This window comes from Meles meles, chromosome 2, assembly GCF_922984935.1.
Source record: "Meles meles chromosome 2, mMelMel3.1 paternal haplotype, whole genome shotgun sequence".
NCBI lineage: Eukaryota > Metazoa > Chordata > Mammalia > Carnivora > Mustelidae > Meles > Meles meles.
Window position 1 is genome coordinate 69,272,895 of NC_060067.1, and position 69,074 is coordinate 69,341,968.

Here is a 69,074-nt window from a genome sequence, read left to right on the forward strand (position 1 = left end):
TAAGGACCTTGATGATTGGCTTTCCAACAAAGGCACCAACTGTAGGTGTCCTCAGCTCTCTGCCTGGCAGCATGCACACTAGGGGCCGCTGAGTGTGGATGGTGGGATGCAGACCTGTCCCTGTCTCTAAGAGCAGGATAATAGCATCTACCCCGTAGGATGTCGGGAGTTCAGGGAGACCCTGAGTGCCACGTGAGCAGCCGTGGTTGCCAGGAGACCCATGTACTGCATCACCACAGCGCTGCACAGTGCTGCACAGTGCTTCATCCTTCACCACCACTCAGGGCAGGGATGGTCTTTGGGCAGAATAACCGGCCCTTGGGAAGCAGGAAGCCAATGACAGAGGTGTCCTAGCCATTTCATGGTGACTGAGATGTAGGTGGGTGTGCCCAGGGAGGGGTCCCAGGGCTCAGTCAGGTGTGTGCTGCTCCCTCAAGTCTGTGCCAGGCCATGTGTGGGGCATGTGGCATGTCCCCCCGTGGCTCCAAAGGTGATTCTGAGAGTGCTTTCCAGTGTGACAGCTTTTTGTGTCCTTGGCATACTCTCTGGGTAAAAGGTGGAATTTTAGTTTCTTTTTCTTTTTTTTTTAAAGATTTTATTTATTTATTTGACAGATAGAAAGCACAAGTAGGCAGAGCGGCAGGCTGAGGCAGAGGGAGAGGGAGAATCAGGCTCTCCGCTGAGCTGGGAGTCCAATGTGGGATTTGATCCCAGGACCTTGGGATCATGACCTGAGCTGAAGGCAGCTGCTTAAACCACTGAGCCATACAGGCGCCCCAGAATTTTAGTTTCCAGAGTAACTTTCTTCCTATCCTTGGGCAGAATTGGGCATTTCCTTGGGCCTGTGGTTGATGCAGGCAGGTGGGATGAGGCTGTACAATTTCTCTCTCAATGCACAACAGGTTTCCCCCAACTTAGTGGCTCATAAGAACGATATTCTCTGTTTCTGTGGCTTAGTGGGGTCCTCTCTTTTGGGCTCTTGCACGACTGCAGTGGAGAAGTCGGCTGGGGCTGGGATCCCATCCAAAGGCTTGACTGGGGAAGGATCCATGTCCAGCCTCACTCACGGATATTGGCCATGGATTGCCCTCTGTTCCTCAGCAGGTGGCTTCTCTGTACAGCAGCTAGTGTAGAGCTCACAAGCAGGGAGGGAGCCAGCCGGATGGAAGGCTGGTGTAGCTCGGTTTTGGAAGGGATGGCCTGTCACTTCTGTTGCTGAGCAGCTGGTTGCCAGGAGAGGGGATCAGCCAGGAGTGTGAAACCAGGTGGGGGTTGCTGGAGCCGCTTTAGAAGTCAGCCTATGGCAGGGGCGCTTGTGGACAGTTGGGCATCCATGGCCGTGGGCCGCAACTGGAACCTCAGTGTTGTACAGAAGTGAACTTAAAATGGGCCACAGACTTAAATGTAAAGTGTAACACTGGTAGAAAATCACTGCGCTCCGGAGCTGGGCAGAGTTCTTAGTCTTGACCCCAAAAGCATGATCTGTGAAAGGAAGCATTACTGAAACGGACCTCGTCATAGTTAAAAGCTTTTGTTCTGTGAAGGAGCTTGTTAGGAGGATGGAAAGACAAAATGCACCGGAGGAGAAAAACCTTTGTAAACGACACACCTCACAGAACCTGTATCCAGAATATATCAAAACAAAATTCAAAATAACTCTGATTGGAAAGTGAGTGAAAGGGGGGTGTCTGGGTGGCTCCATCGATGAAACATCCCTTCGGTCATGATCTCAGGGTCCTGGGGTCGAGCCCTGTGTTGGGCTCCATGCTTAGCGGGGTGTCTGCCTCTCCCTCTCCCCACTTGTTCTCTCTCGAATAAATAAATAAAACCTTTTAAAAAATGAAAGAAAGGGAGCCAGAGAGTGTGAAGGGTGCATGGCAGAGGAGCCCGAGGAGGGGACTGTCCTGGACGCTCCTGCCTGCCCAAGCGGCTGGCGTACACCAGTGCTGACACTGAGTGCTGCTGAGAACCAGGTGGGGGGCCTGGGGACCTCCCGCAGCGCTGGTGGGAGGTCCGCCACTCTGGAGACGAGCTTGACCACTTCTTAAAAACCAAACATGCAGCCCTCATAAGCCCTGTACTTGTGTTCCGGGCTTTAATCCCAGAGGGAAAACACACATTCACACAAAAAACCATACCTGAATGTTCACTGGGCTTGTGATCCGAGCTTCCCCGAACTGGAGACAACCCAGATGCCCTTGGGCAGGCGAATAGGAAACTATGGTGTGCTGCGCAGGCGGGATCCCCACAGGGACCGACGGTGTCGCCGGTGCCATGGTGGGTGTGAGAGTGTACTCTCCTTTTGCAAGACCTTATCCTACAGGGAAAGGACCATTCACAGAGACTTCTCTGAAGTACAAAAGATCTGTAACCACACGTTGAAAGCACACCACATTTCTGAACACACTGGCCCAGAATGACCCATGCCAAGACATGTTCTAGCAAAATTACTGGACTTGAAAGAAAAAGAAAAATCCTTTGGACATCTTATTTAAAAAAAAAAAACCTTATACTGTAAAGCAGTAGATTATCAGACTTCTTGACAGAAGTATTTTATCCTAGGAGATGGCGAGTGGTAGCATGTTTACAAGATGTGAAGAGAAAATGTGCACCGAGGATTTTATGCCCAGAAAACTCAACTTGCAAGTATAAAGGGTACAGGGCATTGTTACCCACATGGGAGAACTCCAAACAACCTGCTCCTGGGAGCCCTTCCTGAGGAATCTGCTGGAAAATGAGCTCTGATGGCCAACAAGATCAGGACACAATTTTTGCAGTGATTGTGGTGCTGCTGCTGCTGGCTTGGGCTGCTGCTGACATGGACAGGGGCGTCCCTCTGCCTGCTGCTGCCCCTGTTTGTGCGTGCGTGCCCTCCCTCTCTGACATAAAATTGTGAAAAAAAAAAAAAAAAAAGGCCAGGGGAGGATGGGCAGACACAAGGCTTGTGTCTGTAGTGATCACGTTGTGGGTGCTAGCCTCGCTACCCTGACACCGTGTCCTCCATGTGGGACAAAGGACACACACTTGCAACCGGTGAAGAGCTTCCAGAAGAGCTGTGTGGTCCGGGGTCAGCCAAAGTCGGCGGGTGAGCAGCTGCCAGACTGCGGAGTCTGACTAAGCAGTAGAGAGGGGTGAGCTGTGAGGACGCCCAGCCCCAGCGAGTCTGAAGGAATCCTCCAGTCCAAGAGGCTGCGTACTGCATGGGTCCTTGTACAGAGCGGATGGGAAGGGAGAATGACAGAAATGGAGGGCAGGTCAGCCGCCAGGAGGGAGTCTGTGGGTATTGTGCACATCTGTCTGTAGCTGAGCATTTGGTCTAAATCTTATCTGTAATCTATACTTTATACTTAATATCCGTATCTAATCTGTATCATCTTTATCTGCCCTCACGCTCTTGCTGCTGAAAAGCTTTAGAAACAGTGACCATCCTTTGCCCTCATATTGTGGTCTTGAAATCCCGTTAGTCACCATGAGGGCCTCTTGACAGAATGGCCAGTCCCAGGTGTGGGGATGTCAGTGATGAGCCTGGGCGAGGAATGTCTGGGAGGGTCACACCCAGAGGACTTGGCAGTGACCTGGAGAGGCCCCCTTTCAGGCCAAAGCTGGGACAGTTTGATCTTCAGTGGGGACAAGAAATGCAACAGATGAAAACCCATGAAAATGTTTTACATTCGCAACTTGATAATGCTATTTTGGAAAAAGCAAGAAATGGGCCACTTTTGAGAGACACTGGAGAGTGGAGGAGACAGTGTGTCTGGCCCGACTTGAATGAGAGGTGCCACGGGGCTGGCAGGCTTGCTGACCATACCCACTCCCTCTCTGGCCCTCCACCTTGTCCACTGGAGCGACGTGTTCTGGGCCCCTTAGAGATTGACAGACGTACTCAGACGTGCCCATCAAGGCCAAGAGGCACGGAGGCATGCTTCTGCCTCCTGTGAATCTGCTTGAGAGAACAGCCTTCCCCCTCCTGCTGCGCAGGTGGGGCCACGAGGTCTGCTTAAAGGTCGGGTGCTGGGTTGATCTTCACTGCTCCTCTGTGTGTCCCTGGTGCTCTACGAAATTGGGGACTTTCAGAGAAGAACCACAGTGGCTGTGGATCGTCTTCTGCACGGGGTCCTATCTGTTACCCTGCGTGAACCTGAGACGGCCTGGACTGGCCTGCCTCCTTCTGGTCTTCAAGAGCCTTCTCAGTGTGGGGACGCTTTCCCATTCCTCCCGCACCTCCTCACAGGGTCCCCACATGAGGCAGTGCCACACCAAGATTCTAGTGGATAAGTGCGGACACAGCTACTGGAATACGGGCAGATGCGCATGCGCAGCCCAACCGCACCACGTGTCAGCGGCCGCTCAGACCTCACAGTGAGCGGCTGCGCCCGGCGTCCGCACCGCCCCGACCTCGTCCGCCAGCTCCGTGGTGTGACCCGTGTGATCAGAGCGGATTCAGACCCAGGCCCAGGATCAGTCCGCCACCAGCAGCAAGTCAAGAGGAGGGGACTGCTGGCTTTGCCCGAGGACACAGCAGCCACATCCAGGCCTTGGACACCTCTGTGGCTCCAAGTCACTGAGGGGACATCAAGTATAGACACAGGCAGTGTCCGGGCAGTCGCCTCAGGGCTCCAACAGTTTTTATTTAAAAAAAAAAATTTTATTGCAGGATATTTTCTCTTCCTTTTTTTTTTTTCTATTTTTTTTTTTCCTCTTCATTTTTAAGATTTTTTTTTTCTTTTATTTGAGAGACGGTGAGCGAGTGTGAGAGCACGAGACAAGGGAGGGTCAGAGGGAGGAGCAGGCTCCCCGCTGAGCAGGGAGCCCAGTGTGGGAATCCATCTGGGGACCGAGGATCAGGACCTGAACCGAAGACAGACCAACCGAGACACCCAGGCGCCCCATCCAGCAATTTTTAAAGGCAAGGAAGTGAGGATTTTCAAGTCAGGCTGATGGCGTCCTAGCAAACCAGGGGCATGTCAGGACGCATGAGCATTTCCTGGGGAGCCTTGTGTTAAACAGCTTTGAGCTATCATGCACATACTGTATAGTTTGCTCGTTTAAAGTGCACAGTTCAGGGGTGCCTGGGTGGCTCAGTGGGTTAAAGCCTCTGCCTTCAGCTCAGGTCATGATCTCAGGGTCCTGGATCGAGCCCCACATCGGGCTCTCTGCTCGGCAGGGAGCCTGCTTCCTCCCTCTCTCTCTCTGCCTGCTTGCGATCTCTGCCTGTCAAATAAATAAATAAAATCTTTAAAAAAAATGCACACTTCAGTGGCTTCTAGTACACTCAACAGAACAGGGCCTGCATCTGCGCAGGCTGGCTCCTGCCTTGGCCACTGTTGCCTGTGTCCCCTGTCCCTGCTGCTCAGGACACTGCAGGCTGGTGGCCTCCCCCACCTGCTTGCTGTCCGCTGAATGCCTGGTCTGGTCCCATGTCAGGCCTGGGCACTGGCCGAGCCCTCTGGCTGGCCCACACTGCTTCTTTGCCAGGCACCAGGCCACCAGGAAAAGCCACTGGGTGCAGGTAAGGAGATGCCTGCCCTCCGCAAGGGTGCAAGTGTGGAGTGGTGCACAACCCCCGGGGGGTCGGCCAGCCCTCGGAAGCCTCGTATGTGTTATGGATGTAAATGTAAACAAGACTTTAGAAGATGATTTTGGAAAAAGTATGTATAACTTTTGGGATGGGAAAAGGAGACCATCCAAAGCAAGGAGAATGAACTTAAATAAAAAGAGTTTTTGAGGACGATTGCCTTGGGCCTGGCTGGAGGGGCCACCACCACCCCTTTCCTTCCTCTGCCTTGGCACAGCCGAGTCCACCAAACTGGCCCAGCGGAAGGCGAGCAGAGGCAGTAGGTGACTGGAGGACTCTGGAACCCTGAGCCCGAGGCAGAGAAAGGTGAGCTGGTGGAAGCTGAGCTGTGGGATCTAGGACTCACTGCAGACCTTCTTCCCAGGGTCTGATACACATCCGTCCCTGAGGCCAATGCCCTGTGCCTCCTGTTCCTAATTCAGTAATCAGAAAGCAAATAGAAGCCAGAGGGGAAAAAGCTGCATCATTTCTTTACTACATAAATATCAAAAAATGAGTGAGCGTCCAGCTATGGGACATCCCGGGAAAGGCAGAACCACGGGGGCAGTGACAAGACCTGTGGTTGCCGGGGCTGGGGGCGGTAGGCGGAGGAGGGCGAACAGGGGTGGAGCATGTGGGGGCTGGGAAGCAACTCGGTGATACCGCGGTGGTGGGTGCCTGTCCTGCTGCCCTCGTCCAGACCCACAGAACGTTCCCCACCAGGGGGACACTGATGTCATCTGTGGACTCTGGGAGATGAAGCTCCAGAGCTGCTCTCGTCCAGGGCAGTGCTCTGAAATTGTCACCATCTTGGTCATCCATTATGTTTGGCATCTGTAGTCGGGTTCTGGAGAAAGAAGCAACAGGAAGCGGAGTGATATATCGATACATTACAGTACTACGGTACCTGTTCTTTTTCATACAATAGGACAGACACACATATCAGACAAGTCCTTCTGTGTCTGGCTTATTTCACCAAGCACAGTGCCTGCAAGTTTCATCTGTCTTGAAACTGGTGTCAAAACGTCCTTCCTTATGAAGGCCGTGCTATATTCCACTGGAGTGGTGGGCGCCATTTTGTTTTTCCATCGACGGGGCATTCGGGTCACTTTGTCCCTCTGACTGTTGTGACTAAAGCTACTGTGAATGGTTTACAAATTCCTCTTTAAGACCCAATCTTCAGTTCTTTAGTGTGTATACCTCCAGAGGTGCAGTTGCTGGGTCATATGGTAATTCTGTTTTTAAGGTTTTGAAGAACCTCTGTTCTGTGCCTTGTGGCCTCTTTGTTTTTAAAGCAGTGTTTCTTGAAGAGCAAATATTTTCAATGTTGATAAAGTTCAATTTGTCAATTTTTAAAAACTTTATGATTTGTGCCTTTTGTGTATTTTTTAAAAAGATTTTATTTATTTGACAGACCACAAGTAGGCAGAGAGGCAGGCAGAGAGAGAGATGGGGAAGCAGACTCCCTGCTGAGCAGTGATCCTGACGCGGGGCTCGATTCCAGGACCCTGGGATCATGACCTGAGCTGAAGGCAGGGGCTTTATCCCACTGAGCCACTCAGGCGCCCCAGGGTCCTTGCATCTTTCTGAAGAAATGACCCTCTTCTCCTTAGAGAATGTCCTTCTTGCTGCCGGGTAACTCTCGCTGACATACCCATGGCAGCCTTTGTCCCCCCATGGTAAACAATTTGTTGCTCACAGGGGGAGAAAGTAAGATGTTCTTAGGGAGAAGCACAGACAAGCTATTTACAGAGATGAAGAAAATTCACAATGGCAAGCACGTTTGTGAGGCAGGCAGACGGGGCAAGCTCACCAAAGCTGATGGCAGAACAGAATCAAGGCAAGGGGAGCCCTATGGATTTGTTTGAGAAAAAACAAAACAAAACAAAACAAAAAAACCAAACAACCAAACAAACAAAAAAACACTTCTGAAAAAGCCTGCAGGAAAGTAAGAGGAAACAAACCAGTTATTTCAGGCATCTTTAATGTGAAGAGCAAAACCACCCAGGTTGGGTGTCAAGGACATGGACATTCAAACGACAGCTCTGCTCCCAACCCTAGTGAAGTCGTCTGGCTCTGTCCTCGGAGGAACATTTCATGGGGGTGGCACTGGGAGTTCTTGCAGCTGCCTGAGGGGCCTTGGCTCCTATGTGCCTCTGTGACTGAGCCCTACCCCCTGTGGCTCCCCCAAATCCAAGCCCCACAGTGATCTGAGCAGAGCGGCGAGGGGGACGTGCCTCCAACTCTCTTTTGACTGGAGTTAATGTGGGGTCTCTTTTTCTAGCCTTTTACTTGGTGCACATGCATCTGTGTGTGTTCTGGGACGGTTTCCATGTGTGGGCGTGTGACCAGTGAGCCCTCTGGGGCTGTGTGAAGTGAGGGTTGCAGCTGGGCCCCCTCCCTCCTGGGGTATCATAGCACCGACACAGGGCAGTGGGCTCTTAGTCCTTGCTGGGGCCCTGCAGTTGTGGGTGTGGGGAAGGGCACAGACCCAGCCTTGTGGGTGTGCTGCTTGCCAATAGCAGGTGTTTGGACGCTTGTGCTTTGGGTTCCAATTGCCCTTCACACAAAGCTGCTCCGCCCCTGCCGCCCCTTCCACTCTGAGCCCCTGAGCCCTGAGCTTCACCTGCCTCAGGGCCTTTGTCTGGTTCCCGTCCTGAGGGCTCCCTGCTGGGCATCCAGACCACATCATGACTCCTGCTGTTTCCTGGAAGCCTCTGCTTCCATTACCTGTTGCAGGGTGATGGTCCTCCTCTCAGCCCAGCCTGTGCACCCCTGCTCTGGAGAAGGGCCTTTCCCCAGAGAATCATCCCATAGTCCCCATCCCGGCCCCTCAGATACTGTGCCTACTTTCTTCCAGAACACAGGACACATTATGCGAACCAAGGTCATAGAAATGGCCCAGAGCCCAGAACTCTGAGGGTGGCAGGCCCAGGAGTGAGTCCTAGGGTCTGCACAGGGCGCGGGGCATGCACGGTGCCCTGGAGATATGGCTGAGCCCTTGCTCGGTCCAGACATATGCTCTCCTGGCCACCCCAGTGGTTGCCAGGCTGGTGCTGGTCTCTGCCCCCTCCTCTAGGCCCCAGTTTTCTCATCTGTAAAATGGGAAACGAGCACATCCAGGACTGACTGGATGCAAGTACACTCTGCCCAGGGGATGTGGCTGCGTGCACGGCAGAGGAATTACTGTGGACACTGCCAGCTGCTCCCATGATTCCTGGGGACAGCAGTGGAGCGAGGATGGGCCAGGGCATCCCAGACTGGCGCTCAGCTCCTGAGTCATGAGCTCTCCTGTCAGAAAACCGTTTAGTTTAGTGCACCGCCCTTTCCCCACCCTGGTGGTATTTATAAAAAGCTTCCTTCAAAGTCCAGCCTGAGAGATGCTCTAGGATCAGAAGTTCACTCAACTCTGACAAAGCAGCATTCCACATCTCCTTAGAACTGTCCAGTGACATCAGGACATTAAAGGCTCTGATGTGTCCTGCAAGGAAGCTGGAATAACATGGAGTTGCCAAGTGAACATGTATGGACAGCACACTGAACGAATGGCTGAAAAGAGTGTATTGTGGCTCCTTCTGGGATAAGACAGGGCAAGTCACTTGAAAACCTACTCGGCCTCACGTCCCTATTTGCACCTGCCTCTATCCCAGACTTGCCAGTTAGAAGCAAGGTGCAGCAAAGCTAAGTGACCTGACTCTTGCTTCCTGCTGAGTCATGGCCTTGGCAGTTTTGGCCGGTGGTGGAATAAGATGATGGCCACTGGCAGGCTGGGTCATCCCTCTCTTTGCCTAGTGAGGCCTCAGTGGGTCTGTTGCTTGTGTCCCCCAGTGAGGGCTGGTGAGCAGTGGGGGGACCATTTTCCCTGTGGGGGGCTGGCAACTGAATGCCAGGAAGCATTGAGGGCTGAGGGAAGAGGGCAAGGGGGATTGTAGGAATTGTCCTTGAGGCAGCAGGGTGTGCAGGCCGTGTGGAGGGAGCTGCACACAGAGGCTGTGTGCAGAACACACCATCGTTCCGGGGCCTATGACCCGAGCCTGCAGGGCCCTGGCTTCCTCTTTTCCAATGGGGCTTTTAATTCCTATGTCAAAGGTCAATTGAGTTGGCTCCCTTAAGCATGGAGAGAACTACATGTAAAATAAAAACATGAGGACGTTTATCTCCCTGGAGAATGTCAATAGCCTCCCCTCAGTAGGGTCTGTCAGTGACATCTCAGCTTCTCCCCGACCAGGGGCAGAGGCAGGCAGCAAGGAGCTGGGTTAATGGCCCGCTGCAGAGTGCTGAGTGCGGGTTCATTCCTAGAGCCTTGCTCGCCGGGAGCTGGAGGTCCAGATTCTGTCCACTCTGCAAAACTGTAAGCGCTCGTTTCTGGGCTGGGTGATGGCTTGTGGCCACGTGTCGTGGCAGAAGTGTGTCCCAGGAAGCCCCCCGGGGTGAGGGGAGCTGTAGTACCTCTGGTCTCCCTGCTTCAGGCCCACATTATTCAAGGGCCCTTCCTCCAAAAAACAAAACAAAACAAAAATCGCATCTTATGGTAGCATTGGTCTAAAGACAGATTAATACTGTGTATTAAAACACTTCCTTTGACCTCAAGTTTCACTTTTTCTTCTGACTTCCCTTTACTCTAAGCTCCGCTTACTTGTCTGTAACATGGGGACAATTTGAATCCCTTCCCTTGGCTGAGGCACAGCATGGGCCTGACAGATGACAGTGGTGACTGGGCTCCCGGCCAATGTGGGCCGAGCCCCTGACACAAAGCCATGGCAGGCTGGAACACATTCCATCGTGCTGGACAAGAAACTTGGGCCTGGTCTGACCCTCCCACATGTGAGCACTGAGCCCTGGTGGTGACCTCTGGTCTGCTACCGTCCCTGCAGCTTCACCTCTGCGGGAGGATTTGGAATGATCTCACACCATCTCACAAACAGCTTGATCAAAGATGTTACTGTAATGTGGCAGATGGTATCTCTTCCACTGGAAGCCTTCGGGAACTGTCCCAACCAAGACTGAGAGAGGCAAGTGGATAAAATTATCAGTCACAAGCCTTTTGATAAGCACAAAGGTGCCCTTGGTGACTTGAGGCTGTCACTGGTTCAGGTAGGCTAGGAAAGAAAACCCAGCTCCCCTTTCCTGGGACAGGTGCTCCCAGGTATCTGGTCCTGCTCCAGCCTGGGTCACAGAGCCACTCATCTTGGCTTGTATAGCTGGACTCTTGGAGGGCCTAGAGGGATGGCAGTAAAGACCTCTGTGGCTTTAGGGCCTGCCTGTGGAAATGACCTGAGCACCTGACCTCATGCCCATGTGTGGCTGGCTGGGTTCCTGCACCAGCCCTGCAGGGACTCCTGCTCATCCAGACCGCCACAGGCTGCATCCTTCCCTCCAGTGCTGGCCACAACTGGCTTGGCTCCAGAGTCCTTCTTAGACTGTGGGGTGGGGTGGGGGGGGGCGCCTGGTGTCTGGGAGCCGCATCCCCGAAACCTCCCCTGACCCTACCCTACCCATCCTCTGGGTGTCTTCCCAAGTGCCACTCTCTTTTCTACCTAAAATAGGCCCCCTTCCTACTTCATGCTCTATCCCCAGGCCGCGGTGAGCACCCATCTGACCCCTCTCACTAGCCCCTGGCAAAGCTCAGGACCTCCCATTGCGGAGCCCCGGGCCACATGGTCCCTAATGACCTCTCCGGGCCCAGAGTGTTGTGCAGCCAGCCAGGAACGCGCGTGCGCGGCGAGCCTGAGCCGGCAGGGCGGCGTCTTCGGCAGGGCCACCCCCCGACCCCGGAGGTCCGGTCTCAGTGGCCACCGTGCTCAGGAGGGCCGGGGGTCCTCTGCTCTCCCTGCCCGGGAGGAGCCCTGGACCACCACGGTCCTCGGGCACCGGCGCGCGCAGCCGGCTCCCACCACCCTGCCGGACACACCAGGCCAATCCGGAGGGAGACCCGAGAGGACAAGCGCCTTGCCTAAGGTCACACAGCGGGTCGCAGGCTTGCCGCAGCCGCCCCTGCCAAGGTCACCGCCTGCACGCCCGATCAGCTCGGCGTACGGCCGGGAGTGGGGACCCTAAATGACCCTTCACGCCGGCCGTGGCCAGGCACCCCCACTACCGCCACCGCCGCAGGTTACAGCCGCTGCCAGCTTTTGCGGCGAGGTACCAGGACGTCACTTCCCCCGCAAGCCAGCGTGCGCGTTGGGCGGAGCTCCGACTCGAAGGGGCGGGATCAGACGGCGCACGCGCCCTCTGGTAGCCCGCCGTGGATGCGCGCTCCCGACAGGGCCGTCGGTGGGCGGAGTTGCGGGCGGGACGCCGAGAGGCCGCGCCTACGCACCGGCGCAGGGCCCGCCCCCGTGCGCGCGGCGCCGCTGAGGGGAAGGCTCGGCGAGGGCCGGCTGAAGGGCGCGGCGGCGACGGCGGCCAATGAGCGGGGCCGGAGGGGGCGGGGCGCCGGCCGCGGTTGTGTTCCGACGCTGCTGAGGCGCCCCACTCCTCGCTGGAGGGACGCGGCCTGCGGGGCCCGCGCTTCCTGCGGTCCGCCGGTCCAGTCGTGGCCGCGGCCGCTCGGCTGCCCTCAGGTACGCGGCCCGGCGTCGGCCCGTGAGGCCCCGACCGGGTGCGCGGGGCCGCTCGTGAACTGGGGCCGGACGGTCCCCGCGTCTGTCGGCGCGCGCACGAGCGCTTTCTCTGCTGGACTCGGGGGGGGGGGGCGCGGCGGGCTGGCGCCCCGGAGTTCAGGACCCGGCTTGGGGTGTCCCGGCCGCTCTGGCTGCAGGGGCCGCGTCAGCGGGGGCTCCAGTTCTCCGGCCCGCGGCTGTAGTCCTGTGGCGGGAGCGGGCGGGCGGCCGGGCCGGACAGCCGGCGGGTCTGGGGGAGGCCGGCCTTCCGCGGCTTCGGCGGGCGCGGCGCTTCTGCCGGGGTTAGGGCCAGGCTCGCGGGCTCCAGGGTGCCCTTTGTGGCTCATGTGGAGCCGGCTGCCGGGCGGTCTCCGAGCGCCGCGAGCTGCGGACGGGGGTTCATCGGGCCGCGGGCTCCCGTGCATGGCGCTGAACACGGTGTAGATTCTGCCGCTGCCCCAGCGCTCGGGCGCCGCGCAGGTCCGGCGTGTCCCCAGGGGAGCAGGTCCGGGAATGCGTGGCCGGTTGCTGGAGGAGCAGGAGAGTGGACATATAGACGCCCTGGCTTCTCTCTCAGCTGCGTCGGTGTGTGCGGGGTCTAGACCGCGGTTCGCGGAGGCAGCCCCACCTGCAGTCCCTCGTCCCGCCCTTCGTGGCTGGGCCCTGGCCCCTGAGTCTGCCCCGCGGTTGTGCGGCTCGGGCCCTCTGTTGGGCTCTGGGGTGACCCCAGGAGGGTGCCACGATGGCGGTGGGAGCGAGCGGTGTCTACGGGCTCTCCTAACATTCTGCCCGGGGTTCTCTCAACTGAGGTTGGGTGCACGGGCCGTAGAAAAGAGAGCCGTTGGGATGGCTCCTGCAAGTATGGGATGGAGGAAACACCAAAGTTATCTTCATTTTTTGTAAGTGGACTTCTGGGGCCCTTACCTAGTCACATGCATGGCTCGTGCGCACTTATGTGCACGGGGAACGGGCGTCTATTTACTGATAAAACATCCAAGAGAAGACAGACGTTTTTCACAGGTGCCTTGCAAACATTTGAAACAAAATTTTAAAAAAAATTAAAAAAAAATTTTTTTTAAATATATTTAAAAAATTTTAAAAAAGATTTTATTTATTTGACAGACGGAGATCACAAGTAGGCAGAGAGAGGGCGGGGGGAAGCAGGCTCCCCGCAGAGCAGAGAGCCCCATGTGGGGCTCCATCTCAGGACCCTGGGATCATGACCTGAGCTGAAGGCAGAGGCTTTAACCCACTGAACCACCCAGGCACCCTCGAAACAAACTTTTTAAAAAGTTATTTTATTTTTGTGAAAGATTTTATTTATTTTATTTGAGAGAGAGCCTAGGAGAGAGCAAGCACAAGGTGGGGGGAGCAGCAGCAGTAGAGGGAGAAGCAGACTCCCCACTCAGTAGGGAGCCCCACACAGAGCTGGATTCCAGGACCCCAGGATCACAACCCCCCCCCCCCCAAAGGCAGTTACCCAACCGACAGAGGCACCCAAGGGCCCTCAAACATTTTTTTTAAAAAGCAAGTTGAAATTTTTATAGAAATCCCTTTGGCTTTTTCTACAGTAATGTTTCTCAAAGGAAAGCTGACTCACAATCTTCTGAGCCTCTGTTACGAGTGGCCACCGTTTTTTTTTTTTTTTTTTTTTTTTTTTTTTTTTTTAAAAGGCCACCGTTTTAAACGTGTCCCAGGGACCTGGGCATATTCATGTATGTTATGGCATTTGATTCCTTGTGGCCTCATGAAGTGTGTGAGCCTTTATTGTTTTCAGTGCAGGAAGGTAGGCCCAGGGAGGTGCGGTCCCCTGCTTGGGGGAGCCCAGCAGGGCTGAAGTCAGGCTTCCTTCCCGCCCACCAGAGCCTGCCATATGTCCTTCCTCTCAGAATGAAGTTCGTTTTTCTTCAATGTGCTATACTTTCCCCATAGCAGTCGGGGGAGCAAAGATGATCTAGTTTACGATGTGAGTTTCTTCTTTGTTGACTTGCAGATGTGGTTTTGGTGCACCTTTAGATGTATTTATTTATTTGAGGGGAAGAGAGAGAGAGGGAGTGCAAGCAATGAGGAATGGGCCGGAGAGGGAGAGAGAGAAGCCCAAGCAGACTGCATGCTTGGCGAGGATCCTGAGGCAGGGCTTGACCTCATGACCCTGAGATCCTGACCTGAGCCAAAGCCAGGACCCCAACACCCAACTGACTGAGCCCCACAGGTACCCCTTCTGTGCACCTTTAAACCCCACGTGTGGCTCTCAAACCGTCTAGTTGCAGGTGTTAATATTAGCTATTGGTTCATCAAGACGGGTGACGCTGGTCTTTTTGTTTTGAAGTCTCTTCAAAAAGGTGTCATGTGTTTCAGTAGCACCAGCTTTGTGGGGCCAGCACAGGGCTTTGCCTTAGGGTTTTCCAGGAGCTGCTGAGTATGGCCCCTAAGCATGCCCTGTTAGGAAAGGTACGGACCCCTCCAGTGGAGCTGGACCCCAGGCTCCACCAAAGGAAAACAGTTCAGTGATTCTGGTGGTCTGCTGTGGCTATCCCGTGTGGCTTGTACCCAGGAGTGTGCATGTAAAGACGTGGCCCCTTCCCCTTGGTCCCCAGCCTCTTGCGATGCAGGAATGGTGCTGAGGCCCGCCTCCTGCATGCCAGAGGGGCGTTTGGCCCTGTTTGGCTTTGTTAGTTGTGTGGCAGCATTAGCCAAGCCTCCAGAAGTGGTGGCTTCAGACAACAGGAACTACTTACTGTTGCTCACAGGCTCAGGGGTCCAGAATTCTCAACAGCTGGTCTGGCTGTCTTTGCTAGGGGGTAGGGGGCTTGTGTAGGTTGGTCCAGTGCTGGCTGGGGCCTGAGCGTCTCCTTGCAGGCATCCCCCTCTTTGCCTCCAGTACCTGGGCTGGGAAGGCTTGAGCAGCGGGGCCCCTGGGGCTCTTGGTCTCCACGAGCACAGCAGCCTTGGGACACATCCTGCAAGAGCCAGGAGGTGGAAGGGCTTCTTCCACTCAAGTCTCAGAAGTCCCTGTTGAAGGGGAAGTTGAAGTCGGCCTTCTTGTGGAAGCTGTGCCAAAGAATCTGCAGTCATGTGCTCAGACGCACATGGTACTGAGGGCTGGTTCATAACGAATGTCCAGCCAGACCATGTGTTGCCTGGGTGCTCCTTGAAGGACAGCCCGAGACCTGGACTTGGTTGTCCTGCGTGAGCTGCGTGGTGGGAAGTCTACATGATGCTCCTGGAGTCTGGAACGTGCTCTGTCTCACAGTGTTGGTGGGCCTACTTCCTATGGTTTTCCGTGGAAACCACTCTGGGCACCTGGTGGTTCTGGGCTGGGAAAGGGCCCGGCTCTGGTCTTTCGTTCCTGGGGACGCTTCCTGTGACTGAGGACACTCTCTGAGCGTGTGCCATGTGGCAGGCTCTGGGCACAGCACACTGACTGGGAACTTAGAGCTGTTCTCCCAGTTCATGCTCTGGAAAGCAGCATGAAGGAGCTGGCCTGTCTCGTCCAGGACCCAGGTTTGAGCTCAGGGGTCTGACTCCCGGCCAGGGCAGGGATCCAGGTTGCGGGCCAGCCAGGCCTCTGCCTGGGACTCTGGAGGCTGAGAGGCCGCTTGTGGTGCTGGCTGGATCCACACACCAGGCTCCTGGGGCTCGGGCGGCCGGCTGTCAATGCAAGCTCCTGGGTTTGCTTATTTTATACATACTGTTAAAGATTTTACTAGATTTATTTATTGGAGGGAGAGAGTGTAAACACCAGTGGGCAAGGGGCAGAGGGAGAGTCAAGCTGACTCCCCGCTGAGCACAGAGCGGGACTTAGGGTTTGATTTCAAGGCCCTGAGACCATAACCTGAGCCAAATCCAAGAATTGGATGCTCATCTGACTAAGCCCCCAGGTGGCCTGCAGTTTCCTTTATTCTGCAAGTTTCTGTGTGGGACAGCCTGCTGCTGCTGGCCTCCTGAGGGGTCATGGCCCTGGTCGTCCCTCTGCTGTGAGACTAGGTTGCACAGGGCCCATCTCAGCGTGAGCAGAAGGCAGAGATGACAGCATGGAGGAAGCCACTGGCCTGAAAGCAGAGGCCAGGACAGGCAGAGAGGACTGAGGGAGAGAGATGGTCCAGTGCAGGGAGCAGAGAAGCTGGGGCTGGGTAGCCGCAGAGGTCAGGGAGCCAGGGGAGGCCGGCACAGGCAACTTGCACAGATGCGGCAGGTCCACGTGGGTCCTCGGTGGGCACACTCCCAGGGCTTTTGAGATAAAGCATGTCCCTGGAAGGCTTGCAGCATGAGGTCGGGGGCCACTCCTGGAAGCTGGTCAGCAGCAGCAGAGCGGCAGAGACTGAAGGCGAGGGAGGGCCAGCCCCGGCATCCTGCGTCCAACCACCAGCTGGTCCAGAAACAGACCAGGGGACGTGGGTGGGCAGCACTCCACAGTGACACCAGCAAATCCCATTAGGAAGACCCCGCCCCATGTGCTGCTGCGAGTTTTCTGACCCCTGACTCCGGGAGAAAGAAGACCCTGTGAGCCCCGCAGGCATCCAGGGAGGGGGGATGGGATGTGGACACCCCCCCCAGGGAACTCCCCCACCCCAAAAACCAGATCACCCCACCCAGATCAGTGCAGTTCCGGGCCAGGGGGTGGCCCCCCTCACCTGAGTGGAGGCTGGGGGTATGGAAGAGCTGAGTTTTTCGAGTTTTATTCTTCTGGGGAGGAGTTTGTATTGGGCAGGGACATGGCATGTGAGAAAAGGTGGGTTGTTAACTTTGGGGAGCGACTCCCCTGTGCAGGTCAGCCAGGAGTTCTATTTATGGGACATGATAGTGTCCGGGGTGGCTCCATGGAGTGTTCAGACAGCTGTTCTGGGAGGTTTGGAGGGGGAAGGTGGGGAGTCTCTGGCCCTCACTGTGTTGGTTAGGGGAGGAGGGCGTCCCGGGCTTGGGCGGGTGAGGTCACAGAGGACTGGTTCGTGTGCAAGAGCTATAGGAGAGGTCTGGTCGTTTGTGCTCCCAGAGGTGCCCATGAGCCCAGACACACGTCCTCTGTCAGTCCTCCTGGTGGCTCCTGCGGACTCCCCATCCCCCACCTTTCACCTCTCTGTCCCTGGGGCCGACCAGTCTTCTCACCTGGTCCCCCGCTTCTGGCCTGCCTGTGTCTGGTCTCAGTGTCCAGAGTCCTGGCTTTGCCCCTGTTTCCTAGCGGCACCTGCTAGCCTCAGTCTTGGCTTTCTTCTCTGAGCCCCAACACCACCTGCCCTGCTACTTGTACCTGCCCCCACCTGGCTTTGTTTTGCTTGTCTCTTGCCTTTGCTGCAGGCTGTGCATTCCCTCAGGGCCAGGGCACTGTCCTGAGTGGCTCCATCCCTGACTCTCTGTGCTGTGACTGTGTGCTAGGCTTCGTGACCATGATGTTCCATCCTGATGGTTCCATCTCTTATACAGGGAGCTGGCTTGGCATTGTGGATTGAATTGTGTCCCCCAAAAGAAAGATTCAGTAGGACCTGTGCATGTGCATTTAGAACTAGGTCTTTGCAGATATAATTAAGATATAAATTAAGGTGAGGCCACCTACTGCTTTAGAGTGGGGGTGTCCTTAAAAGAAAGGATGTGGGTACAGGACAGACAGGAAGAGGGCCGTGGAAACTTGTGGGGCAGCTGCAAGCCCAGGGCACCAGGCATTACTGGCCACAACCAGGAGCTGGGGGAGAGGCAGAGAACCCATCTCCTGTGGGGTGCCCAGAGGAGCCAACCCTGCCCGCGTCTCGTCTTCCCACCTCTGGCCTCCAGTTCCCGGCAGCCCCAGGAAGCTACTACACTCAGATTTCACTGCATACCCAGTGGTCCCCCGACCCGTGGCTTTGCCTTTGTGGTTTCAGTAGCTCACTGTCAGCACGGTCCAGAGGGTGGTTATTCTCCTCCTGACTGGCCAGAAGGTCAACGGTAGCCTGACACTAGGTCACGACACCCATGTCATGCTCTTCCTCCATCTCACATGGGCAACTACGTTAGTTCTTATTTTTTACATTTTTTAGAGAGTGGGGGGGGGGGCAGAGAAAGAGACACTGGCGTGGACCCCTGGCTGAGAATGGAGCCTCATACAGCTCGATCTCAGACCCTGAGATCATGGTCTGAGCTGAAACCAGGAGTCAGCTGCTCAACTGACCGAGCCCCCCAGGTGCCCCTCATGATAAAATGTGGGCACTTTATCACCTCACGTTGTCACAAGAAGAAGGGTGAGTGCAGGACATTTTGAGAGAGAGAGAGAGAGACCACACTCACACTTGTATCGCAGTGTACATTACCCTTGTGCTAGTATATTGTTATTCTTGTTAATCTCTTGCTGTGGCAACGTGTGAATTAACTTAATCACAGGTACGCATGCGTAGGAGAAAACATAGTACAGTTAGCCCTTGAACAATACAGGGGCTGGGGGGTCGAAAATCCATGTAGAACTTAGAAACCCCCCAAAACTGGCCTGCCGATGAACTCCTGGTGTCTGCAAGTTTTACCGATGACATGAACCTTTCGGGAACACCCGTCTGTGTGTTCCCATGTCTTGTGCGCTGTGATTTTGCAATCAAGTAAGCTGGGGAAAAGGAAATGCTATTAAAATTGTAAGGAAGAGACATTTCCAGTGCTGTCCTGTGTTTATGGATGAAAAGCCCCCCGTAAGTGGGCCTGTACGGTTCAGACCGTATTGTTCAGGGGTTGATGGAATCTGTAGGGTTTGGTATCGTCTGTGGTTTCAGGCATCTCAGGGGGGCCTTGGTATCCCCTGTGGGTGCAGGGCACGCCTGAATGGCCACCCGATACTATGCATTTCTTCTCACAGGAAATGAAACTTGCATGCCCGGCACTCCTTCCCCATCTCGGTGGCTTCTGGAAAGTGCCGCCTGCTGCCCTGTGCCATCCTTTCCACACGCAGGTGCGCCCTGTGCCCCACTGTGGCCTCTACTCGCCAAGGTCACGCTGGCCAGCCCTTGCATTTGGACCCTGCACACTTTGTTTTATCCTGTTCTTTTGAACCTCTGTTAGTTGTGATGGAGCCGTGTTTGCTGTCGCCATGGCCTATGCCTGCCGCGGCCCCTGCTCCTATCTGACCGGTGCCTGAGCAGGACCGTCTGGGGAGTGTGTGCCGGTGTCCCGTCTGTGGGGCTCCTTCACATTGCGGTGCCTGCCCTGGAGCCCGCTTTCTGACCGGGGCAGGAGTTGGGGGAGGTCATCATGTCCCCTCTGTCCCCTCCAGGCTGGCCCGTGCCCCACTCCCGTGTTTCGTGCCCCTGACACTGTGGGAGAACACTGACCAGTTCCTTTGTGCCCTCTACCTCGTGTGGGTCTGTTGGGCATTTCCTCAGTCCGGGTAGAGCCCCTGGGTGTAGGCGGCAGCTGTGTCCCGCCCGCATGCCGCACACAGTCACCTGTCCACGGGACCGCCTGTTCCACTGTTCCAGGAATGTCTGCCATCTCTGTGGACGCAAGACCAGTTCCCTCTGTGTCATTAGCCAGTATCTTGTCGAGGGAGGCTTGGACACCGTGTGAGGACACCAGGGTGGCATTCACGGATGACTCTTGTCTGAAGCAGCATGAGGTGTTGGTTTCATGCTGACCTAAGTAAGGGCAATCCGCCCTTCCGTCTGCACTCCTTGGTCTGCACCCTGCCTGTGGGACCAGCTTCCCTCCCCTACTTACGGATCTTTCCCAGCTGTTCATGTCAGATTCGTGGGCTCTCACTTCATTCTGTCGAGCAGACACTCACGTCTGGGAGCCCTGGCCCCATTCTCTGCACATATCCTGGCTTCCTGGTGCCCCAAGACCCCCGGGGCCTCTGTCCGTGCCCCAGCCCTGGAAACCAGCGTTCTCCCCAGGGGATGCGTGGCCTGGTTTGCCAGTGAAAAGCTGGTCATGTTATAGTTTCTTCAAGTTTTGCTGTGGCTGCTGTAGTTTTTTCCAGGGTCACGCATGCCGTGTGCCGCTCGGAGGATCAGACGGGAGGCTGGGAGAGCACCTGAGTGCTGGGCATGGTGGGCACAGGAGTTGGAGAGCAGGGCCTTGGCCCTTGGGGGTGGGTGTAATTGCAGCAGAGCTGGTCGGCCTGGAGGGCCCCTGGTGGTGCCCCCATCCTGGGAGGGAAGTTCTGAGTTGGGGCTCTGGGAGAATTTTTGAGTAGAGGCAGAGAGAGCCAGGCCAGCTTGCGGGCTTGGTGGGTCCTGCCCAGGGGACCATGGGTGAGTGGTGCAGGTGTGGGGATGGGGCAGGCTCTGAATTGGCTCCCTGGAGGTTACCTTTTGTCACTGTTCTCATTTCTTAATTTCTGAGAACTCTTTTCATTTTTCTTTAAATACTTGTGGTTTTTTTTTTTTAATTATTTTATTTATATGACAGACAGAGATCACAAGTAGGCAGAGAGGCAGGCAGAGAGAGAGGGGGAAGCAGGCTCCCCACTGAGCAGAGAGCCTGATGCTGGGCTAGATCCCAGGACCCTGGGATCATGACCTGAGCCGAAGGCAGAGGCTTTAACCCACTGAGGCACCCAGGTGCCCCTGAATTCTTGTTTTTAAGGGCATTCTGATCTTATTCTGTGGACTGGGTGCCTTCTCCCTCTGAGGGCAGGACCGATGCTGTTTCCTCTGGGTGGCTGGGGCGCTCCTTTCAGGCTGGCGCTCTCCATGGCTTCTGAGGCAGGTGGCCCTATTCACGCTCAGCAGCAGGCTGCTGAGAAGGGTGAAAGCTGGGGATGGTGAGTGGGTGGCAGGCTGCACGGGGGGCTCAGGAGTCTCCCCCTGCTGGTGTCTATAGGCAGCCAGGTCCCAGGTGCAGCATGAGTGCCCACTCCTGGGCTTGGAGGGCCCCCCAGCAGCCCCTACAGCCTCCCTACTGCGGGGTCTGGGGCAGGCCCTGCACCCCTTGTGGCCTCCCACATGGGGCCAGCTGGATGGACTGGGAGAGGGCTGTGTAGCCGCCCGGGCGACAGTGGTGCATGGGGGTTCAGTAGTTCTCAAGCAGCTGGTTCTTGGAAGGCTGTGGCTTCCTGCTCCTGCCCGGCTTCCCCACGTCTCCCCTCCACCACCGTCTGCTCTGTGTGCTGTTGTGGTTGAGGGAGGCAGATTGGCCTTCAGGGTTGCTTCCCTTGGGGCTTCAGGACCTCAGCTGTGCATGTAACCTACTGTTGTCCTTCGACCAGAACAGTGCACTTTTAGTGGTTTCTGGGCACTTGTACGGTGGTTGTGAAGCAGGAGGGTTTTTATCAGCCGGAGATAACAGAAATATTCTGCACACAAGGTACTCAGCATAGAGTAGGAGCACCGACCCAGTGGTTCTGCACATAATCACTTCTCTCTCTTCCCCACAAACACAGAGTCCTGAAGAGTCCCTGGAAATGGATCACTCCTCTGTAAAGCGGAAGTCCACCTGGAGGGTCAGCTCTGACCCAGCAGTGGCCCAGGCCTCCTGAAGCTTGCTGTTGTGCCCCCCCAGAGCCCCTTGGTACCGACACGGGCCCCTGACCATGGTCACACTCATCACTGAGAAGCTGCAGAACCAGAGCCTAGATGACCTTTCCCACAAGAGCTACTATGCCAACCTGGTAAGCTGGCTGTGACGGTCATGGGCAGGACCCTCTGCCCCACCAGCGGTCTGGGGGAGACTGGCTGGGCTGGACTGTGTGGCCAAGGTCTGTGGGGACGTGGTGGGAGGAGGGCTGGAGGGGGCTGTGTCCCAGGGCCGTGCTGTGCACACGCAGCTTCACATCTCAGCGCCCTCATGGTGGGTTTTTAGGCTCATTAAAAACAAACCCCAGGGGCACCTGGGTGGCTCAGTGGATTAAGCCGCTGCCTTCGGCTCAGGTCATGATCTCAGGGTCCTGGGATCGAGCCCCGCATTGGGCTCTCTGCTTGGCAGGGAGCCTGCTTCCTCCTCTCTCTCTGCCAGCCTCTCTAACTACTTGGGATCTCTTTCTCTGTCAAATAAATAAATAAAATCTTTAAAAAACAAAACAAACAAAAAAAAACCCCAGCTTTTAGTGAATGTCCACTCAAGTCCCGGAAGTGTGCCAGTCCTGAGTGTGCAGCACGCAGCTCTCCGTACCCATCACACATCTCTGAGCACGCAGTGCCTGCCTGCACCCTGACACCCCTCGTGCTGGTGCCATCCCTCCTGATGGCCTCACTCTTGATCCGCCCCCACAGCTTCCTCACCTGGCTTGAGGTTCGCATAGGTGGAGTCATTTTTCCAGGGTCGTATGAGCGCGACCTTCAGGACTGTCTGGGTTGGACTGTAGGTGCGGGTGGAGGTGGCTGGGTGTGCAGCCCACACGGTGCTCAGAGGCCTTGAACAATCTTACTGATGCCAGGTGCCCAGAGTGCTATTGGTGTGACTGGGCTGCAAGTCAGGGCTCCCTGTGGCAGCGGGAAGCTGGGTCTCCAGGCCTCTGCTCGTGGCCCACCGTCATCATCACCATCACTGTCACCATGGGTGGTTGTGAGGTTCCGAGTCTCAGCGCTGCAGACGGCAGTGCTGGGGCCGGGGCATGGGCCCGTGTCTGCAGCCTGGGGGTTTAGGGGCACCCAGGGGCCTTTGTGGGCTGTGGCTGTCTGGCCTGGAGCTTGGGGCCCTAATGGGATTCTGGCGGCACGCCCGTGTGCGTGTTCTCACCCTCCCCTGTGCTCAGGGCAGTGACTGTTTCCTGGACAGTGACTGAAACCCAGGCTGTAGCACATCACACATGGTGTCCAATGGCCACGTGCCCTTCAGATGGTGCAGCTGGGAGCTAGCGGCCAGGTGCTGTGTGGCTTTGCTGGGGAGACGCGTGACAGATCAGGCCTGCAGGGCCCCTGTGGAGGAGTGGACACGGCTGGTCCTACCACATTTGGGGAACATGTCACCCCTCTGGGGGAGAGAAGGGCCTCTGGGAGCGCCCTGCGCAGGAGGAGGGCCCACATGGTCAGCCTGTGGCGCTCCCGGCTCCATTCTTTGCCCTTGGGAGCGATCTGTGTGTTTCCTCAAGACGTTTGTTTTTTTTTTTTTTTTTTTTTTAAAGATTTTATTTATTTATTTGACAGACAGAGATCACAGGTAGGCAGAGAGAGAGGAGGAAGCTGAGCAGAGAGCCCAATGTGGGGTTCCATCCCAGGACCCTGGGATCATGACCTGAGCCGAAGGCAGAGGCTTAACCCACTGAGCCACCCAGGTGCCCCAAGATGTGTGGTTTTGATGAGATAGATAGCCTGTTAACTACATAGTAGGTCTTTCTTCCTGAAACAGGAGCACAGGCCTTCCCTGTCCCCAAGACGAAATCTATAGCAGCCGTTTTGCTGTTGGAAATGGAGGTTTGGTGTGTGTGGAGTGAACTGTGGCCCAGGGAGGCTGCCGTGGGGTCAGGGCCACTGTGGGGTCAGGGCTACGAGCTGTGGGTCCACAGGCCCGCATGCAGGTGTTCGTTTAGAGAGAGGGCGACGGCAAAACAAATCCTACCTGTGAGTCTTCCCGTCGTGACGCAAATAGATTTACTTGGTGTCAGTTCCCAATGGAAGAGAATTGCCTCGTTACCAGTAGGCCTTTGGCGGACCTCCTAGGGAGGCTGGTCCCTGCGTTTGCAGGGTTTCTGCCCATGTCTGCTGACGCTTTGTTTATAGAAACCTGCTGTTTCTTACTGTTCACTTTTTTTAAAAACCAGATGTAATTTATAGGCAGTGAAAGGCATGAGTGGTCCTGTCTTTTTGAGCCAGAAGTCTGTTGTCTCTGTCATGTTTGACGTTGGGCTTTAGTAAGGCTGGTGTGGTCAACTCTGCAGAACTTGTGGGTCAGGGTCCCTGGAGGTCAGCGATTTACCTGGGGATCACCCCCTCATGCTGCCTGCGTGCGTCTCAGTACATGGTACTTCTAATGTTCACGGAAACAAGTTGACAGTTTAAAAAGTCAATTTGTTGTCTAGGAATAGAAATGCAAGTTTTTGAAGGTGACTAACGTTCGTATTTTCATGGCAAAATCTGAACACAGGTCAGAGTAGAGCGTTAGAGACCTTGAGGTCGGCACTGTCAGGCCCTGGCCTCTTGTCCTGTCTGTGCTGTCCGCCACAACCCACCTGCGGTTGTCTCACAGTGACTGTTCTTCTCGGACTGTTTCCGTGTGTGTCTCTACAGACGTCTTTTTGGGTGTATCCTGTCCCTGGTGTGTTGCACAGATGGGTGGTCAGAGCCAGGCTGCCCCATGTGACAGCCCCTAACCCATGTGGCTTTTTATTTTTATTTTATTTTATTTTTTAAAGGATTTTATTTTTTATTTATTTTTAAAAATATTTTATTTATTTGACAGAGAGAAATCACAACTAGGCAGAGAGGCAGGCAGAGAGAGAGAGGGGGAAGCAGACTTCCCGCTGAGCAGAGAGCCTGACTCGGGGCTCCATCCCAGGACCCCGGGACCGTGACCCGAGCCGAAGGCAGAGGCTCAACCCACAGAGCCACCCAGGTGCCCCTTAAAGATTTTATTTATTGATTTGACAGACAGATATCACAAGCAGGCAGAGAGGCAGGCAGAGAGAGAGAGAGGGAAGCAGGCTCTCCGCTGAGCCGAGAGCCCAATGCAGGGCTCGATCCCAGGACCCCGGGATCACGACCCGAGCTGAAGGCAGAGGCTTTAACCCACTGAGCCACCCAGGTGCCCCCCATGTGGCTTTTTAAATTGAAATTAAAGCTAATTAAAATTAAACACAATATGCTATTTCTTGTTTGCACTAGACACATGTCAGGTGTCCTATGTCTCGACGTGGCTAGTGGCTCCCACAGCAGGTGGTGCATTGGCGGCCCCTCCTCCCAAGAGGACCTCCAGGACAGTGCTGCCGGGTGCGGCCAGAGTCCCATTGGATAGACTGCATTCTGTCTGTCCATTTGTTGGTTGGTGGACATCTGGGTTGCTTCTGCTTGGCAGCAGTTACCAGCACCACTGCCGTAAATGTTTGTGCACACACGTCTTTGTTTCTCTTGGGTATACGTCCAGGAGTGGGACTTGTGGGTTGTGTTGTGACTCTGTTTACCCTGAGAAACCGAGCTCTTTCCTGCAGCGGTCACACCATCGTGCACCGAGAGTCCTCAGTCTCCTCATCCTCCTTAACACCTGTGGCCATCCCATTGTCTGACTCCAGCCACCCTGACAGCTCCTGTCTCCTTGTGGTTTGATCTGCACTTCCCTCCCAAGTAATGATGCTCACCCTTTTCTCGTGCCCTCTGGCCATCGGTGGATCGTCTTTGAAGAAATAGGTCTCCAAGTCTTTCGCCCATTGTAAAACTGGGTTGCCTGTTTTTTAATTTTTGAGTTGTTAGGATTCTTTATATATTCTGATCCATAATCAGATATGTGATTTGAAAAAAAATTGTTCTGTTCTGTGGGTGTCTTTCTTGATAGTGTTCTCTGAAGCACAAAAGCTTTATTTTATTGAAGTCCAACTGATCTCTTTTTCCTTTTGTTGCCTGTGCTTTTCATGTTGTATCTAAGAATCCTTGGCTAAATCCAAGGTCATGAAGATTTACTCTTCTGTTTTCCTCTATCAGTTGTATATTTTTAGCTCTTACATTCAGGTGTTTGATCCCTTTGAGCTAATTGTAGTGTGTGGTGTGAGGTAGGGGTCCAGCTTCGTTCTCTTGTGTGTGGATCCCAGTTGTCCCAGGACCATCTCTTCACAGGACTCTTCCTTCCCCCTGACTGGTCCTCGGCGCCCTTGCCAAAAGTTTACATTTTTAAAAACAAAGTCTCTGAAACCTAGTGTGTACTTTACACTTACAACAGATCTCAGTTTGGACACCAGGTTCTCATTACAGAAATGTGTGACCTGTGTTTAGGTTTCGTGAAATTTATCATTGAAGAAGTAGATTTCACACACTCCAGTTGTTCTAAGGGCACTGAAAAGTCTTCCAAAAATTGAATCATTTGTTTTAAAACTAAAATTCAAGATACTTGTAAATAAAATTGGAAATCAGTAAACACTCGGTGCCTTTGTCTCTCCAGCCATGTGCCGCTCTGGTCACTCACCATCCCTCCCCGAGTACTGCCACCTGCTGCGTGGTCAGGAGCAGGTGGTGGGAGCGGAAGGCCTAGTAGGGGCACCTTGTCCAGTCTCGAGGGCTTGATCCATTTGAGGGTCTCTGCCCTGTCAGACGGAGAGCTGATGTGTCTCGAGGGTCAGTGCCCCTGTGTACCATGGTTCAGTCAACACAGATGTGGGGAGTGCTCTGTGTGCCTGGCCATGCTGTGCTTAGTGCCTCCTTGTGGGTGTTCTGGTCGACCCCATGGCCACTCTTCTCACCCATTCAGTGGGGGTAGTTCCTTTGTTTTATGTTCCTTTTTCTCTGGCCTCAGGTGCATTCCCACTTCCCGCCAAGGCCCCTAGTCTCTTACAAAGCCTTCTGAAAATGGGGGTGGGGTCAGCTCTTCTTGTTTTGCCTCTGTAACTCTTGGGGGACATAGGCTAGTCTAACTGTGACCAAAAAGGCCTAGAAACACATGAGTTTGTGTCCAGTTCCCACTGTCCCATCCCCTGCCCAGATAGGACTGTGTCTCAGGTTTCTGGTGTTTTCCGTAGCTGGTGCTCTGGGTCATGTCAGCAAATGCTGGCTGTCCCCGTGATGTGGATGGGGGACCTGGGGCAGCTCCATCCAGGGGCACAGTCTGTGGTGATGGGAATGCTCCCTGCTGGCCCAGTATGTGGCTAAAGCATGGGGTTACTGAGCCCCACGATATGGCTGGGGTGATGGGGAACTGGGAGTGTTTTGTGTAATTGAAGTTCAGATTTCAGTCGCAGCCCGTGGCTGCTGGCTGTTGTGTGGGGCAGCACAGACAGAGTGCGAACTCTGTTCCCCGAGGGTCCACCGCTCTCTCCTTTGGACCCGCTGTGGACACACCTGTTCCCTCCAGCCAGGCTCTTCCACCTCCGTGGCTTGTCGTTCAAGGATGGTCTGCACCAAGTCTGACCTTTGGGGAGAAGCTTGTTTTGCTCCTCACGGCGCCCAGAGTTGTGTCCGGGTAGTTTTGGGGTCCGTGGGGACGAGGGGCACTCACATGAGGGTGCACTGTTTGCCCGCTGTAGGGTGGTCGCAGCTCTGGTGAAAACCCCACGGTGCTTGTGGAGCTGGACCCTGTGGCTCTTGGGTGAGCTGTAGCTTCTGGGCTTCATTCGTGTATGGCCTGTGGCCACGGTGGGGTCTGGGAATGCAGGGGGCCCTGTGAGGCTGCAGGGGCAGCGAGGGGGATGGGGGTGCATGCTGTGGGGGGTCGGGGCCGAGGAGGAGGGTCACGAGCTGGGATGCTGGGAGGGGGTGGGCGTTCGGGGGTCTAGTATTGCCAGCTGTGGTGTGGACTGTCCACAAGCCATGTGCCCAGCTGCACAGGTACGGGCTTGGATGGTGGGGAGTTTGGCTTTCAAAAACCTTTCGTGGAAAATTCGTTTTTTTTAGTGAGGCAGACTTTGCACATGGTGGAGCGTGACACGGGCTCTGCTGTCCTGTTGGGTGAGGTTTGCTGGCTGTGCACATGGGTAATGCCACCTCCACCACCCAGATGGGTTCCTACCTTCTGGGGGCCCATGTGGCCTAGCCCGTCCTGGGTCGTTTGGGCTCTGCGGCCTGTCCTTTTGGAGTCTGGCTTCTTTCCCTGGTGGGAACTCGGGAGACTCGCCATGTTGATGGTCATTGGTGCTTCTGTCCTTCCTCTGCAGTGTGGTCTCTGTCCTGCTGTCAGTGGACGTTTGGGCCCTTCCCAGGCTCTGGCCGCTGAGACAGATGTTGCTGAGTGGCCCACATGTGGTCCCCAGGGGCTGGTTCTATCCGCAGTGCCCTGGTCACGCCCGGCACCATGTCCCCAGGCTCTGCCTGCTTTCCCCAGATGACGAGGGAGATCGTGCCTCTTGTTCTGCTCAGTGGCCAGTTGTGAGTGACTTAGGTCTTTGACCATTTTCCTGTTGGGTCGTGTGCCTTTTTTTTACTGGTCTGTGGGAAGTCATTGATACATTCTGCTATGAGCCTTTTCTTAGATTCCTGTTTGCAAATATTTTCTCCTGTCTTGTGGTTTGCTTTGTCACAGGCGACTTTCAGTGAACAGGAATTCTGATTTCAGTGTAGATGGAAGCATCCATTTAAGTTAGTGTGTTTGTATCTCACTTAGGAAATCTTTGCTACCCTGAGGCTTGAAGATATCCTCCTGTTTTCTTCTAGAAGCATCTGTTTTCCTTTAGCTTGAAAACTGCACTCTCCTTGGAGCTGAGTAGTGTGTGAGATGAGGCCAGGCTAAGGGTGGGTTTTCTTTCTTGCGCCCTTTCTGGAAATGGCAGTCCTCTGTCCACCGTTATTTGGTAGGTTTTGCGCTCTCATGTAGCCCAGGAGCTGCCCCATGTGTGCGTCCCACTCTCACCTTGGTCCAGGTGGGGAGACCAAGGCTTATACAGAGGAGCTGTCCTGCCTCTGTCAGGGATGCTCAGGGGAGTGGACTGCAGGCCTCGGGCTGCATGGGCTGACCAGGGCTCTGGTGGACGGCGTCATGGTGGGTGTGGTGGGGCCGGGCCTGCCTTGGTGCCAGCCTGTAGTCTCGTGCCCCCTGGTGTCCTGGGGGCATGTTCGGAAGTGGCCTTGTCTGGTCAGGGCTCTTCAGCATGAGGTAGGGTGTACAGACCCATTCTGGACGTGGAGACCCATGCCGCTGCAGCTGTCCTCCCACAGAAAGGCCCGGGGCCAGCTCTGCCCCGCTCCCTAGCACAGGTGCAACCCACAAAGCCCATGCCCTCTGGCTGCCCCACGTGGCTGCTGCACCTTCACACTGGGCTGGAGCCTGGGCCCCTGTGTGAGAGCCACTGGAGCCTTTCCTTGACAGACAGTGCTTCTGTTCAGGTTTCCTGCTTGTGTGTGGGGATGACAGCCCTCGGAAAGTGCTTGTGCCTGGTGCTCACCTGGGGGACAGTGGCTGGCCAACCCAGCTTGCGGGGGAGGGGCATGGTGGATGGGGGCTCTGGGAGGGCCATGGGGAGTGCTGTGGGGACACAGGGGGATCTAGGAGGGCCATGGGGGTAGCTGTGGGGGGTGCTGGGAGGGCCTTGGAGGTGCTGGACGACTGGGAGGGCCTTGGGGGCCACTGTGGGGGTGCTGGGGTGCTGGGAGAGCCTTGGGGGCACTGTGGGGGTGCTGGGAGGGCCTTGGTGCTGTGGGGGTGCTGGGGAACTGTGAGGGCCTTGGGGGGCACTATGGGGGTTTTGGGGGACTGGGAGAGACTTGGGGGCTCTGTGGGGGTGCTGGGAAGGCCTTGGGGGTGCTGTGGTGCTGGGAGGGCCTTGGTGCTGTGGGGGTCTGGGGTGCTGGGAGGGCCTTGGGGGATACTTTGGAGGTGCTGGAGTGCTGGGAGGGCCTTGGGGTGTTGGGGACTGGGAGGGTCTTGGGGGATACTTTGGGGTTGCTGGGTGCTGGGAGAGCCTTGGGGGTACTGTGGGGTCCTGGGAGGACCTTGGGTGCTGTGGGGGTGCTGGGAGGGCCTTGGGAGCACTCTGTGGGAGCCGCAGGTCCCTGGGGAGGATTTGTAGTCATAGAGAGGTATGATTCCTGATGGTGTAAGTGACTGGCTTCTGTGTTGACCATTTCCTGGAAGTTAGAGAGCTGCTTCCTCCTTGTGCCGCCTGACCTGGGTCTCAGGTCTGCTGAACTGCTGGTCCCCTGGTCCTCCTCTGGTCAGCCAGGTCTCTCCAGGTCTTTGTAGCCCTGCTGGGTGATGCAGGCCTGGCCCCAGAACTGCCATGTGTCTTTGCCCAGGCTGGCTTTTTTTTTTTTTTTTTTAAAGATTTTATTTATTTATTTGACAGAGAGAGATCACAAGTAGACAGAGAGGCAGGCAGAGAGAGAGAAAGGGAAGCAGGCTCACTGCTGAGCAGAGAGCCCGATGCGGGACTCGATCCCAGGACCTTGAGATCATGACCTGAGCCGAAGGCAGCGGCTCAATCCACTGAGCCACCCAGGCGCCCCCCAGGCTGGCTTTTGATGAACACTTTTTCTGGGTCCTGAATGTCTTCTATCCCTTTATGAGAATCAGCAGAGAACTGGTGCTAAATTAGAAGGATCTCCTTCTAATTTAGCACCAGTTCAAAGGTCGCAGGGCCTGACCCTTAGGAAGCTGGCCTCAGGAGAGGTTTCCTGCTCGTGGAGGTGGAAAGGCAGAACCCATTGAGCAGCTCCCGGACCCCACAGGATGGTTTTATGTCCCCACAGCACTGGGGGCTTGCCCTGGGGACCCGGCCGGATGACGATGGTGCCTCTGGGCCAGGTGGGGAGAGCCCAGAAGAGCAGACAGACCCAGGCAAGCATTATTGACCTGCCAGGCAGCCCCTCCGGTGCCACAGGGAAGATTGTAGCTGAAACACAGAGCTTTGCGGGCTCCAGGGAGACCACGCTGCCTTCAGGGCCTGGCCTGGGGGCTGGTATGCGTGGGAGAGGGCCTGTGTGGGGAGGCGGTGAGGATGGGCCTGGCTGTGGGAGGTTGCACTATCTGCTGGAGCACACGGGGGCATGCGTGTGGCTTTTGATCTTCTTCCCTCAGTAGAGTGTTGTTCGGCTTTTAAGAATCTTGATTAAGAAAAAAAGGTATTCTGGGGTCCATGCTTTTCTTTTTTCTTTTTTCTTTCTTCTTTTTTTTTTTTTTTAAAGATTTTATTTATTTATTTGACAGAGAAATCACAAGTAGGCAGAGAGGCAGGCAGAAGGAGGGGGAAGAAGGCTCCCTGCTGAGCGGAGAGCCTGATGCGGGGCTTGATCCCAGGACCCTGATCATGACCTGAGCCGAAGGCCGAGGCCCAACCCACCCAGGCACCCGTTTTTCTTTTTCATTGCCAAGAAAGATAGAAGTGTTGGGGAAAGATAGAAGGGGTTGCCGAGATGAGACCATCACGTTAGCTTTGACTTGGTGTTGCTGTGCACTCGGCGTCTGTGTCCACGGTGTTCATACTGGTTTTTCTTGTCACTTTCAGCGTTCTGCTGGGGCACTGAGCAACAGTGGTCATTTGTTCCCTTTTGAGAGCGATGGTAAGTGTTCCAAAGCCCAGACCCATCTTTCTGGGCTGCTGTGGCCACGGGCGGGGGATGGTGCACAGAGGGCACGAGACATGGAGCTGGGGTTCCGATGCTGAATTCCGTAGCAAAAGCCTGCGGGTGATGTGTCTCCTGTTGCTTCCCCGGGGAAGGTCACCAGCAGCAGGTCTCCCCCTGCTGGGCTGTAGGTCAGGGCGCTGCCAGGTCTCTCCCTCTGCCAGGCCAGGCCCTCCTGCAGAGGCCCGCTCTCTGGGGCCCTGTGCCCACTGAAGGGAGAACAGGGCGGGATCGGGTGCACCTTGGGGGGCGTGTGCATCTCCCATGTGGCCCATGCTGGGCCATCAGTGTGCGTTGGGGCTCAGCCCCCTGCCAGTGCACGCGCCCCCTGACCATCTAAAATCCACCCCATGTGACTGTGTAAGTGAATGTGTGCAGAGCCTGTTACCCTCTGCTCTCACTAACCTTGGCTCTGGGTTGCGGGCTGTGGCTAAGCCTGTTAGCTGGGCTCTGACTCCAGTGCCTGTCCTCCCTCAGCCCGCCCTGCTCACCACGGGTGCTGGACGGCACTCAGAGGCCACCAGCAGGGGCTCTGTTACGTGGCTCTCCAGACTACTGAAGTGAAGGTTATTTACCAAATTCTTTTGTGATCTGGTAGAGGTAGGAGTGTGAGCCAAGCACCAGGCCCTTGGCTCCGTGTCCTCAGTGGGAGTCCATCCTGCACATGGGGCCAGTCCTCAACAGGGATTCCCAGGGGTCTGACCCTGCCTCTTTGCTGCCTAGGGTCACTCCAGGGCCTTGGCCCCTGCCTTTCCCTACAGGGGTCCTGGCCTGCTCTCTTGGGCCCCACTGCCTCCATGCCCAGGTCCCTAGCTGGTAGTGACTGAGAGTGACCGCAGTGGTGGGGCTGCCGAACTGACTGTTGGCCAGGTCAGTGGGAGTCAGGGTGTGGTGGTGTACCTTGCCTCCCCATGAGGAGTCCCAGGAGACCACTCACCTGGAGGCTCAGGGAGCTGCAAAGCTTGTGACGGCCGCCCTGGTGGGTGCATCTGGGCTTTGGGCCCTCGGGGTGTGTGAAAGAGAGTCTGAAAAAGGGCTGGGGTGGGTGAGCTCCTCCTGGGGCACTGGGGGCTGGTGGGCGGAGGGAGCCCCTGTGCTTGCATGGTGGGTGCTCACTTGTGGGTCTGCCAGGTGTGGAGCGCTGACCCCGGACACTCACATCTTGTGGGAGGCCGGTAGCTGTGGGACGTGAGCATGTGGAGGCTAGGGGTGGGGGTCTCTGGCCCCCTGCGTGGTCCCTGCTGCCATGTGCCATGGCCATGCCTTGAGGTCCCAGAAGCTGAGAGCTGCCTCCTGGAGAGGAGGGGAGGGGCCCCAGCTGCCAGGAAGCAGCGGCCTGGCAGGTCTTGCAGGTGAGGTCGCACACTGGAGGAAGATGTGGCCGCAGACAGGGAAGGTGACGCCAGGCAAGTCTTTCCATGAAACAAAAGGAGAAAAGCGTGCTCTGGTCATTTTTAGAGAATGACTAGCTGGCCTCGTTGACAGGTGTCTTCCTTGGAAAAGTGAGGCTGGCTCCCGGGCTGAGCTGCCCTGGGGAATGCAGGTGGGTCTGGGCCGGGGATGCCATGTCCCCTAGCGTCCACATGGCATGAGGCTTCATGTATGGCCGCGTCCCCAGCTGGGCTGGGGCCTCAGGGCCTGGCATAGACCGTGCCTTGTCCCCTGCTCACCCATCTCTTCTCTTTTGTGTTTCCTCAGAAGACAGGCGCCCCTGGAAGGTCTCAGGTGGCAGACAGCCCATCGGAAGTCAGATGGTCACGGGCACACAGGGCCCCGACGCAGGCCTGGGGGCCGTGAGCACCACAGACCTCAGGGAGAGCGCAGGACCCCCTTTGGCCCCACCAACCAAGCGCCATTGCCGCTCGCTATCAGAGCCGGATGGGCTGGCCCGCTGCCGCTCCCCCTGGCGCCCTGGAGCCTCCAAGGTCTGGACACCGGTGTCCAAGAGGCGGTGCCACAGCGGCGGGAGCGCCACGCCACAGGAAAGCCTGGGGCCCGGCCCCACCTCGCCCCCTGCACCCCAGCCGCCCTGGGCCAGCAGCGGCTGCACAGACGGCTGTGAGGGCGGCCCGTGCCCCCCCTGGCGGCGGCGCCTGTCCCTGTCCCAAGAGCACCTGGCAGGAGTGGGCACAGCCCTGCCGTCTGCCAGCAGCAGCCGCTCGTCCACACCCGAGCTGGGCCGGCGGCTGGGCCTGCTCCGGTGTCGCTCACAGCCCTGTGTGCTTGTCGGGAGGAGATGGCGGCGCCGGCGAGAGGAGCGTGCTCGCTGGCCGCGCCCGTCCTTGGACTTTCTGAAAATGACCCGGGTGAGGCTCGTCTTGTTTCCTGTGTGCTCAGCCCGTGGCACCGGTCTGGTAGTCTCCGCTCCTCTGCGGGAGCCCGGCGGCCTGGGGACACGCCCTGGGCCTGACAGGGCCTGAGGCTGCCGCGTCCCCTGCACCAGCTCCTGTGACCATGCCGCCTGCCTGCCTGAGTGGGGTGCTCGCCCTGGTGTGCATGTGTGTGCTTGTGCGTGCGTGTGTGCATGTGTGTGTATGTATGTATGTGTGTGTGTGTGTGTGTATGTGTGTGTTAGTGCGTGTAGACATGTCAGGGTCCTGGCCCCACGTGTCCCCATGGCTCTCGGGGCCCCTGCCCTCCCTGGAGTGGGATGGCCATGACCACCTTTTGGTGTGTGGAGCCACGGAGCAGAGTGGTGGGCTGGGGGTAGGACAGGGCAGACCTAAGTGGGGTTCAGCAGGCAGGGGGGCAGGGCGGCTGGAAGCAGGAGGGCAAGGTGCAGAGTCAGGTGGGGAATTGAACCCGGCAGCCCCAAGGAAACGAAGCCCAGGAGATGTGAAGCCTGCTTATCTGTCTTTTCTGGGGAGCAAGCAAGAAAGCACGAGCAGGTGAGGGGTATGGGGGCGGATATGGAGGGGCAGAGGGAAAAGAAGAGAGAATCTCCAGCAGATGCCCCTGCTGAGCTTAGAGCCTGACTTGGGGCTCGATCTCACACTCCAAGATCCTGACCTGAGCCAAAACCGAGAGTCAGATGCTCAACCGACTGAGCCCTCCAGGTGCCCTGCTTGTTTTTCTAAAATATTTTCCGTCATTGTTGGTAGATTGCTGGGTGTCCCCTGCCCCTGCATCCTCGAGGTCCCCTGTGTTGGCCCCCGGATTGGAGAGCTCCTCTGCCCGAGTCCCCAGCCTCACTGGCCTGTTGCCTTGCTTCACCTGTGTAGCAGCCCTCACAGAGCCCACGTGGCTTCATGCTCAGCGGGGCGGCTCTGCTCTGTCCCCCATTTGCTCTCGCTCCGCGGGGCTATGTCCCCCACCAGCTCAATGCACCAGATAAGCCACTTCCCAGCCATCACGTGCGGTTTGCTGGGGGCTCACCGGGACACCATCCGGGCCTGGGGTGTGTGTGGAGGTGAGCGGACCAGCACATGCCATGTCTCTGGGGCAGTCTGTTGGGGCAGTCTGCTGGGGCTTCCTGAATTGATGTGTTTGTGGGAAGTGGCATTGCATTTAAGGTGTCAATTTGGGGCACAAAGTTGCTCATTGTATCTTTTAGGGCTTTTAAAATCTTTGGTGCGTTGGTAGCTGTCTCTTTTATTTCTGATGTTTTGAATAATCAAACGTAAACAGATAGAGGTGTCGTGAGCCATTGTGGTAGCTCATGGACACGTCCCATGGTGACATGGGGAATGGAGGCCAGCACTGAGTCCAGCCCTCGGTCCTGCTGCAGCCCCGTCCCTCCCCAGCTCCCAGCCGCCCCTGGTTATGGCCTCTCAGTGTGCCGTTCATGGTCAGGGCACACTGTCTGCCAGTGTTTCCACTTACACTGCCTCTGGTGCTGGGCATGCAGCCTCCCGCCCACAGGTCTCTGGTCTGCAGATGCCAGCGGGGGCCTGACAGTTGGTGCCCCTCTGACACTGGCTGCTGTGAGTGCAGACCTGGACCTGCCTTCGGACGCTTCTTTTGTCCACATGAAGGTGCGGCTGTGAACAGGGACAGGAGCTTCTTGGTGGCTCTCGCATCCTTCCTGTGTGTGCGTGACATGGCCTGTTGCTCCTGACATCAGCAGGCCACTTTTGTGCCTTGACTTGAAGCCGGGGGGCGGGCGGGGAGGGGGGAGGTAAGAAAGTGGGGCCCTTGACTGCAGCCCTGGACGTGGTGCACTGGATGGCTGAGCAGCCCACTGTCCTGCCCCTTACAGTGGCCACATGGTGGTGTCACCCAGCGGCCCCTGAGGCTTGGCTCCGGGCCACCCTCCTCTGGGCCCAGCAGAGCCTGAGGCTTGGCTTTCGTCAGCGAGGAGGGGACAATGGCTAATCCTTGTTCTGGGTAAGCGACTGTTTCCACAGGAAAACGTAGAGAGTTTTTAATTTTTATTGGCAAAGTTAGGTTTCAAAGTTGAAATTAAAACATCATTATAGAAAATGTGCAGATAGTCATGGTTCCAGCCAAGTATAGGAACGGGTGCTGTTTTTTTTGTTTGTTTTTGCCTTTGTTTTTATGAAATTGTGTGTTTTCAGAAGCCTTTTTGATGTGCAGGACATTCTGAGCCATCTATGGCATGATCGCAGAGCTGCTCCAGCCTGTGACTCGGACATGTGGCTCCCTGCCTTTGGATCAGTGTGGCCTCCATGGCAGACTCAGCTCCCGAGGAGAGCAGGTGTAGTTAGGGTGGGGCAGACGGGGGCATGCACACACTTCCGCTGCCTGGAGCCATGTGCTAGTCTGTGGCACGTGGCATGTGTGGCACATGCCGTAGCTTATTGGTCACCTGTGGCTTTCTATCACTTTGTCATCTATGATGTTGTTTCCTGTCTTTATTTTTGCTATACCTAGTGCTTTAGGGGTTTTGGCAGGGACTCTAGCTGTGACTTTGTGAGGGTCCCCTCATGAGGACAAGGGAACCAACTCGCAGCCTGAGTAGACAACTGGGTGGTGACTCGTGGCATCTCGTCCTAAAGTCCCTGGATAGGTGGTTGAATGAGACAGCTGTGAAAGCAGTGGGTGGCCTGGGGTTGGACACGCGGGGGTGTTCACGAACTTTCAATGCCCACCTAGACAAGGGTGGGTAGAGGCCTGAGCCCCTGCAGGGTGGAGGAGGGAGACCCCGTCCTCCGGATCAGGCAGCGTAGGGGTGGCTGATCGGGGGCTGCCCGGGGACACGTGGGTGAGTGGGTCCTGCAGGTGGAGGGACCCCTGGTTCTTCAGGCTGTTGTGGTTACTAGAGACCTAGAACTTACTGAACAGACCGTGGCATCCATGACCTGAGAGTCAGGGACTCAGCTTGCCATCCTGTGGCTGGGGTCACATCGTGTCTGCTCCAGCAGGCTTGCTGCAGCACTCCCTGGGGGCTCGCAGCAGAAGGGGTGCTGGAGAACGTGCGGGTCTGCAGCTGTCACCACTCTAGACGAGGCACAGCCAGCGAGGTGTGTCAGCACGCGTGTGTGCACGGGGGAGCCTTCCTCTGCTACCCACTGGCATTTGGGGTGGGCAGACCAGGCTGTGTCGGGACGCCCGCAGTGTGGGGCTTGTCCTCTGTCTGCCTAGGGGCTGTTCCTGCCCCATGTGCGAGTCTCAGTCTGAAAACTTGATCCTTTCATTTACACGTTAGCGTTGGGATGTCACATCTACTGTCCTTTAACTTTTCTCCTTTTCTTGCTCCGTTAGCAGGTTATTTTGTTACTTACATTTAGGTGGGAGGTGAGGCTATGAGCACTGCACCGCCTTATGGGCAAAGGGACATTGTTACCCTTGTGGTGACAGGGTCACACTCTGGTCCCCACTTCACAGTCAGTGCTGGGGTCAGAGGTGGGCGCCGGGGTTAGGTGTCAGGTGTAGGTACTGGAGTTAGGTGTGGGCGCCAGGGTCAGGTGTGGGTGCCAGGGTCATGTGTCAGGTGTGGGCTGTGGGCTCAAGGATCAGATGTCGATGGTGGGGTCAGGTGTGGGCACCAGGGTCCAGAGCAGACGCTAGGGTCAGGCACGGGCGCCAGGTCAGGCACGGTGTGGGACACACAGGCCCGATGGCTGGGACACTCGGAGTGTGCATCTCCTGGGCATGAAGTGGGGGGAGGGTTGTAGGAGTGGGTGCCCATCAGGCCACTGCAGGCTTCTCCTGTGGGGTCAGCACAGATCTTTGAGTGGTGACTGGAGCGTCCCCAGAGGCCCCAGGCAGCCCAGCTTGTGCTCTGTGGGTGGTGTGGGTGGGAGGTGTCCAGGTGTGTGTGTCGTCCAGCTCCGCACTGGCCCTCTCCGCACGTGTGGGTACCTTGCCTTGCCGTGGTGTTATTTGGGGGAGCAGCTTCTTGGGTGGAGTTTGCCAGTGGGGGAGGTTTGGGAGACCGTGTGAATCGTGTGAATCCAAAAGTATTTCTGTCCTGCTCTCCGTGGAGCAGTTCCTTTGGGCTCAGGGGGCACCGCTGGCTGCCTTCTGGGCCAGCGTTGCTGCGAGGCACGTGGCGCGGCTCGGACTTCCTCTCTGCCATTTGCACTCTGGGGCTTTTGGGCGACGACCTGGTGTGTCTGTTTTGTGGACGGTGCCGTGTGCGGGGCTGCATCAGGTAGTTTCCTGGATTGTGGGGTGGGGGATTGGGTCGGTGTGCGCATTCACTGGTCCTCCCTGCCCTGGTGCCCCCAGCCTCCAGGACCCCAGCTGATCAGACCTCGGGGCTCCTGCAGGCCATGGATTCCCTGCTTGTCCCACTTCAGGGCTGGAGCCCTGTTGCGGGGATGCTGGCAGTGGACTTGGGTTTGGGGCTGTTTCTCACCCCTGTACTGCCTGCTCCTCCAGACTGTCCTCCCTGGTTCCAGCCTCACTTGTCTTCCTTGTTAGAGGCCTGATGCTTTGTGACACTTCATGTCAGTTGGGTTTTGGACCAGAGGCTCTGTCTTGTGGGTGTGACCCTCTGGCCTGAGGTTTTTGGGGGTGACTTGAGTCTCCCACATGCTGGGAGTGCCTATGTCCCCATCTCTCTGAGTTTGCTATGGGGTCAGGTTCCATGGAGAACACATCCGGTCCCCATCAGGGCAGGCTGGGAGCTGATGGGACTGGGCTCTGTGCTCAGGGTGCAGATGTCCGTTAGGTATCTGTTTGCCCATGTTGTCCCTCCCCCAGGCTGAGACCCACCAGTCCTTGGTGTCCTGGACTGCCCCCACCCCTGTGCTGGGCCGGAAGTGGGGGCAGGGTCGAGGGATCCCATTGCTTCCCAGCCAGCTTCCTCATTCCAGCTCTCTTACCCGACACGCTCAGACACTCTCAGCACCCCTGCACACATGTGCACCTGCTGATGTACACCCCATGTGTGATGTGGACCTTCAAAGCCCTGCAGGCCTCTGTGGCTTGAGTCAGGCCAGCCTCCTCCCTCAGCTGGCCGAGGACGGCACTCAGGTTTGCCACGTGGGTCCACGTGGGGCTTCTTGTTGCTGGGCGTCTGTATATCTCTCCACAGCCGGAGCCCTGGTTGGACCAGTGCTCGTGGGTGCTGGGCTCCAGGAGCCTGCAGGCAGCTGGGCCCCCCAACCAGGGCTCCTCCTCGGACCTGGCCTTCAGGATGGCTGGGGCCCTGTGGGCCCCATGGGCAGGGTCTGGTCTGGCTGAGCAGAGGCATGAGGAGCTCCCACCCGTGGCTGAGGCTGTGCTGTCCAGGAGTGCAGGTCCGCATGCCGTGGTTTGGAGACGGCTTGATGCCTCAGTGGGTGCCCATGGGGCTGGCTGTGTCCCGGGAAGTCCTGGAAGGGAACTTGGGATGGCTCACGGGCGCCTCTCTGTTTTCACTTCAGAGTCTCAGCTGCTTAGCGGGTGCTGGGACGTCGGCTTGGGGTGGTCGAGGCACTGGGCGCTGGCTTGTACCCCCAGGAGGTCAGGGCCTGGTTCTGGGGCTGCAGCATCCCTGCAGATGGCACACAAGCTGGGGGACCCTTTCAAATCGAGAACCCCTCATTTATAATTAAAGTCTTGACCTTCGACTTTGGAAAAAACAGTTTATGTTCATTTGCTTCAGTGGGTGACCTGAAACTAGAGTGACAATAGCAGTGGCGGGACTGTCCAGGCAGAGGGTCACATGTGACCAAGTGGCCCCAGCCGCCCCTAGGGGCCTTACAGCCTGGCTGCCCGTCGTCCCCAGTGTTATGTAGGGGTGCACCCCGGGCATGCGGCTGATGCCGAATGTGAGTCATAGCTCTGCATGTGTGGCTTCATCATCAGCCGCTACGTCTCCCAGGCAGCCTGAGTGGCCATGCACAGAGCCTGCCGCTTTCCAGCTGCCGCCCGCGGGTGGGCTCCCAGCCCAGTGACAGAGGACCTCTCTGCAGTGCTCCTTCCACTGCTGTCCAGCCACTGCTGGCTCGCATGTGTGCCATGGGGTTGGAGGCCAGGCAAGGGCCCAGCCAGGCTGCAGAGACAGGACGTGTCCTCAAGGAGTGACCCTCACAGTCACATCCACCTTCATTTGAATAAAGAAGTTATTTCGTGAGCCCTTGTTCTGTGAGCAGACTGTGTGACCAGTTGCATCTTTAAGGATTGAATTGTTAGAATTTTACTTTTCTGTGGCTTAAATATTATAGAACAACAAGGAAAGTCTGGCTGTTTCCTAGAGCCAAATAGTTCCTTTTTTTTTTTTTTTAAAGAGTTTATTTATTTATTTGACAGACAGATCACAAGTAGACAGAGAGGCAGGCAGAGAGGGAGAGAGGAGGATGCAGGCTCGCCACTGAGCAGAGAGCCTGATGCGGGGCTCCATCTCAGGACCCTGAGATCATGACCTGAGCTGAAGGCAGAGGCTTTAATCCACTGAGCCACCCAGGCGCCCCCAAAAGTTTCCTTAAAAGTGCTGATTTCAAAGAGGATTTCTACTCTCCTAAGGGGCAAGTGTTTATTTACTTGAATTCATGGTGGGACTGTTCTAGGAAATTTTCTAGCCAAGGAGATGGTCTGTTAGGAGGCGGGTCCCGGCTCTGGAAGGTTTGGGACTTGGCTGTGTGACATTGTTTCGGCTTGTGCTCTGGGCTCCCAGATGTAGCTGCTGGGGCCCCGATGAGAGTGTGGGAGCTGCTGCGTCCCCAGGACCCACCCCTCTCTGTGTGCTGCAGGTGACCTTCAGGGACCCTGAACCACGTGCTGATCCCTGTGTGGGGAGCCTGACCCCAGAATCACTGAGGTCACAGCTGGGCAGGTGGGAGGCTTCTCCAGCTGAGGGGTCGGCACATGGACCCCTGCATGGACCCCATGCAGGTGCTGCCCCAGAATGCAGGGCTGGGAGTTCGGGGCGAGGCCAAGGGGTGGTGTTGGGGAGACAGGGGCCTGACTGGGCCAAGGGGGCTGCAGTTGTGTGTGATCTGGAGGTGGGCTGTGGCTAGGCGTGAAGGGGAGGAGGCCAGTACACACTCCCAGTTCCTGGGTCAGGAACCCTAAGCAGGGCTGGGTGGCCTGCTGGGTCTTAGGGCCCTTGTGGAGTAGCTGAGGTGGGGTGGGTGTGCCACTTGAGTGGACAGGGCTCTATTTGCAGCTTGGGGAGAGTGCTGGTGTTGGACAGGATGGCTCTGGGAGCCTCCGTCTCTAATAGCACGGGGGAGACTTGGCTGGAGGGCTGGGGGAGGCAGTGCCGGCCCATCTGGGGAGTGCAGCTCCATCAGCGGTGCAGCTTCCTGGGTTAGCGCTGGAGGCCTGTCACTCTGGGCAGGCTTGAATGTGGTGTGTGGGTTACACACAGGGAACCCAAGATGCTTTATGTGAATGTGGGGATCTGTTCCTGGGTCACTGGGACACTGCCTCCCGTGTAACCCTGTGGAAATGCTTTAAGCCTGTATCTTTTCTGTTGCAGACTTTAAAAAATTCAAAAAGCCTTTGCTCCCTTGATTATGAAGATGAAGAGGAGGATGACAGCCGGGGCAAGCTGGCCCCGTATGACCCACATGGCCTCATGGGTGTCGTCACGCCCGGCTCCAGCCCATGGAGCATGCACCCCAGCCCCCGGTGCACTGGCCCCGGCCCCTGGGCCTCTTGGGAGCCCGTGGCCGCTGAGGGTGAGGGCGGCAGCAGCGGGGACCCCAGTGATGGGGATAGCGCGGGGGAAGAGGGCACCTTTCCTTCTGGCCGTGGTGAGCTGGACCTGGGGCAGATCGAGAGCAACTGACCCCAGGCAGGTGGGGCGGGGGTCCGGGCTGGCAACGGACAGAAGCTGGGCTACGCAGAACTTTGAACAATAGGTATAATTTTTATCCAGTCTTTCCTAAAGAAGTATTTTGGATTTTTATGGCTGTTACAGTTCTGGAGAAAGCTGCTCTATTTTTAATGCGTTTTCCGAAGGGCGTTCTATGAAATGGGAGCTGTGGGCTGATGGCAGCACGGGTGTGTGTCCCTTTTCTGAAACCCCTGCCATGCAGGGCAAGGGGGGCCGTGGGTGCTGCCTGGCCCACCGCGGCCAGTCTCCTGCCGGCTCTTCAGAGCTTGGACAGTGGTCTGATTTCAATAAAAGGAGTTTGCTTCCCCACGTTTGTTTCTGGCTGAAAGCCGTCGGGCCTTGAGCCTGTGGATCTCACACAGCACAGGGATTTCATTTAATGAAATGGGGGATTTCTGCCCAAGACACTGATCTCAGGAGGTTCGAGTAGGAGGGTATGATTTGTGGTAGTGAAAGAAAACACTGATAACCTTTGGAGACATTTTCTTGATTTATTCACCCCCAAGAACATTTCCCAAGGTCACAGCCATTCACAGCGGCCACCGTCCCTGGTGCAGATGTAGATGGAAGGTGCCAGTCTGCAGGACTCTGGGCTTTCTGGGGCCTGCCCGCCAGCCTGTTCCTTGCAGGAACCTGGCCGCGTGGATATGTCCCACCGCACCGGGGCTGACACATGCATTCGTGGAAGTCGGAAGTGGCCATCATGGCTTCTCTAATGACTGTGGAAGAACTCTTTTCCTCCCACCCTGGGTTGCAGTCTGAGGGTCCCTGAGACTCTGGGAGTGCTCAGTTCGTCTTGTTTGCTCCCTGGAGGGCCTCCTGAGGGAGCAGGCACTCTGAGTCTCAGCAGTTGTGCTCTGGTCATATGGGTGCAGAATGATGCCCGTGTTTTTGTTCAGTCCACTTGTCCAGTTAATGGCTCTCAACCATGGGGGAGTTTAGAAAACACTGGTGTCTGGGCTCCTCCGGAGTGTCGCCTGCATGGGATGGGGGCGGGAGCTGTTGGGGGGTGTCTGGGTTTAACCCAAAGAGGAGAGAGATGATGTAGGTGTGGCAGAGCTGTCCCCCTTGCCCCGGGACACCGAGCCACCCTTGGTCCTCAGCGGCCTCTGGGACTGGCAGACCTTTGGCCACGTGTGGTCTGGAATGGGATCAGAGCCAGCAGGACACCTGCAATGCCACGGAACTTTTGGGGTCGTGCTGCTGCCCACAGGTGTCATAGGCGTCCCCAGAGCCAGCACATCGCCAGACAGGACGGGGAGGGGCCCAGAGAGCCTCCAGGACCTGTAGGCAGGCCCTTGGTGGGCATGTGACTTAGGTCTCGGGATCACTGCACTGGATTCCCAGCACAGCTGCCAGATGCTACCCTGGGAGGTTGTATTTGGGTTGAGTTTCTGGAGATGGGCTCTGTGTCCTTACCTGCTTAGGGCCAGCAGTCCCCACTCAGAACTTTGCTCCAGGGTTGACCCATGGATCTGGTGGGGCGAGGTCCCTGTGCCAGCAGAGCCTGGCCACAGGGATATGGGGCAGCAACAGGTGGGAGGAGATGGGAGGGGGCCTCGAGGGACAACATGGAAGGGTACCGGGCTGCTAGAGGGCCCTCCCAGGTGAGTTCTAGGCTGCTGCTGGCTGGGGGGTCCCAGGCTGGGAAAGGACAGGAGAGCATCAGAGACAGAGGGTATGGACTGTGGGTGGGAGCAGGTCCAGGTGGCCTCCCAGACCGGGGACTTTAGGGGCAGGGGAGGGGGGAGGGGGGAGGGCTCCTCACATCCAGCAGGCTGGGAGAGTGCCAACTGCTTGTCAGTGTCTAGCTTTGCGGGGGGGGGGGGGCAGTCAGGATGGAGTGGGCAGGGGGAGGGCCGGACCAGGTAAGGTCCTGCAGTGGCACGAGTGTGGACATGGCAGGGCCATTCATCCCTGCGCCATGGAGAAAGCTTGCTATCCCTGGTGCTGACCCTTCAGGGGTACAACTCTGGATCAGCCCAGTGTCCCCTCCTGTGAGGAGGTGGGCCAGCTTGGAGGGGTTCCCCTGCTCAGTCCCCCTGGAAGCAGCCCCTCATCTGGGGCTGCCCCCACCCTGGGGCTCCTGCTCTTCCCCTGGACCCTGTCCCCTCTCCTGGGCCCTCCCCCACTCTAGGCCTCCTAGGGCAGGGGGTGTTGGCTTCCGATAGGGAGGGTGCTAAGACTGGGAGATGGGGCCTCTTGGCTGAGAAGCTGGACAGCAGCCCCCCTCCACTTGCCCTCACAGCCCAGGCTCCCTGTACCCTCTGTCCAAGGCCTCATCTATCGCCCTCCACACCCCAGAGAACCCCCCCCAAGCTTGAGGGTTGGCCTCACTCTTGGGGCCAGTGCCTGCCCCCTCCCTTTGGCCCCAGTATGTTCCTGCTGAGCGACCTCCAGAAACCAGGCCAGGGAAGGCAGCTGTTGGGGATGGGTGGGCCCTGAGCCCTCTGTCCACAGCCTCAGCCACCTATCTGCTGGCCTGTGCACGGGGCCCTCATGGCCATGGTCCTGGCTGACTATGCACCTGCCCATCAGGGGGCTCTGAGAGAAGAGGCATGGCCAGGGGCTTTGGCCATGATGGGCAGTGCTGGGGCCAATGGGGGCAGCCCCCATTGTGCAGGGCTCTCATCCCTTGTTCTGGGTTTTCCCCGGCCACCTCTGCCTGAGTGCCAGAGCCTAGACCCTGCAGACCTTCTGCCTCCCTGCTGGCTGGAGCCAGGGGACAGAGGGCAGTGGTGGGCGGGGGCAGGTGTCTGCAGCTCTTGCCTTTCTACCCAGCGGGAGAGACGATTCTTTCACCTTCTGTGAAGGCACGGCTTGTGACCCCCTGCCTGTCTGACCTCTGGGTGGAAGAGGACCCCCCCCCCCGGAGGACCCTGCACCCATGCCAGTCCCAGTGGCCTCCTGACACCTGGCCAGGGGCACAGATGCAGACCCCTCTGTGGAAACATCAGAGAACTAGGTCTCGGGGCCCCCATCTTGCTCGTTTGGCAGATGTTGCTAAATGACTGCCGGGCGCCAATACAGACCTGGGGAGGCGAGGGACAGGCGCTGGTGTGGGCCTGGGGAGGCGAGGGACGGGTGCCGGCGCGGGCCTGGGGAGGCAAAGGACCAGCACTGTCAGGAAGTTGGTTTCACCACACGTACGGCTCCGGGAGGGGAACAGCCTGGGGGCTCCAGGGTGGCCTGGGACTTGGGGGAACAAGGGTCCAGATGCCCTGCCTAATGCACTATCTGAAGGTGGACAAAGACAGCCCATGAGCCGAAGGGAAACGAAAAAACTATTTCCAGAAGTTATATGCTGCAACAAAACCTGACAAAATTCCAAGCAGAAATCCACAAATCCGACCTAGCTGGAGGGTTTTATTCATACCCTTGTAGCAGTTAAGGGGACCCCGGAGGAAATAGTATGGACATACAGGATTTGATCACCCAGCGGGTGAGCTCAGCCCGTCAGCGGAGCCCCTAGCAAGGGGGCAGGTGCTGCCGGGACTCGGCCCTGGGGAGGCCAGAAAGAAAATGTCTGTGTAGTTCCAGGCACCGGTATCACACAGACCTTGTTTTCTTGCCATACCCCAACAACAAAAAGCAAACAAAACCTCGTGTGTTTGGGAAATTTAAAAATGCAGTTTACTTAACTAATTGACCAAAGAAGAAATCAACGTACGGGTTAGACAATACTTAGAACTGAATGATCCTGAAAGTGGTACACATACCAAAACTTGTTAAATATATCCTATGTTGTAGAAGGAAGAACATCTAAAGCCTACATGATGATGTTAGAAAAATAAGAGTGGGAAGTGAGCCAGCCTAGCTTCCAACTGAAGAATGAGGCAGAGGTCAGCAAATGTTCTTGAAAGGAAGTAAGTATTTTGGATTTTGAGGAGTGCAGCTTGTGTCTCTATTTCCCCCACTCCCCGATTTCATCCCTGCACTGTCATCTGCTGACCCACGATTGTGGGGAATGAAAGAGAAAAGCCAAAGGGAAAAGCGGGAGCGTGATCCTGAGAGCAGGCCATGAAAAGGCAGCTTGAGGAGACTGCTTTGCCAGATGGGATGTGGGAGCTGCACCGGGAAGGGGCAGGGCCAGATAGGTTGTCCTCGGCAGGTGGAGGAGCTGCTCAGGCCACGTGGGGAATGGGGCTGGTATGAGTGACTTGGAAGGAATGGACACGTTCCTAGAAAAAGGGCATCAACAGGTGAGTGGAGAAGAGAGGGACGCCAGGGCTTGTCCCGGGCCACGCTGTGTGATGAGAAGCTGTGGTTCAACACCTTCTTGTGTGGAAAGCACCAGCACAGGCTGACTTTTGAGGCCAGTCTTGAGAAATACACAAGTGTGACCCTGACATGAAATTGGACATGGGCAGGGATGAGGGTGGTAGGGGCTGCTGATGGCCGACCGCTGACCACTGTGGCCACAATGGTGGAGTAGCCCCGGGGTGGGTCTCTGAGAGCCTCCTCTCCCTGCTCCCCTGCCCGCCCTTCTAGGTGACTGGAGGGGACTGGGGCGCCAGGGATGGAGCCCACAGGGCCCTGGGGAGCCTCAGCTGGGCCCGCCTGGGCAGTGGGCCCTGAGGCCACCCTTCCCACCCGCTCTCCTGCTGCCTGCACAGCCTCCCATATGCGTGAAGAAGTTCAGGGCGCTCCCACTGTGCCCCAAGTTCAAGGTCATGGGCAAGCAGGGTCTGGCTCCTGCAGCCTTCATCCCCACCTTCCAGACAGTGGGGGAGGAGGCCCTGGTCCGCTTACAGGGGTGTCAGCCCGTGGAGCCAAGCCCCTCACTCCCTCTCCCTGTGCCTGTGACCTTGGCCCCCAGCAGGGGCCAAGTCTTCTCGATTTCAGCACTGGCATCATGTCGGACAGGAAACCTGACCCAATCCCCGGATGTCCAGTCACATGCTTTTTCTATTTGTCTGCAGCTGTGGATATGGCTTCTTTAAGCCTCGTTAAGTTACTTTTGTTAATTTCTATTGTCCTAGAAAATGGCCCATTTCATCGAGATCTGACGTGTTGGCTTGTCACTCTGTGCCTCTGCCCCCCTTCCCCTCCCTGTGCGTGGCCCTCGCGGCCCCAATTCTCTCACTCTCTGGCTGGAGATTGCTTTATTTTGTTTCTTTATTTTGAGGACCGGCTCTTGGATTTACTGATGAGTTCTTCCATTTTTCTTGTTTCCAATTCATTAATTCGCCTTTATCTTTACCCCTCCTGCTCCCGTGGATTTACTTTATTGTTCCGTTTTCCCTCCTCATGTCGAATGTTTACGGTGTTTATTATCAGTCTTGCTTGCTCAGTAGTAAAAGCATTTAGGGTTGTGAATTCTCCGCCGGGCCCTCCCGAAACCAGCTCCACGGGTGTGCGGCCTCTCTCTCCTGGACGGCTGTAAATCCCGCCCCGGCGACTTCTACTTACTCTCTGACCTGGGAGTTATTTAGGAGAGTGCTTCTGAATTCCCAGCTCCTCCTGCTTCTCTCTTAGCTCCTTGGATTAATTTTTGGGCTGGTGGCATTGGTTTAGATAGCGAGGGCTGCAGACGTTTGATGGTTTGGGTTGCAATGAGGCACATGCATGCATGTGCACACACGCCCGGCCTGCCGCTCTGCCCTTGTGACCGCACACGCACAGGTGTGCATGTAGCCTGTAGCGTGTTCTGTGGTTCCCGACCAGGCTGCTGCTCCCCGGTCAAGGGTGTTCATGAGAGGACCGCAGGCCCTTGTCTTCACTCCAGTTTTGCCCTTGCTCCTGGGCCTCCAGTGTGGTCTGGGCTGCGCAAAATGGTCTGGCAGGCTGGGCGTACTGGTGGAGCTGGGATCTTTGCTGTGCTCACTACAGACACTGCTGACCCCACACAGCGTGCTCAGGGCCGAATGGCCAGGTCTGCTGCGGACAGGGCCCTGCGACATCTGAAGGGCCTGGCACCGGCCGCGGCAGACGGCAAGCCCGTCCGGGGCTCACGTTGTCCCTCCCACCTTGAGGAGTGGCCAGAGCAGGTGCAAGGAGTGCTGGAGAGGCCCCGGGCAGTTTTCATACAGAAAGTTCCATTTAATTCCTAGTTTGCTAATTACACGAAATTGTTAGTAGATGCTAACTTTATTATTTTTATTCATCTTTTGAGATGATTATATGATAGTTCCTCTTCAGTCTGTATATGAGTTTTCTAGGACTGCTGAAACAATGGCCATGGCCACAGGGGACATGGATTCTCTCAGAGCCCTGGGGGCTGGGGGGTCTGAGATCCAGGTGTGGGTAGGTGGATTCCCTCTGAGGTCTCTCCCTGTGCTGTGTAGACAGCCATCCTCTCCCGTGTCCTTAGGTGGTCATCTTTCTAGTGTGTGTGTCCTAATCTTTTCTTATAAGGACAGCAGGCAGATTGGATTAGCGCCCACCCCAGTGACCTCATTTTACCTGAACCACTGCTTTAAAGACCTTACCTCCAATGTTTACATTGTAGCAACATACACACAACATGAAATTTACCGCTGTGACCTTTTTAAAGATTATTTATTTATTTGACAGATGGAGATCACAAGTAGGCAGAGAGGCAGGCAGAGAGCGAGCGAGCGGGAAGCAGGCTCCCTGGTGAGCAGAGAGCTTGATGCGGGGCTCGATCCCAGGACCCTGGGATCATGACCTGAGCCGAAGGCAGACGTTTAACCCACTTAGCCACCCAGGCGCCCCGCTGTGACCTTTTTAAGTGAGCAATTCAGCGGCATCAGGCACGTTCACAATGTTGTGAACAGCCTCCCCCACCTCCAGAACTTTCTTCTCTTCCCAAACTGCCCCCAAGAAACACGAGCTCCCCATCTCTTCCCGTCCCCCAGCCTGACATCCACCATCCACACTGTCTCTATGATCTGACTCCTCTGGGGACTCAAGTGGGGTCACACAGTGTTGTCCCTTTGTGGCTGCTCATGGCACTGAGCACAGTGTCCTTGGGGTCCATCCCAGTGGCAGCAGGTGTCAGAATGTCCCTCCTGTTTAAGGCTGGAGAATGTTCCATTGTGTGGGTTGTGTGTCCGTCTTGTTTATCCATCTGTCCATCCATCTGTCCACCTATCCTTTTATCTGTCCAACTGTCTGTCCTCCATCCATCCATCCATCCATCCTTCCATCCATCCATCCATCCTTTTTTTTTTTAAAGATTTTTTTAAAAGATTTTTTAAAAGATTTTATTCATTTATTTGACAGACAGAGATCACAAGTGGGCAGAGAAGCAGGCAGAGAGAGAGAGAGGGAAGCAGGCTCCCTGCTGAGCAGATCCCGATGTGGGGCTCGATCCCAGGACCCTGGGATCATGACCTGAGCCAAAGGCAGAGACTTTAACCCACTGAGCCACCCAGGCGCCCCCACCCATCCATCCTTCTATCTCTCTGTCCATCCACCCATCTGTCCATCCATTTGTCTGTCTATCCATCCATCCATCTGCCCGTGGACACTCAGGTGCCTTCCTGTCTCAGCTGTGGGGCCTAACACTGCCGTGATCATGGGGGTGCCAGCATCTCATTGAGACCCTGCTCTCCGTTCTCCAGGGAACACACCCAGATGTGGAACAGCTGGACCGTGGACTCATCCTGGATCCTCCACACTGTTTTCCATGGCGGCTGCAGCCCACAGTGCATGGGGCTCCCGTCTGCCCACGTCCTTGCCATGGCTTGTTGGTGTCTGCTCCTCTGAGAGCAGCCGTCCTGCAGGCTGTGATGTGGGGGTCTGTGGAGTTTTTTTGCTGTTTATACTGAACGCCTGTATTATAGTAAGAAATTTATTGAGACTTTATGTCCTAACGTGACCAATTTTTATAGATATTCCACCTGTGCTCAAAAAGAAAGTATATTCTGGAAATGTGTGCAGCATTGCGCATGTGTCTGTTAGGTCTGGATTTACCGTGCAGATCTACACCCTTACCAAATGTTCTGTCTACCGGACGCATCGAGTCCGGGCGCCTTGTAGGCTCTGGGGGCTGATTCGTCTGTCTCTCTTGGCAGTTCGTGCTTGCGCTTGTGTTTAGAATTATTGCATGTCTCTCCTGCATCGAGCTTTCATAAGTACATGCTGATGCTGTGTGTCTGTAGCGGTACTTCGGCTCACATTCTCCTTGGCCTCATGGTGTAGACGCCCCACCTATCTTTTGGCCACCATGTTTGCCAGACCTTTCTGCCAGTGGCTCTGAGTTTCCTTCAGGCATCATTTGTCTTCAGCCTGGAAATTTTTCTTTTTTTCCCTTTTTAAAGATGTTTTTAAGTCTTCTCTACATCTAGTGTGGGGCTCGAACTTAACAACTCTGAGACCATGAGTCTCATGCTCCACCGACTGAGCCAGCCAGCTGCCCCTGAAAATTTTTCTTTACCATTTGTTGTAATCAGGAATGCTGTCTCAGCCTTCACATACCTGAAAATACATTCCTTTTCTCCTAATTTTTGAAGGCCCGTTGTCCCAGATCCAGGATTCTGGCTTGTCTTTTCCTTCCTGTCCTTTGAAGAAACCATTGCCTCCTGGCTTGGCTGGCTTTCCACAAGAAGTCAGAGTGGTTTCGCTGTTTTCCCTGTCTGTAATGTGCCCTGTTTTGTTTTGTTTTTCCTGGAATCTTTGGAGATTTTCCCTTTATTTTTGGTGTCCAGCAAGTTGGCGCCGACATATGTAGGAATGACTTTCTTGTGTCAGTTCAGGTAGCTTCTGCCGCAGCCGCTCTTCTGCTCTCTGAGTTTCAGCTTCACGCGTATCTGTCTGCGGGATAGTTCATCCTGGGCTCAAGCCTGGTCAGCCCCCCAGTCCCTGCAGGTGGGACCCCTCCTGGAGGAGCTCCCCACCTGCCTGGACGCACACTCAGGGAGCAGAAAGCCACAATGCTAAGTGGCAGGTAAGACCCCTTGGCCCTGTCCCCGACCTGCAGAGGACGTAGGCGTGTCGCCGGCGCCTGGGGTGAACTCGAAGGCCTGGGCATCACGTGTCACCTGTGGGCAGGGATGACGGCCACACTTGCTTTGGGCCTCAGGGTTGCAGCCATGCGGGGAAGCTCATGCTGCTGGCGCCTGGGCACCACAGGTCAGCGGGCTGAGGACACGGGTGGATGTGGCAGCCTGGGGGCACAAGCCATCCTCTGTCTGTTACATTATTGTGATTTTATTTTTAAATCTTTCTTTTTTTGGGAAAGATTTTATTTATTTATTTGACAGACAGAGATCATAAGTAGGCAGAGAGGCAGGCAGAGAGAGAGGAAGGGAAGCAGCCTCCCCGCTGAGCAGAGAGCCTGATGCGGGGCTCAATCCCAGGACGCTGGGATTGACCTGAGCTGAAGGCAGAGGCTTTAACCCACTGAGCCACCCAGGTGCCCCCATTATTGTGATTTTAAAGTGATGCGATCTTTCATTGGAGATGGGTACATCCAAACTTGTTGTCTTCTTTTAAACTCTGTTTGAGGTGCGGTTCTCACAGTAAGAGCAGCTGTGGCCGTTTGAAGGTGGCCTGTAGTGCGCTTGCCCGACCTGCAGGTGCCCTCGTGTCCTCCTGCCCTTGGTGGTCACACCACCCCCCTCAGTGTGCCCCGACTGCGTGGTCGGTGTGGATTTGCATGTTCTGGACACTTTATAGGAAGGGACTCTCAAGCGTGGCCCCTTGGGTCTGGAGAGTCAGCAGAGACGGGGAGCCTTGGGGCAGCGGCCTGGTGCCAGTGCCGGTTCTGGCCCGAGCTTGGCCCACAGTGTGTGTTCCTAAAGCTCGTTCCTGTGGTGTCCACACATGCTCCAGGTGAGGGGCTGTGGCCCAGGAGCCAAACCCAGCCCACTAGTGTTGAAGATGGAGACCTCTGTGGGACACGCCCATTTGGGGCTCTCAGCAGAGACCATCTGACCCATGAAATGGAAGTAGTGGCTCTGCCCTTTACCAACACTGCAGTCCACACTGTGCCCTTTAGGCGCCCAGCCTCTGGTGCCAACAGGCCCAGCTGCCTCCCCAGACGCGCATCCCTGAGGCTGCATGTTCAGGACCGGAGCCGCTGTGGCATCACTGCTGGGCCCGCACTAGCTGGGGCTTGGGGCCTGAGAGCCCGCTGCTACGTCAGGGGCTGCCGGCTAACAGTGCCAGGGGCACGCCATCACGGTGGCGCCTGCGTGGTGCTGGAGGCTCTCCGGGGACTCTGGGGGTTCCTGCGCTCCAGGACCGGCCAGAACCCCCCCCCCCCCCCGCCGCAGGAGCTGGATGGTGGACACCTGGAGCGGCCGGACACTCGCCTTCTTTTCCTGGACTTGGTGGAGCCAGCATGGCCCCAGGCAGTCCTGGGAGGGTGCTGTCCTGTTCTGCCCAGAACTGGATGACCCCCAGCCCCCACCATCCCCAGTTGCCCTCAGGCATGGTCCGAGGTGCACAGTCCAGCCAGGGGTGACTGTCAAGGCCCGGTGCTCTGCCCCCGCGGGCTGGTCCCTGGAGGCCTCCGTTGTCTCCCACCCTGTGACTGGGTGGCCCTGCGGTGGCTTGCAGCCCCAGCCGTGCTGCCCCTGGCAGCCGCTGGGTGGCAGCAAAGATCACCCCTGGCTGGGCCTGCTCCCTCAGTCTGCCGGGGTGGGGGGGTGGGGGGTTGGTGCTGGAGCCCAGGGGCTGGGGGTGCAGACCCTCTGGGGCCCCAGGGAAGGTGGCAGTGGGATCTTGGTCAGTCCCGCCAGCCCCAGTACCCCAGGCCCTCTGGTGACTCCTTCTACATCCTATCCAGTGCTGGTCCAAGGAAGGGACTACAGTGCTGTCCCCAGACGAGTGTTTGGCATCTAGGGGGACATGGATGGGGAAGAGACAGCCCTCCCCTCCCCCGCCCCAGTGAAGCCCAGCCTTCTCTGGGTGGGGGTGAGCTGTGGCTGTGGGTGTGGACCCAGGAGAGTGTGTTGTTCCCAGGTGGGTTGTGAGTGTGGTCCTATGTGGTTGTGTAGAATTTATGAAGGGGACCCTGAGCCCAGAGCGTTGGAGTGACTTGCCTGAGGCCACATAGCTCGTAGTGGAGCTGGAATCTTCCAGGGATCACTCCATGGTTGGTGGGGAGCTCCGTGGGTTCTGGGGAAATTGAGTTTCAAGACCTAGGCCCCCACTGATTTGCCCCATGATCTTGGGAAGAGTCCCTCACTGAGGGGAGACCCTGGGAGGAACTGTTCCTGGGACCACAGGGGAGGATACCAGTAAGGGTGTGAGAGCCTCCTCCCCTGAGTTCCCTCCCCACTCCATGCTGGCCTCGGCTGCAGGTCCAGGCCCCCCAGGCTAGTGTGCATACTGGTTCTGGTCTAGGGGGAGTGCAAGTAGGGTCAGACCCAGGCTGCACGGTGGTTGGGCTCAGAGGGTACTGGGCTGGGCACCCCCAGTCTCCCTGGTCCTGAGGCTGTTGGAGAAGTGGTCATGACACCTAAGGGTCCTGGGCAGTGTGCCCTACATGAGGGATCCCAGCTGTCACAAAGGGACAGAGCCACCAGCCAATCAGTCCCTGTGGCTCGGGCTTGGTCAGGTCTGGCCAGACCAGATGTAGCACTGTGCGGGGGAGTCCCCTCTACCTGCTGGACCAGGTGGGGTCCTGCCTCCCCTGTGCAGGGAAGCCTTGTGGGGGACTCAAGACCAGGCAGGGGCAGGGGCGGGTGGGCACTAGGCAAGGAAGGCCTGGTAGGGGCCAGAGGCAATGCCCAGTTCATGGGCACATGTGACCCCCACGTCCTCCTGGCCCAGCACCAGACACCAAACCCTGGTATGTCCTTCGATGACTCTCTCTGGAGCCTCTGGGGTCGCCCTCAGGCCCTGGGTCCCGCAGAAACAGCGGGCCTTTCCCTTGGAAGATGGGCTGTGTGTGTGCAGGGGGTACTGCCCAAGGCCCACCTGGGACCCCAGCTCCAACCACAACAGTAGTGCCAGTGCTGACCCGAAACCCCAGCTGAGCCTGAACGCCAGCCACAACCCCCACCTATTCCAAATCCCACTGCCTGCCACTCCAACGCCTTACCCCGACCCCACCCCACCCTCCAGTTAACTCACTGAGACTTGCCACTGCTGGGGTCAGGCATGCTGGGCCCTCCTGCCCTCCCCACAGCCTCCCAAACGGAGGTAGCCCACACCCGACTGGCTGCAGCCTATGGAGATGGAGCGAGACAGGTTGGGTGGGCTGGAGGGCTGTGCGGGGGGCTGGGTAGGCGCTACCCCAACCCCCCTCCTGTTCCTGTTCCTCTGGCTCTTCTCTCAGTGGGGGCCTTGCTCTGTTCTCTGCGGCCACCCCATGCCAAGCCTGGGTACCGGTCCTATCCCATAGCCCTGCCCACCTAGGGGCCTGGTGGGGGGGCTGGTTCCTTTCCCTTGGACAGATGCACAGGGACCCCATCCCAGCCCTTGTGACCAGGACATTGTCTCTGGGTCTCTGGGGGACCCTCCCCGCCCAGATCCTGTGGCAGGGTTTTCCTGCTGGGTCCACCCAGGAGCCCAGGAGGCCTCTCTGGACGGGTCAGGTTTCTGTCCTGCTGCTGCTGAGGGGCTAGTGGCATTGATCTCTCATGGAAGTACAGGCCTGGCCCGTGTGGCTCCTCCTGGGTCAGTGTGTCATGGCCCTTCATGTCCTGTGGGTCAAGTCAGCTGTGATGGCCAGACCCAGGGCCAGCGGGTCTCTGGCACTGAAAGGCTGTGGCTGTGGGGTCCTGGATCAGGGATGGGCGTTGGGAGTGTGGCTCCCTGGATTGCCCCTGGCCACCTTGCCCCTCCGGCCACTCTGCCCAGGCCACGCCAGCACTGAGCACGCCGGCCTAGAGCCTGGGCTAAGCTGCCTCCCATGCCATGGCTGACGTCCGTGAGTGACCCTTTCAGGACGGCGCTGCCTGAGAGCGCCTTCTGCTGTCCTCTGACCCAAGGGGCAGCTCCACTGGGACAGGGTTCTTGGCCGGCTTTCTTGGAGAGATCCAGCAGCTGGCCTGTGCTCTGCAGGGATGTGGGGGGCCGGAGCTGCCCGGCTGCCATCATCTCTCTCCTTTGGTTCATGTGGAGGGCTGTGTTATTGCTTCTGAGGGCAGGAAGCATCTCCTGGAGGGCCCGGGGTGGGAATCTGTTGGTGGGCTTTGCTGGCGTCCCCCTCGGGCCCCCTGGGCTGTCACATCTGGGACTTAGAGTGGGTGGTCTCGCTGCCTCAAGAGCTCCGTGTCCTCCTTGGGCAGTGGGGGGCCTGGATCTGCCTGGCACTCTGCTCTCCTGTCACCCGGGGCTCATGGAGAGTTTTCCCGGTGCCATGTGGCTGCAGGGGACACCGGCTACCCACAGGATCCTGGCGTTGCCATATTGAGGCTGTGCTCTGGGGCCCTGCCCTCACTCTCTGCATGTTGAAGACCATCTCTGGACCCTCCCAAGGGGCCCCTGGGGTGCCCAACCTTGGAAGTCCCTGCAGGAGCCCTTCCATGGCCTCCTGCCCACTCCCTGCCAGGTCCTGGGGGTGGAGCCCTCTGTCCCCTCTGCGGACAAGGAGCTGAGGCCTGGCTGGGGTGGGCAGACCTCCTTGAGGGAACCAGTGTCCGGCCAGCCCCTGCCAGTCCTGCGGGCTAAGTGGCTTTTCCACTGCGTGGCTCTGGGAGGGGACTTGGCAGGAGGCAGCTGGCTCTCCCCACGGATGCGGGGAGCTGGACTGTGGGACAGGCCGCCGGAACCCCGCCCGGAGCTGCCGAGGTGGGAACACAGGGCCCACACCCTTCCCAGGGGGGTGCTGGCCCCGGGCCCGTGCACCTGCTGGGGTCTCTGCAGAGGGGATGCCCTGTTCCCTGGCCCGGGGGCTGTGCCCGGCCAGGCACTGAGCTTCTCGCTGCCTGCCCGAGACGCAGCCCGTCAACGCTGCCCCCTCGACTTTTTTCTCCTCCCCAATTAATTAATTTAAATTGACCATTAAGTCAGCCGAGTTTTTGATTGATATTTTCATTAGCAGCCCTGTCCGACGCCCCAGGAATGTATGGTAATGTCCAATCTGCGGGCGGGCCGCGCTCCTCCTGCCGTGCTGAGTTATGGCAGGCTCCGGCGCGCGGCTCCCGGGGTAATTTGAATTCAGATGAGCTGCCGCAGTGTTCCGGAGCCTGGCGGCCGGCCGCTGACGGATGGCACTCGGGTTATCACAAGGTCACGGGCGCAGCCGCCACCCGCTGCGGGAGGGGCTGGCCGGGCTTCCGGTGCCGGGGAAGGTGGGCGGCCGAGTGGACTCCCGAAGCGGCCTGGCCAGTGGCAGATGGAATGGAGCTGTCCCCAGCAAACATGGGCGAGTAAGCCCCGGGGCCCGCGGAGCCCGCGGCCGGCCGTGGCTGAGCCTCACAAGGGATTAGAACTGGGCTGGGCTTCTGCTAATGGCTGCTCCTCTGTAGAAGCTGCTGGGGCAGGACGGGGGGATCTTTGTCCCTGGGGAAGGGCTGACTAGTGCGGAGCAGCTGTCCCCACGGGCATAGCTGTGATGGAGGCTGGAATCTGGCTATAGCCAAGTGACTCTGTCCTGGAAGGGGAGCTCCGGGGGCCTGGGCATGGCCAGGGTGCCAGTTCTCAGCATGGGTACTGGCCAGGCAGATGGCCACCATGGGGGCCTGCCCGGCTGAGTGACCATGCAGGTAACTTTTGTGCTCTCTGCCTCAGTTTCCCCACTTGTATGATGGAAGAACATGGTGCCTCCCCTTTGTAGGAGGTCAGCATGGGCAAAGTACGAGGTTGTCTCTGGACACTCCTGAGCCCCTACAAGGGACCTCTCCTTTCGCTTCGTACTGTCCAGGCCCCTCCCACTGCATGCTGATCGGTGGGGGCAGATGGCCGCTCCCGTCCCACCCCTGTGCTGGGAGCCTCGAGGGGCCGGTGTGCTGCCCCCTGAACTCAGGCCTGATGCGGAGTTCCTAGAGATCCTCAGCGTGTTTGGAAATGTGGAATCACGAGGCCTGGTCCTGTGTGGGTGGCCCTGGGGGCTCAGTGGGGGGAGGGGCAGAGCTCTGAGGTAGGGGAAGCCCGGGGGAAGAGGCAGTGGGGTGCCAGTCCTTGAGGGCTCAGCTGGGGGCCAGGGGCCAGGAGGGTGTTAGTCCCAGCATCTAGGCCCGAGCTTTGACTGTCCCATGGCTGAGTAGGGTGACCCAAGAATGGGCCTGTGTCCTGAGCTGACTGCAGGGTTCCAAACTGTGGAGCTGGGGGGACATCAGCCCTGAGTGCCATGTCGAGGACGGTGCAAACCCAGATGTTTGCCCCGATTGGTGGGACCTGCTGGGGTCTCATACCTGGAGTCAGGGGGGGTGCTGTGGGTCAGTGAGGGAGAGGGTATGGGGGTTGATCAATTTCACAGGGGGGACTGGTGCCGGCCCTGTGTCCTTGGCAGGGACTCTGTGCTTGCTCCTACAGCTGGGGGGGCAGACTTGTGCCTCGGGATCCGCCATGCCCAGCTGCTGGGGCCCTTGCTTGTCAGGATTAAGCCAGGTACCCTCACAGGACTGCATTTCCAAGTCTTCCTTAAAGCTGGAGGTGGGGTCCTGTGACTCTTCTGGCCCAGGGGAGTACAAGTGCTGGGCAGAACTTCGGGGAAAGCTCCATACGAGTGGCTGACCTGGCTGGGAAAAGCCCCCCTACCCTTTGTATTTCATTTTTCCTGCTTCTTCTTCTTCTTCTTCTTCTTTTTAAAGCATTTCTTTTTTTTTTTTTTTTAAGATTTTTATTTATTTATTTGACAGACAGAGATCACAAGTAGGCAGAGAGGCAGGCAGAGAGAGAGGAGGAAGCAGGCTTCCTGCCGAGCAGAGAGCCCGATGCGGGACTCCATCCCAGGACCCTGGGATCATGACCTGAGCCGAAGGCAGAGGCTTTAACCCACTGAGCCACCCAGGCGCCCCTTTTTCCTGTTTCTTGAACAGAGGTGTGATGGCTGGGACTCTGGCGGCTGTTTGCACGAAGAGGCAACCTTGAGGCAAGAGGCCACGTGCAAGGTGATAGAGCAGAAAGACTGAGGCTCCTGGCTCTCTGATGCCCATGGGACCTAGGCCAGCCCTGGTTTGGACACACTCAGCTCTTGTCTCCTCCACGAGAATGAACTCCTAACTCACTAAACCTACTTTTGTTGGTGGTGTTTCTGGGGTTGGTGTTTTGGTGGGCGGGCCAACCAGCACCATCTTCGACCAAGGCAGGAACCGAGGAGAATCCGTCCCACGTGGACACAGCTCCCTGGAGAGGCCTGCCTTGTTGGGCTCAGAGGGAAAGAAATGTGCTTGGGGTGGGTCCTGTGGGAGGGGTCCTTTCGTTCAGTGGCAGTGGCCAAAGACGCTTGGACCGCTCTCCCTTGAGAAAATGAAACCACGTGTATGAGGCATTGCTGGGTTTTTAACTTATCGTTAGGAAATGTGGAGACGAGACAAAACGTGGAGATAAGGTGGCTGCGTGAGACATTGGAGGGAAGCCACTCGGGTCCCAGGGATTCCATGCGCTGTGGGACCCGTGGGACCACTGAGGCCGCCCCTCCCCCCCTTGCCTGTCTGCGCTTCTGGCTCAGGGCCCTTTGCGCTCCTGGCCCCCAGTGGACACGTGGCTTCCCTGGCCTGTGGGCGGTCCCAGGGCCCTCCTGCCTGAGCCCCAGTTGGTCAAAGACGGTGGTGCGGTGGTGGGGGGGTAGGGGAAGGGGTGGCTGCTGCAGCTTTAGGAAAGGGGGGACTAGGAGGCCTGGAGGAGAGCAGGATTTCAGAGGTGGGCAGGGCTGATGGCCCAGGTGATGGAAGAAGCAGAAGTGGCAAGTGGTGGCCCAGGAGAGGACCATGTCCTGGAGGGCACAGTCCCTGTGTGCACAGGCCAGAGGTCACACGAAGGTCAAGAGCAGCCTCCCTGCAACCTGCACTTGGCTGGACCCTGGGGTCCTGCAGGCACCGCATGCCCTCCAGTGGTTACAGGGGCCTGGGGCAGCCAGGGTTGGGAGTTGGCAGTGGCCACCGCACAGCGGTCTCAGCTCCCCACCTCATTCCACGTGCTGGGGTGGCCGCTGCTGAACAGCACCCTGGCTAGTCCCTCACTGGCACTTATCTGTGAGGTGGGGGGGAATAGCCCCTCCTGTGTGCTAGGACCACTGAGCTGTTCTGTGTAGAAGGTGCCAGAGCCCAGGAGGGCGGCCGAGTGCCTCTGAAGCCTTGAGGGAGGACGAGGGCACAGGTCCCCCGTGTAGCTGCTCTGATGCCGTGTCTACCTGCAGGCTGGGCGTGGCTGGAGTGTCCCCAGAGGCACCCCTGCAGCCTCTCACATGTCTCCGCAGCTCAGGTCAGGGCATCCTGAGTTTGAATAACCTGCTTATGTATAGGGTTAATTCAGGGTGCATTTCACAGCTGCTGTGGACAGCCCCTGAGCCCTCGGGACCCCCACAAGTCTGGGCTTGTTTTTCCTTTGGGCACGCCTAGGGATGGGGTTCCTTCCATTGCCAGTAGGAGACTCCCAAGGTCCTGCCCGAGAGGGACACAGGGAGGTGTGCACAGCTGGTTCTGGGGCTGGATCAGTGGTCCTGGGATCTTCCCCTGTCCACACCCGACGGCAAGGGTCGCTCTGTGCCGGGGGCAAGGGAAGGACAGGGTGACCGGTTAGCTGCTGGCTGGTCTACCCTGAAACAATCTTGGTGCACACCAGGTCCCGCTCCCTGCCAGCACTGGGTGGATCCCTAGCCGGGCTCACTGGTCGGAGTCGCCTCTGGTGGGCAGCAGGGGACACTGGGGTGCAGAGCTGGGGTTCACACGGTCAGCGGTTTGCACCCTGGGGCCCCACCTTGTCCCGGTGCTCCCTTGCCACCAACCCCATCTGCACACATTCCCACAGCAGCTGCCGCCTTGAGGCCCCAGTTAGGTGGGAGGCACCCCTGGCATGTGCTTCTTGAGGGGCTGGGGCTGCAAGCCTGCAGGGCTCCTGGGCCTCCCTCTCCACCTCCACTCCTGAGCCAGCCACTCTCCCTCCTGCTGCTGCCTGCCGCTGAGCCACGATGCGGTCCTGTGATTCTGGATGGGGACCTTGGTGCGGTGTAGACGCAAGCAAACTGAGGAGCCACCACTAAATGAAAACGTCAAAAGCCTTACAGATAAACCCCCAAATGACACCGAAGTCATGAAGATATTCTCTGGTGACTTTTTCCCGGAAGATTAATAGTTCTGCTTTTAGATTTGGATCTTCGCTCTATAGTGACTTAATTTGGGGAGTGTGTGAGGGAGCGGACATATTCACCTGCTGTCACAGCACTGTTTTTGGAGAAGACCGGCTTTGCACCATTAACGAGCATCAGTGTCTCATCAGAGTAAATTGGCCATGTGCATTCACGGGCCTGTTTTTGTTGCCTTGACCTATTGGCCTGTCTCAATGCCCCATCACATTGCCGGGACTCCTGTGGCTTTAGAGTAAGCCTTGAATCAGATAGTGCCGTCCTCCAGTCTTTTCCTTTCTTTTAAAAATTTTGGGTCGTTCTCGTCTTTCTGCGTTTCCAGATGACTCAGCAAGTTTTACCAAAAAAGGCTATTGGTAGTTGGATTGGGATTGTGTTAAATCTATGTGCCAGTTTAGGGAAGGATTTCTGTCCCAACCTGACTGAGTTGCCCAGACACAGTTTGTGTCTCTGTGTATTTGTCTCTGATTTGTCAGTTATCCACATGAGGTCGTGCACACATTCTGTTGCGTTTATTCTCATGCATTTCATTTTTGGTGCTGATCTAAATAGATTTTTAAAAAATATATTATTTATTTTAGAGAGAGAGCACGAGTTGTGGGGAGGGCAGAGGGAGATGGAGAATCTCTAGCAGACTTCCCACTAAGGACAGAGCCCAACATGGGGCTCGATCCCAAGACCCTGAGCTATAACCAAGAGTCAGAGGCTTAACCAACTGAGCCCCCCAGGTGCCCCTAAATGGATTTTCTGATTGTTAACTATCAACTTACAGAAATTAAACTGAATTTTGTGCATTGACCTTGAGCTTGTGATCTCACTAGAGCTGTTTGTCAGTAGTTGTTTTGTGGATTCCTCAGAATCCACAGTTATCATCCCCAGAAGTTATTTGCTTAAAACAATAGCTATTTACAATCTCAGTTTCTAAGGGTCAGTAGTGGGTGTGGCTTAACTGGGGGCCTTGGGCTCATGGTCTCCCAAGTCACACTGTTGGCTGGGGCCATGGTCTCATCCAATGGCTCCCTGGGGTGGGTGGGGATCCACTTGAAACTCACCCACCTGAGGCCCATCCCCAGGCTGCCCCTTGATGTGGCTGCTGTTCCCCCAGATGAGTGGCCCAGGGGAGGAAGGGGAGATGCCCAGAAGGGAAGCCACAGTCTTTCATAGCTAAATTCCAGAAGCGATGCCCATCCCTGCATGATTCTATGCATTAGATGCGAGTCACTGGGTCCAGGACACATGGAGGGAGGCAGGTGTGAGCACCATGGCGTCCTCCAGTCTGCCCACCAGGTCAGGGGTTCCCACGTGAGCAATAGTGTTATCAGTGAATAAGCGATAAGATTTCGAAACAAGATTATGATCTAATCATTTCCATAACGTGTAAAGATATTGAAATACACTCTCCAAGATGAAAGGACTCAGAATGTCCCATCGTGTAGCCTTCCTTTAAAAATTACTAAAGATGTTCTCCTGGAAGATGAATCTAAATAAGGGTAACTGGTAAACCAAGAAATGGAGTTCAAGGTCGTGGGTTTTTTTTTTTTTCCATTTTAATTTATTTATTTTTTCAGCGTAACAGTGTTCATTGTCTTTGCACAACACCCAGTGCTCCATGCAAAACGTGCCCTCCCTATTACCCACCACCTGTTCCCCCAAACTCCCACCCCTGACCCATCAAAACCCTCAGGTTGTTTTTCAGAGTCCATAGTCTTATGGTTCGCAAAGGCCGTGGTTTTGATGCAAACATAACCATAGGTAAATTTTACACTTGATCTTAGCCAAAAGGCCGAGAAGCAATCCCATATGTAAATTTTAAAACACAGGATGTATGTTTACTCTAAAAATCACTAATGGGAAAAAAGCAACGAAAACGTAAGTCTTCAGCTGACGGCAGAAGGGCAGGGAGCTGGAAGCATGAAGACCAGCCTTGGGAGAACCCTGCGGTCGTGGGACAAACATAGGTGAGTGGGACGCCGTGTGACCACACGATGACTATGTTTGTGTCCAGGCAGCGGGTGGCTGCCGCTGGGCAGGGTGCTGCATGCTGGCGTCCGCTGGTCCGTCTGCTCGCCCTGCCACCCCTGTGCTTGCGCATGTGCCCTTCCACTTTAGCCCGCAGCTTCCTCGTTGGGGCTGGCTTGTCTCTTCTCCTGCCAGGACCCTGCCACCTGTGCCCAACACAGAATCACCTCCCACCGAGCTGTAGAGGGACGTGAGGTACGAGTGTCACCAAACTGGGTCAGTTATCCTTTGCTGTGCAGTAAATTAACGTGAACCCTAGCAGCTCAAACAGTAAACACGCTTGTCTCACAGTTTCTTCAGGGCAGAAATTGGGGGGGCAGCATGGCTGGGGGGTTCTGGTTGGGGGTCTCTCGCCAGGTGATGGGTGAGCGGTCGGCTGTGTCATCCAAAGCCTCGGCTGGGGCTTGGGCCGGCTCGGGTCCTCTGCGTGCGGCCTTGCTGGAGGGGAAACTGCGATGCCCGTGTGACCTCTAAAGTCACACACAACACTTGTCCTTCGCTCTGTGAGAAGCGGATCACCATGTCCCATTCGCCTGCCCGTGGGGGACAGGAATTATCCGCCTTGTCCTGAGTGGAAGAGTGCTGAGACATCTATGGGCATTTAAGACCTAGCATAGTTCAAGGTAGGAAGCATTAAAATGGAGACAAAGTCCATTCATACTGGTAAGAGGTAAACTCCACAGTGAGGACACAGGAGGTGTGAACTCTGGGACACACAACACAGCATTTTAAAGAACAGCTAACTGCAGGGAGAGTGCCAGAAGGGACCCGGGGGGGCAGCCAGATGAAAATTCCTTCGTGTGGATGTCTCAAGCCTCATACTGTACCCTCAGATTACCTTTATTTTAAGCATTTAGGGAACATAAATTTAAAAGAGGGATCAGGGGCGCCTGGGTGGCTCAGTGGGTTGGGGCCTCTGCCTTCGGCTCAGGTCATGATCCCAGGGTCCTGGGATCGAGCCCCACATCGGGCTCTCTGCTCCGCAGGGAGCCTGCTTCCTCCTCTCTCTCTGCCTGCCTCTCTGCCTGGTTGTGATTTCTCTCTGTCAAATAAATAAAATATTTAAAAAAAAAAGGGATCAGGGCGCCTTGGGGGCTCAGTCTTTTCAGCGTCCGACTCTGGGTTTCGGCTCAGGTCCCGATCTCAGGGTGGTGAGATGGAGTCCCGCGTGGGGCTCTGCGCCCAGTGGGGAGTCCACTAGAGAGTCTCTCTGCCCCTCTCCCATCCCACACGCGTGCGCTTTCTCAAATAAATTAATAAAATCTTTTAAAAATAAAAAAAGAGGTATCTAATGGTCCACGAAGAAAATCTGAGTCAATTTCTCAAACAGAAGTGACCCCATTTATATTCTCCGGCTACAATATAATAACACTCAGAATCAATAACAAAAGCCGGACCAACTAAGCATCCTCACAGCCCGCTAAAAATGTAATCTCTTTCTTTATTCCCTAAATAACCATTGATTCAAAGGGGAAACAAAAGCTCAGCCATTAAGGGCAATTTAGAAACTAGTGATACCAAGAACATCACACATCAAAACTCACGTGCTCTGGGGTTAAGTTTGGATATGAAATGAAACAAACAAGGACAATCATGAATGGCCTTTGAACCACTGCCTAGGCAGGTGCCCTCCTTGCCGCATGCCCCGGGCACACGCTCCCACACCTTGTTCCATGTTACGTTTTGTTTCGCTGTGGCACACTGTCCTCTGTGTCCGCCCTCCCCTTGCCTTTCAAAACAGAACCCCCAGGTTTGCCTGTGGTATGTTTCATGGTCCGCGACCGAGTATGGGCAGGAGGCATGTGGTGGGGGTTCTCCCTCTCAGGGAGGGGGGATGACCGGTGCGGGCAAGGCCAGCTGTCCTCTGTCAAAACAACCAATCAGTATCCCCACAGCATTTGCGCCCACAGCTCCACTCCTGCCCCCACGGACTGCAGACATGGTGCCTTCACTGTGTGCGTGGCTTTCTGGAACGGTGCATGTGCTGTTTCTGTAGCCGATATTCAGTATTCACGGATCCTGGAATCGCGAATTCACCTGCTCGCTAAATCCTGTTTGTAAGCCCACGGTGTCCACAGCCATTCGGGGACATGGCCAGAGCAGCGAGGACGGAGCGGGACCCGACGTCCCCGGCAGAGACAGGAGGAGGCAGCGCCCAGCCTTCTTGGTTCGGCTCGTCCTGGAAACCAGTGTCCTGTCTGTTGTCTATCTAGTGCCCCGTCTGTTGTCTATCTAGTGCCCCATGTCCCGCATTTTCATGCTTTTGGCTGTGACTCCGTGGCTGAAAACACGCCCTCCCCCTCCATGGTGCTGGAGTCCCACCCAGGGCTCCACACGCCAGAGGCTGCGATGGGCCCATGGAGGAAACTGCGGGTGGGGTGGGTTTTGTTCAGGCTTGAGGTGTGGCGATACCTGCGGCTGGTTCCTTGATGAGTCAACAGCAGAGTCAGTAAGGTGCCTTCTGACAAAAGCCACAGGATATATGGTTCTATTGTGACCAGAGGCTCCCAGGAAGCCGACCCTGCCTTCCCCCAGGAGACCTGGCTGTGTGTTTCTGGCTCCAGAATGTGGCAGCCCTGGACGGCGAGAACAGACTGCAGCCTTGGAGCTTATGTTGGCACCAGGCCTCCTTGCTCCCTCCCACATGACCTTCCAGTTAAGAACCACGTGTGGACGTGTCTTCGCCCCCCTCTTCCTCCCTCGATGGCTGATGCGGGGTGGCCTGGCCACGTGGGCCTGGCATGGGGTCTGTGCACATCCTGTCTCCCTGGGCCTCGGGGCGATACCAGTTCTGTCACTTGGGCAACACGTATCTGGTGTTGAATCTGGTTCCTGTCAGGGCGACCACATCACTGACGGGTTCTCCTCCCTCTGTGAGTTCTCGGCTCACTTAGTCTGTTCAGTTTTCCAGCTTCTCTGTATCCGTTTCCAGAACTTGCTAATGTGGCCTCCATCTGTGTGCACGGCTGGAGCTCGGAGGAGCTCCATGTTCTCTGTGTAATGATCCCGTCTCCCTTCGCCCCTGGTGTGGGAGAGCTTAAAAAACCAGAAAGCAATGTTTACCAAGTGTACTTTATGCGTGGTTTTGAGCTGATGGTGTGTTTTTTCTGCCTCGGACTCCTGGTGGAGCCGAGTCACACGGACGAACTTTCTGAGGCCAGTCCTGCTGGTCACGAGGAGCACATCACTGCTCAGAAGTCAGAAGTCAGAGCATTTCACTTAAAATGCGTTGTCTGTACCTGTGAGCACACACGTGTGGACACACACACATCCACACACATCTCCTCTGGGTTCTGCTGTTCTGTCCCGTGCTGCCTGCCTGGGATTTGTTTCAGCATCAGGGTTGCCCCACCTGGTGAGTCGGGGTGGATGAAGTCCCTCTTCTGTTTTCAGGAGCTGCTCAATCTGGGCAGGGAGATGGGAGCCCCTGGAGAAGCTGGGGGGCCGGCCAGCTCTGGCTCTGGCGTGGGGGAAGGTGGACGTTTCAAACCCCCGCCTTGATGCATTTCTGGGTGGCCTTTTGCATACGTGCTCTGGGCGCCGTGCAGCAGATCTAGATGGAGGGCCGGGGCAAGAGGCTGAGGTGAGTGGTGAGGAGTGCGAGCTGGTGAGCTCTGGGTGTGAGGACACCGGGGCTGGGGGCTGGGGGCTAGGCTCAGCATAGGGGCTCAGGGCAGAGGATCAGCCTGGGCTGGGGGCACAGGTTTGGGGTGCTAGCTAGACATGGTGGGGGCTCTGGGCCCCCTGGATGCACGCAACTGAGCTCAGCAGCATGGGCTGGGGAGCGGGAGGCCCAGGCGCTGGAGGAACTCTGAGTCTGCAGGGGGGCCTGGGTGGAGGGGCTCGGGAGAGAGAAGGACAGATACTCCTGCTCTCTGCCCCCAAGCCAAGGTGGGGAGACCACTCATGCTCTGGGCTCAGTGCTGGCATCGCTTCCCCCAGGAATCTTTCCTGGGTGTCCAGCTGGCATCTCTAATGACTTGATGGTTCCTGGCGCTGGCCTTGCACTTCCCAGAGGACGCATTGGCATGTGGGAGCTGGGGGACATGTGTGTGTAGGTCCCACCTGGCATGGGCAGTGGGGCAGCTTGGTACTGGGGTGGTGGGGCTCCTCCCAGCCCCTAGGAGCGCAGGCAGGTGGGGGTGGAGCCCATGGCACAGAGAAGGGGCCATGCGCAAGGGGAGTCTCACTTAGTGGAGGGAGGGCCCATGGGGCCTGGTTTCTGCGGAGAGCTGGGTACGTGTGCATGTGTGTGCACCTGGCCATCTGCCGTGTGTGTCAATGAGTGTACACAGGGGCACGCTTGTGTGATCTGCACGTGTACACACGTTTGTACAGATTGGAGCACTGTGACGTGTGTGTGTGAATCTGTTCTGTGTGTCCCCGTGCACGTCTGCAGGTCCGTGTAGGCACGTGTGTGCTTGTGTGTGTGCACAGGGGCTGTGAGATTGTACACACATGTGCACACACAAGCGTGTGTGTAGTATGTGCTCACAAGGGGGGACCCAGCTGGGGGCCCCTCTGGATGCCTGGTCTTGGCCTCACCTGGCCCCTGTGGGCTTCTTGGCAGGGTCTTGGGGGTGGAATCCCACAGGCATGGCCACTGTCCCCTTCCCCAGGCAGCACCCGCAGAGGCCCCCATGGGACCTGGTGTAAATACAGCAATCCCAACTTCAGATAAATACAAGATGCATCAAAAGATTTAAGGCACCTGTTGTGTATTAAAAGAATTATATCTTGTTTATGGTTCGGTATAAAACGCAGGGCTGATTTATATAGCGGCTGGCCCATCACAGAGGAAATCTCATTTCAATCATAAATGGCAGGGTTTGATTTAAGAATTCATTCTTTAATGGGTCTGCAATGTTCAAATTTAAACCCATTCAATTCATCAGCCAAATATTCAATATGGGGCACAGGGAACTCATTTAGGCAAACAGAGACTTTTAATATAAATTTTCCGGGAGATTTCTCCATCGATTCCGCAGTTTAGTGCAAAATGATTTGTGCGATACATTCTGGGGGATCAATGCTGCCGGTCAATGGCTCCTGTACAGCCGTTCCCCCGCCCGGCGCGGGTCAAGGCACTTTGGCTCTCGGGGAGCTGCGGACCCAGGCGGGGATCACTGGCCTCTGGGTGTGCAGCAGCCCACTGTGGGGGGGGGGTGCTGCTGTCCTGGCCCGCGGAGCATCTCGGGCTGACTTAGGGACCTCTTCGGGTCGGCATGTTGTCTGCTGAGTGGATGAGACCCTGGGGCTCCGCAGCCAGGCTGACACTGCAGGGCCGGGCATGGTGTCTGACTGTGTGTCGGGGCCATCTTGGGGACACTCCCGACTGTTTAGTCTGGAGACACCTGTCCTCCCTGGAGCCAGAGGTAGCCCAGGAGGGGCCCTGTCAGCTGTGCTGGCCCAGCCCGGAGGTGTTGGGGAGCTGGTAGACAGCAGTCAGGGCCAGGCCAGAGCTGCCCCCACCATGGCTGGGGCCTGTGTGAAGGGCTGGTCTCTAGACAGGTGGGGAGTCAGATGACTGCAGACATCCAAGCATCAGACTGGGGTCTTTTGTCAGGAGGATCTCCAGGGGCCCGGGCACTGGACCCTAAAACCTCCTGTATCCTGGCCCGAGCAGAGGGAGCGATGTGGGGAGGCGGAGCCGATGCCCAAGTGATCTGCTGCCCCTGGGCTGGGGTGAAACCCATCATCAGGGTGGCCTGGGGCCTCTGTCTTGAGCCCCTGTTTCCCAGGCCTGGTGGCTGGGGCCTCAGGGACCAGCCCAAGGTCACTAGGCAGGTGAAAGCTATGAGGTCTAGACTAACACGGTGTAGCTGGAACACACGGGGGAGGCTGGGCTGTGGAGGCAGCCCCAGTGCTTGGGCCCCAGCAGCCCCAGCGGAGGCCCACACCCCCCCACATAGCGCCCTGGAGAGGGGCCAGCTGGACACTCGCTGCTACGGGGGGATGGCCCCAGGGCTGGGGTACAGGGCTTACCTGCCCCGGGCGGCTGGGGGTCATGACCAGGAGGGGCTCCGGGGCATATGGTGTGGTGGCCTTGGAAACTGTGAACCCCAAAGGGCCCTCTCTCTGGAGCAGGTGCAGTGGCCCCAGCATCCCAGCCCCGGAGTAGAGGGTGGGGTGACCCTCACGCTGGTGCTTCCTTCCTCATCCCAGGACCTGCCCCACCTTCCTCTGGGTCCCAACTCCCACCTCCTCTGTACTCTCTCTGGTCCCCCACACCCCTCCCTCAGCCTCGCCATGGGTTTGTTTTCTCATTGGTCCATTCATTCATTCATTCGTTTGTCTGTTCATTCACACACCTGTCCTCTGCTCCCACTGAGAGGAACCTGCAGGGTTTCCCTCATGCAGCTCTGGGTCTGGGGGCTGGATCTACAGGAGTTGAGCATGGGCAGGAGGATCGAGGTGTGGGGGCTCCAGCCCCGTGGGCCCTAGCAGAGTGAGTGCAGTGGGGAGGGTGTGGTGGCCCTGCAGGAGGGTCCTGGAGTGGGGGAGGAGCAAGTGCCACCATGAGGAGGGCAGGGGGCTCTGCAGCGACCCTCCAGGGTCACAGATAACCTCAGGGAACCAGGCTGAGCCACCATCTCCTGGGCCTCCATGGAAACCCAGGTTTTGAGAGACTCCCATGGGGGTAACCTTGGGACCTCCCCATGACTTGAGGGACACAGGGGGGAGGAGGGAATGCAGGTGGAGGCTCGCGGTCACCAAGGCTGCCCACTGCAGTCTGGACAGTCACCCTTTCCCAAGGCCAGGTGCTGGGCTCTGCGGTGGAGTAGAGGCAAGCGTGAGTCTGGCCGGCAGATCTTGGCCACCCAGCCCCGCCTGGTGGCTCCTGTCTGAGCACGCCAGCTGGCTTGGCAGTGTCCCTGTGCACGAGGATACTCCAGGAATGGAAAGCAGAGCCCATATTGATTTCATTCCCAAATTATTAATCAAGTTCACAGCTCAACAGAAATATTGTATTGTTCAGCTTGGGCAGGTCCAAACGGCTCTCCCTCAGGCGAGGAGCAGGGGGCCGGTGAAGGACAGCGGGTGATAAACGTCCCAACCTCCATAGAGGCCAACAGGCGCCCATGGGGTGCTTAGAACGCCAGGCCTTGCCCCCCCGCAGCCCTCCCGCCTGGCCAGCTGAGCACCAGGAGGGGCCTGGGGTCCAGATCCCTTGTGGGTGGTGGCCCTGCTGTCCAGGCAGGGACCCTGGGGGTGGGACCGTAGCCAGGGACTTCTGCTGGCCCCTGGGAGGCTGGGAGGGCAATTGGGGGGAGCAGAGTGCCGCTCAAGGCTGCGTCATACGCCAGGGCCTGGCCTCGAGGTGCTCCCGCTCCCAGTGGACCAGGCCTGCTGGCACCACCTGCTTGCCCAGTCACCCTCTGCCGCCCGCCCTGGGTTCAAGGGCCTCCCTGTTTACCTGTCCATCTGTCCGGGGAGCTGACCCCCCACCCCCACCCCGCCGGCAGACTGGCTGCATCTGAGCCTGGTGCTCAGAGGTTTGGAACTTTTCAAGACACCGTGGGGGCCTTCACTGAGC

General features: G+C 56.9%; 1 protein-coding gene across 2 annotated transcripts; it reads left to right on the top strand.

Annotated features, from left to right (window-relative positions):
* Positions 1-11,957: 11,957 nt before the first annotated feature.
* On the top strand, positions 11,958-50,480 carry FAM53A (family with sequence similarity 53 member A). 2 transcript variants are annotated; one of them, XM_045997203.1, is made up of 5 exons: positions 11,958-12,117; positions 21,491-21,718; positions 31,118-31,172; positions 32,934-33,541; positions 48,939-50,480. In XM_045997203.1, the coding sequence occupies exons 2-5, from the start codon at positions 21,641-21,643 to the stop codon at positions 49,143-49,145; spliced, it is 948 nt and encodes a 315-aa protein (XP_045853159.1). In that variant the 5' UTR covers positions 11,958-12,117; positions 21,491-21,640; the 3' UTR covers positions 49,146-50,480. The 2 variants fall into 2 exon arrangements, with proteins under 2 accessions (XP_045853159.1, XP_045853158.1); XM_045997202.1 differs by lacking the exon at positions 48,939-50,480 and adding an exon at positions 41,050-42,976 and having other exon boundaries at positions 11,960-12,117.
* The last annotated feature ends 18,594 nt before the right edge of the window (positions 50,481-69,074 follow it).

Bases quoted from the DNA above. Each gene is read 5' to 3' on its own strand.
- FAM53A (XM_045997202.1), top strand. From the start codon at position 21,641: ATGGTCACACTCATCACTGAGAAGCTGCAGAACCAGAGCCTAGATGAC. The intron at 31,173-32,933 runs GTAAGTGTTCCA...GTGTTTCCTCAG, and splicing joins GTTCCCTTTTGAGAGCGATG to AAGACAGGCGCCCCTGGAAG. The intron at 33,542-41,049 runs GTGAGGCTCGTC...TTTCTGTTGCAG, and splicing joins ACTTTCTGAAAATGACCCGG to ACTTTAAAAAATTCAAAAAG.